Source organism: Amia ocellicauda, chromosome 5 (genome assembly GCF_036373705.1).
Source record: "Amia ocellicauda isolate fAmiCal2 chromosome 5, fAmiCal2.hap1, whole genome shotgun sequence".
In the NCBI taxonomy this organism is placed as follows: domain Eukaryota; kingdom Metazoa; phylum Chordata; class Actinopteri; order Amiiformes; family Amiidae; genus Amia; species Amia ocellicauda.
The window spans coordinates 35,735,954-35,808,042 of NC_089854.1; the positions used below are offsets into that span (position 1 = coordinate 35,735,954).

General features: G+C 39.0%; 5 protein-coding genes across 10 annotated transcripts in view; 3 read left to right on the plus strand and 2 right to left on the minus strand.

The window, feature by feature from the left end:
• Positions 1–4,262: 4,262 nt before the first annotated feature.
• Positions 4,263–19,823, minus strand: LOC136750150 (death-associated protein kinase 1). Of its 2 annotated transcripts, XM_066704969.1 has the most exons (17): positions 19,745–19,823; positions 19,244–19,361; positions 19,006–19,104; positions 18,753–18,857; positions 17,692–17,790; positions 17,268–17,366; positions 16,936–17,034; positions 16,024–16,146; positions 15,523–15,603; positions 14,204–14,329; positions 13,885–13,978; positions 11,909–12,072; positions 10,042–10,162; positions 9,072–9,226; positions 7,883–7,957; positions 6,913–7,023; positions 4,263–6,484 (listed from the first exon to the last, which is right to left on the minus strand). In XM_066704969.1, exons 2-17 carry the CDS (start codon positions 19,343–19,345, stop codon positions 5,291–5,293), a joined length of 2,847 nt encoding a protein of 948 aa, XP_066561066.1. In that variant the 5' UTR covers positions 19,346–19,361; positions 19,745–19,823; the 3' UTR covers positions 4,263–5,290. The 2 variants fall into 2 exon arrangements, with proteins under 2 accessions (XP_066561066.1, XP_066561064.1); XM_066704967.1 differs by lacking the exon at positions 19,745–19,823 and having other exon boundaries at positions 19,244–19,507.
• A 342-nt stretch (positions 19,824–20,165) lies between these two features.
• Positions 20,166–22,141, plus strand: sco2 (synthesis of cytochrome C oxidase 2). Its single transcript, XM_066704973.1, has 2 exons — positions 20,166–20,403; positions 21,005–22,141. The coding sequence occupies exon 2, from the start codon at positions 21,095–21,097 to the stop codon at positions 22,013–22,015; it is 921 nt and encodes a 306-aa protein (XP_066561070.1). The 5' UTR covers positions 20,166–20,403; positions 21,005–21,094; the 3' UTR covers positions 22,016–22,141.
• On the minus strand, positions 22,048–36,428 carry ncaph2 (non-SMC condensin II complex, subunit H2). 3 transcript variants are annotated; one of them, XM_066704970.1, is made up of 21 exons: positions 36,317–36,428; positions 34,784–34,910; positions 34,212–34,313; positions 32,965–33,020; positions 32,496–32,577; positions 31,785–31,856; positions 31,408–31,487; positions 31,162–31,310; positions 30,716–30,811; positions 30,386–30,495; positions 30,232–30,300; positions 30,040–30,106; positions 29,531–29,638; positions 29,047–29,094; positions 28,800–28,870; positions 28,081–28,198; positions 26,742–26,813; positions 26,462–26,511; positions 26,267–26,368; positions 25,768–25,917; positions 22,048–25,646 (listed from the first exon to the last, which is right to left on the minus strand). In XM_066704970.1, exons 2-21 carry the CDS (start codon positions 34,889–34,891, stop codon positions 25,488–25,490), a joined length of 1,869 nt encoding a protein of 622 aa, XP_066561067.1. In that variant the 5' UTR covers positions 34,892–34,910; positions 36,317–36,428; the 3' UTR covers positions 22,048–25,487. The 3 variants fall into 3 exon arrangements, with proteins under 3 accessions (XP_066561067.1, XP_066561069.1, XP_066561068.1); XM_066704972.1 differs by lacking the exon at positions 29,047–29,094; XM_066704971.1 differs by lacking the exon at positions 36,317–36,428 and having other exon boundaries at positions 34,784–35,155.
• Positions 36,429–44,184: 7,756 nt separating this feature from the next.
• socs2 (suppressor of cytokine signaling 2) lies at positions 44,185–59,101 on the plus strand. Of its 2 annotated transcripts, none has more exons than XM_066704974.1 (3): positions 44,185–44,876; positions 45,588–45,873; positions 54,211–59,101. In XM_066704974.1, the coding sequence occupies exons 2-3, from the start codon at positions 45,669–45,671 to the stop codon at positions 54,669–54,671; spliced, it is 666 nt and encodes a 221-aa protein (XP_066561071.1). In that variant the 5' UTR covers positions 44,185–44,876; positions 45,588–45,668; the 3' UTR covers positions 54,672–59,101. The 2 variants fall into 2 exon arrangements, with proteins under 2 accessions (XP_066561071.1, XP_066561072.1); XM_066704975.1 differs by lacking the exon at positions 44,185–44,876 and adding an exon at positions 45,237–45,286.
• A 6,138-nt stretch (positions 59,102–65,239) lies between these two features.
• The window catches only part of cradd (CARD and death domain containing adaptor protein), a 17,158-nt gene continuing 10,308 nt past the window's right edge, over positions 65,240–72,089 (plus strand). Inside the window, exons 1-2 of one of the 2 annotated variants that reach the window (XM_066704977.1) lie at positions 65,240–65,681; positions 65,782–66,092. In XM_066704977.1, the coding sequence (XP_066561074.1) occupies positions 65,789–66,092 (304 nt within the window). In that variant the 5' untranslated portion in view covers positions 65,240–65,681; positions 65,782–65,788. Of the gene's footprint in view, positions 66,093–72,089 lie in introns of both variants that reach the window. The other variant, XM_066704976.1, reaches the window with a different exon arrangement.

Genomic DNA, 72,089 nt, shown 5'->3' on the forward strand with positions numbered 1-72,089 from the left:
CTCATTACCTGTATAAAAGACACCTGGGAGCCAGAAATCTTGCTGATTGATAGGGGATCAAATACTTATTTCCCTCATTAACATGCAACTCAATTTAAAACTTTTTTGAAATGCGTTTTTCTGGATTTTTTTGTTGTTATTCTGTCTCTCACTGTTAAAATACACCTACCATTAAAATTATAGACTGACCATTTCTTTGTCAGTGGGCAAATGTACAAAATCAGCAGGGGATCAAATACTTTTTTCCCTCACTGTAGGTCTAGTAAAGTAAAAATCTTGCAGTTTAAAGAATAACCAACAAACATTGTTCAGATGAAAGTGAACAACAGCCTTGTCTACAGCAATCCAGAGATCTCAGCATCAATCCCACCCTCCCACCGCGCGGCACAACAGAAAGCCTGGCTGTCACACCATGAATACTTGACCCCCCCATTCTGAGCCGAAGCAGATGTCACCTCATTTTATTCCAGTGAGATCTGTTGCACGAAGAACCATCATAGAAGAAAGCAATGAGCACTTAAATATGTACATGCATTTACACTGCCATTATGAGGCTACCTACCAGGAAATTGTGCTGAAATCCTACAGAGCAAAACTTTGAATAAATCATAAGCACACACAAAAGCCTGTTCTCGGTTTCAAAAGAAAATATTACAGGGAAATGGTTTTACTGTTGCCATGGCTCTAAGGAAGGATGCAATATATAATGATTGTGTAGCTATAGTTATTGTATACTCAAGGAACTATGTTCTATAAGAGAAAAATGTAAATGTACTAGGCCACAGTCAACAGATTTGGAAATAAAGGTAGCTACTCAAATGACTCAGAAATACTGAGGGTGTCTGAGATCCAGCAGACAAGAGTTGGAATCTGAGATATTGATGTAGAGAAAGACAGGTAACCTCAATATGAGTAGAGATGTTTATTAATGACATACAAAGTTTAATATAAGCTGATATATATGTGGAATATATTTAAATTCTATTGGAAGTTGATTTAAAGGATTTGTGCACACATACCGAGACATTTCATACCTCCTTGGGATTTGTCCTTAAAACTCAACAGATTTCAGTGGGTTGAGCCGAGTCCAGTGCTAGTCCATTGGTTTCTAAGAGGATTAACGTGAAGAATGGTTAAATTATTTTGTATTTCCAGTGGGGTTTTATTTCTACAGTAACAAAATGTATTACCAGCTATTTAGGTTAGTCTTCAGTGTACCCCATTCTTACAGAAACTGTCATAGTTTCTTCCTTCATAACTCCTTAATGTCCTATGTGTCATTAGGGAAAGAAATATAGTGCAAGCAATATGTTAATCTCTTCTGACTTCAACAAATCCATTATGATTGTGAGAGATCTAAATAATTTAGTAAGCTTTCAAAGTCACACAGTCTTCCCATTTGAAGCATGCAGTGAGGCATGGCATGCATTGAGCACAACGGTGGGGAAAAAGGGGGTTTTGCACAATGTATCTCAATTCCTCATGCACCAGTGTCGGCATACCTGTTTTTCACTTCTTTCTAGTCACTGGGGGAGGGAAAGATGAGCAGAAATAGCTTTTACTGCATGACAAAAGGTCATGTAAACATCAAAATGTCATATTACTGCATTAAAAAACAATGCTTTGGATGGAACTACTCATGCACTTTTCACTAGAACACTCTTAACCAATATATAACATTAGTATAATAATACATTTTCAAGATGCAGAAACTCTTCCAAACTTCATCAAGCTGTAGGTTTTCCACCAAGTCGTCTCCAAAGAAGGCACAGGTACTGAGAACTGGGTTAAAAAGCTGTAATCCACAGTAAGACCTGCCTCCCACTCATGTGAGGAATTACAGTGGAGGAGCTGGGTGTTATTGCAGTGTGGCAGGGAATGAATGCATTCAATGTTTTTAAGATGGGAAATTAATGTTTATAAGTTTGTAGATTTAAGTAAACATTGAATTTACAAGCATTTCCAAGATTTTTACAGACAGCATCTGAGAACCCCCCCAGTATTAATATTTCAAATGTAATCATGACATTATTGGTTGATAAAGACATTATAAATCCACATCTTGTTGAACCACAAATTGAAATGTATATCTGCTTTTGATCTTCACACATGAAATACTGCTTAGTTTCAGAAAGGTTTGAAAGAGTTGACGGTTCCCGGGGGAGGACGGCTGTCTCTCAGTTGCCGCACTGTAGATGACAGCGTGGTAAAGAAGCAATTACCATGGTTACCAAAGTTCATACCCAACCCAATAACTTTAACACTAAGAAGAGACCGGAGCCACCAGCATGGAGCGCCATTGAAAATCAGTGTTGAATACATCCACAGAACCTGCCAAACTCAGAAATAATAGGTCAGGAAGAAGGAGAGTGGGAGGGAGAGAAAGACAGATAGTCAAGTTTACAGATACAATGACACCCTGTGGGAGGGAGAAAATGCGAGTTAAAGCACCAGACAACCCGGCTTCACACCCACACCTTCCCACGTCCCCAGCTCTCACAAGCCTCTGTGTGCATTTGCTTCCAAGTGCTGGATTAACATTGTGATTAATCATGGCCAGATTACAGCCTGAAGAGCCGCTTGTGGTGAGCACTGCACTCCCTACTGCGGTTTAATGGCTTGTGTTTTTATCGATGAATCACTGCAATAGTGTGAAGGGCCATTGGGGATGTCGAGAGTGAGGAGCTGCCATCCCAGACAGTTTGCGTAAGTGGCACATGGCACACCACAGGGAAAGTTGTCGACTGTGTCTCAGCTTCGGATCCCTGCCTGGGAGGGAATCCGTGCTTCCCCCGAAGGGCTAGGCTCTCACAGACTTATGCACAGGGACCCAGCAGATACAAAAAAGCCATTTGGAAGAGCTTCTCTCTCTCTATCTGGGCTCTGTGCTGATCTTTTAGACTAGAGCATTATTGTAGGCCATTGTTTATCTTGAGAGCATTTACAGCAGTTAATAAAAAGGGCTCTGTGAAGTTGAAAAGGAAGCAGAGCACAGAGCCCTGATCACGAGTGTGACTGGCAGTGTTTACACACAGCACAGAACCCCACTGAAAACTGATGTAGGATGTTGTAGCAATTTGCTTTCCCCATTCACGTCTTCAGTTAAAGACAGAATTTAAGCATTTGAAGAATAAAGTGCACATTTCCACTTTCAATTTTATATCTACATCTGTCTCTATATATACACACATTTAGGGAAAAGAGAAAAAAAACAATACTGTTGCGCATTGACTTTATTTATGCCCATTTCCACAGCAGCAGAGATTATTGCATATGTCATTGTGAGGTCACGATATTCCCAACCCCCTAAAATACACAGGGACCAATCAGATTAAAAATGCCATTTGAAAAGGACAGGTGTCAGAGCCTCATATTCTTGCTGTTGTGAATCAGTCTACTGTACTATACTGTGAATGTGCTCTGGCCCGTTTGCATGCCTCTCGATACAGACAGCTGGGGAGAATTGCAAATTTGTTTCAATTCATTGGAATAACAATCATCATTACACATTCATTTTCAGATTCTTTTTCAAACCCATAATGCTTTATTTAGGCTATTGACCGCATTTCAACCAGTCTTTTTTTCCATGATTCGAAAGCGTAATGATTCCACTGGTTTCCTGAAGCATTACATTTTAGTAATTGTTTATCATGAGAGCATTTACAGCTGCTAATTGAAAGTGCTCTGCGAATTTAAAATGCCGTATTGATTATGACAAATAAGCGTGACGAAGTGCAGCAAACACTCTTTCAGGTAATTAATTAATTCTCTTCCAATCTGAAGCTGCCTTAGCAGGTCAGGGATGCACATGAAAAAATAGTGAGGTACAAGGGAACAAACATGTTTTTAATATATAGTAGAAATGTGTGATCCTTATATTTCTTGTATACCAAAATTGGCTCATTTTTTTTGTAAAATACATGGGATATATTTGAAATATATTTCTGTCTATGATCCCTATATTTCATTTATATTTTGACAGTATATGGTGGGGTTTATTTCTCCAATAAATTTGTAACACATCAAATATATGGATAAAAGACTAATACATATTTAAAATATTGACATATTAGAAATTTAAGTTTCACACATTGCTATCATATATCACAAATATATATTTGTTCCATATGGGAAACAGCTACTTCAGTGTAGTAGAGCAAGTTTTGTTAATACCTTATCTGAATACGGTACACTCTGTATTGAAATTGAAGCGAAACTGAAGTATTTTTCCAATTAATTGTGACTGCAGACATGGGTTTCAATCAAGATTATTTTATTGGAACAATTTGTGAATCTGCAAAGAAAATGTTATTTTCCACTAGAAATTTGGAAATACACATAAATCATTATCAGACATCAACCTGAACCATTTTTCCTTTTGAACACAGTATATTGTTCAAAAATATATTTTTCCTAGAATTGTAAAAAAAATCAGCAAAAATAGACAGTACCCCATTCATTACAGTGGCTGTCACACAGCCTTGCCTTCATCAGGAAGTGGAGCTTGAATGAATGTATGACCATGAAGGACAATCGACCATGGATGCAGTCAATCTCTGCATTCAGGAAGCTAGGGAAACACAGATTGCTATTAGTGTGTCTGGAGAAGCATGTGGTTAATCCAAATTATGCCCTCAGCTCAGCTCACCCATTCATTAGAAACGTGAAACTGCCACTGGCGCATATGGTGGGTTGCTCCTAACGCGATGAGTGCACTGTGCTCTGCCAGCCTGGGCTCTGATTACAGGTGTCCACAGCATGGTCAACATCCAGAGCCAATCACAGTGCAAATGTTGAGTTTTTTCTGCAGTTTCATCATTTATACAAGTTTGTAATACTTGATACTTTAGTGCGTCATGAGCTCTCCCAGGATGTACCCAATTATCTAATTACTAAAATATACCTAAACAGATATAATAAAAATATTTACAGCAAGAGATATGCATTTGTTGTTTTTTCAAATATAGATTTAGAATCTTATTTATCCCTTTTTCACCCCAGTAGATGCAAAGTGACCTCCCCTGCTCACCCCCCCGGCCCAGTGCTGCTAAGCCAGATGCACCTCCCCACACCCACCAGCAAAGATGCAGGCTAGATTTGAGACCAAAGGGTAATAATATCTAAATTAAAATTATAGTGTATTCAGAAGGTAAAAAAATTGATCCTTTGCAAGATTAAATGATCTTGAAAAAAAAAATCCCAGTCAAACAGAAGAAAAAGACAGAGGTTCCGCTGGTCTCCGCTGGTGTTGGTTCAAGCTTGTAAAATGACAGGACCTTATGAAACAGAGCTACAGCAGGCTGTCAAACATGCTTTTAATCACACTCATGCAGTCCTCCCTGTTTATCTGCTGTAGCGCACTGTGGAGGCTGCGGAGGGTGATGCGGCGGTTTTTCTGAAGCAGCAGCAGTGTGGGAGATGCCCTGGTCTGCTCAGACTGGGCAGTGAGAGCTGCAATGTGTTCATACGTGCAGCTCTCGAGACGCTCCATCAGACCCTTCCAGTCATGACCCAGTGGGTGAACAGGGTCCAGCAGGGCACAGAGGCCCTCAATCTTATCAGCTGTCAGCCACTGAATGGTAGCATCCCACTTCACCCCCTGAAGGATGGTCTTATCATAACCAGCCAACAGGACATCGCAGAGGCATTCCTCCCAGCCTCTGAGCTTGGAGTAAAGGTTTGTCCCACTCCGTTCACTCTCCAGGATTTCTTCTGTCGTGTAGGCTGTGATGTCATCGTCAGAAGCATCCATTTTGGCAAGGATGTCCCTGGGGCTGAGGTACAGCCTCTCCCACTCATGATCCATCATGAGGTCCTTCAGCAAGCACTCCACTTGACGGGAGATCATCTCCTGCAGGTCGCAACACTTCTGCTGTGTGTCCCGAGCCCGGCCCCGGTGTGTCTGCGGTCTGTGGCCTCTCACTGCTACATTGACCGACCTGCGGTTAGCAGAGAGCTGCACGAGCGCTTCGGACACGTCGACACACTTGATACCCCCAGCCCAGACGACAAACCTCTCAGCAGATGCGCATTCCCCTGCTGTGTGAATGAACAGTTTCATCAGCCGCATCTGGAGCTGGGAGAAGAAAGCCTGAGAAAAGAGGCCTAGGTTGCCCCTCCATCGGTAGGACACTCCGCAGTACACGTTAAAACCCTCCTCTCTGTCCCAAATGTTCGCAGGTTTTCCCTTTCTCAGCCAGGCTGGCACAATATATTCCCCTTCCCGGTCACTGAAGACGAGCTCCAGCATCTCCAGTAACCTGACAACAGTCTCCGGGGAACGGTCCAACTTCAGCACGGCTGCTATTTCCGCAGTGGTCCACTTCTCTTGCTGCAGTGGCAGTGTGGAAAGTGCAAAGTGTCCAAACTTGCCAAAGATATCCTGGCAGAGCCACTGCACATCCAAAATGACTAAGCCAGCGCCTGATCCAGACTCGGCTGACAGCGCCCCTCCGTCCACAGACACACTGGGAAAGAAGAGGAGCTGCAAAAGAACAACAAAGCTATATTGATAGACTTCCAGATTAGAGCAGAAGTTTGACAGAGAACTGCAAACCTGCACTGAGTGGTAGGTTCTTTATTCTACTTATAAGCCAAACAGCTGTCCTGTCCAGGTCTTTAGTTTGCTATTAGCCAGTTGGGTCAAGGTTTTGATTTAATCCAGCCAGGAAATGACAGCTGTGAAAGATGGCTCGTTAGTGACTCATTGTCAAATTGTCATTTAACTAATACCCTGTAAAACATTTCCAGAGAAACTCACATCATCATTGTCCACAAGCACATAGGGGAGTCAATATCAGGGACTCCCACTGTTTTAAAGGGTGCATTTCCATGGTGAACAGCACTTTTGTAAACATTCATAATGTACCCCATATGTACACTTTACTTTACTTCCCCTTTTGTAAAAATTACCTCTGAGATATTATGCAGGTACTCCACAGCCATCCTGAGAGTTTCAGCGCTGACATTTTCTGCCACACTTCTCACAGAAGTCACAAAATCTTCCAAGGATAAGTACTTAACCTACAAAAAAAAAGGTTTTTGGTTCTATTTTTTTTAATCAGTACTTAGTAGATATTATATCCAAACATGAAATAGGGCGAGTCTCTGGTGGTTTTAAAGAGAATACAGCACACACAACTACAGACATGGCCACTCCTTCTCTTCACATCCCCAACACTGGCAACGGTATTACAGTGCAACCTGGTGTGCTGAACGTGGTGATTTTCTATTGTTATTTTACTTAAATGCCGAATGAAAGCTACAGGAACAAAAGGCACTTCCCCTTCACCATTCTGACTGTAGTAGATTATTATGTAATAGTCTGTTTCAAGTAATCCACATAGTGCCATAATGCCAAATGTAGTAAAGTGGTTTTGCCAGTGCGGACTTCTCAGGACTCATCCAACTGATGGTTGGTGTACAGAGCAAATACACTGTCAGCAAGGATTTGTTTTGCTTGTTTGTTAAAATTTCTGAAGTGGTTAAGGGTGGAGGCCCAACGGATGCAGAACAACCCCTGAGGTTCCAGTGCCATTTTCACAATCAGTCACGCAGTAGGGCATCAAAACACACCCAGAAGATTATGTACACATCATAATGGTCTACAGAAAATAATGCAATGTACCAGTAGGAAGTCTGTGTAATTCAAAATGATTTCAACTGTTAGCAGACATCCCTGAAATTCAAGTAATTCTACTGAATATCTCCCCAGTTGGTGGAAGGAGGCAGTGTAAAGTACATGTTGATGTTTGTCTCTGTACTGGCCGCACAACTTTCCCTTTTCAAGGCCAGATATAACTTTTATAAAGAGATTCACATGTAAAAACCTGCCCTATTTATCAGACAGAAGAGGTTTGGCTGACAAAATACAGTCACTTACACAATCCCTCACTCTGATGTTGTAGATTTCGTCCATCACTTCACCACATATTTCAGGAAATGGACTGGCTGTATCCTGCAAAGAGAAAGGGGGCTGTGAAAAGCTGTGATTAAAACAAAATAAACATCATTAGTTATGTACGGCTGTAGACAAAAATGTATTTGTGAGGAAAATGGAGACTTTGAACGTCACGTCTTCAAAATATCGCATAAGACAGGCACTGTACATAGATTAGCAGAGAAGTGTTAATATTGTGCCTGAGAGTATGGTAAGCATATCAAATGAACATCCAAATCTTCATCTAATACAGATATTAAAAGTAATTAAGCTAACACAATAATATACAAAATCTTTATTGTAAACAGCAATACTGCACTGCAACTGCAGGAGACACATTTCACTGTATCCCAATGTATTGCACCAGTAGGTTACCTCTCCATTTTAAGGCCTGACTACAGCCTGAACCTCAACACCAACCACACCAATATTTCAAGCTATGCCCACACAATTCTGTTAATTCAGTAGAAACTCAACCCTAACCTTCACAAAAGCTTAAGTTTACTGAGGACTCTAACCCTAACTCGGACCAAAATGTAACCCCAAAGAAGGTGAAAATAGGCCAAAGTGTGAATCATGAAGAAAACAAGCGCCCACAAAGTTGAAGTGATGTAATAAAGATGCTACAAGCTTGGTTCGTGGGCTGCAAAAAGAAAGCTTTTATCCACCTCTACAGCTCTGATTCAATCTCAGGCCTTGAAAGAGCTGAGTTTTATATAAATTGGGAGCAATGAGACTTTAATTAAATGAAGAGAAAATCCTTTTTGAAAATATGTTTTTAGAACAGTACAATAATAAAGGAACATTTTGTTTGTGACTACAAGGAAAACAAATGAAAAATATATGTTTTGGTTCCTCAAGCAGTTTAGACCATAAAGTCTGAGCCTGAGAAAACTGCTTACATACTGACTGTAACCTAAAGCAGAGTGATTTTTAACTGATGAGATGTGAATTAAAATTGTATCCTGGCAGTATGCAGGCAGTGGTACATGTTCAAAAAGTGCAATAAAGTCTCCAATAATTGCTTTCAGGACAAAAGGAAACCCCGAACAATCGATTCTGGCCCAATGCCTGCCTTGCTCGGTGTGTCTGTGGGATTAGCAGTAATCCGCCATTGCCCTAGTCTGCCCACCTGTGCGAGCTGCTCCACACACTCCTCAAGCCTCTGTCTCAGAGGCTGGAGATCGCTGGGGGATTTACAGTTCATGCTGATCACTGCTGTGTCGATGTCTAGGTTAACCTGCAGCTCCTTCACGTGACAGCGCACAATATCAAAGAAGTGAGTCACTGCGATATAAAGGAAAAAACTTGGATCAACATGGAACTTGTCATTTTCATATCAAGGCTGTTTTTGGTGGGTTGTTTTAATGTTAATTTTGACATGACAAGGGCACTCAGAAAATCATGAACTGACTTTACTTGGATGTTTTTGGGATGTAAATTACTGTGCACATTTAACACTATAAACCTTCATAAGGCTGTTGAAAAAAGGAAAATAATTGATCTCCTGTGATATTTTGATCATGCACTTATAAAATAATGGGAAGATATACCCCCTGTTGCGAATTATATTATTATCAGCACAGGGACCATAAGGAAATCAAATAGTCGATGCACATTTAGTGTTTTCTTTTTTTTTTTTAAAGCATTTTTTAATAATATTTTAAAGACGTTTTTAAACCTAAAACCTACTATACATAACCCATTTTCACAGCTGTTGGTTACATGACTTAACAATCCACTCAAATTCTAAAGTCTTCATCTGTCAAATGTTTGCTTTTCTAGACTCCATCAGACCACATGGCCCACCTGTTATACTTGCAACTGTTATTCCACTTTGCATCATGGGTAATCTTACGAAAGCAGTTTGAAACCAGAGTGCATCTATCAAGACAGCTACCTGTGAGGTCCAGTCGTGTTTTATAGAACAGGGAAGGATCCCTTACTGTTCTGTAAAGTCATTTAAATAGCCACAGTGTCACCCACACACACTCACTCACACATGCAGACAGAGATACACACACACACACACACACAGACACCCACTCATAGACATATATACATATAACGCCCACTCTGCAGATGCCAGCTTCTCATCTTACCTATTTCATCCTTGTTCTCCATTTCCAGCTTGTCCTTGTGGCTGCCAATCAGAAGCACCTTGGCTCTGTGTGGGACACTGCAGCCCCAGGAGGAATTTAGAAAGCGCAGCCAGTACAGAACCTACACAGTAGCGTTTAGAATAAGAGCACAGAAAAGCACACATGCCCACACACAGAGACTACAACAACAATAACAAAAAGATGCCCTCAGAGTTCTGACTGCTTTAGGTGCTTTGATTTCTGGCTTGATGCAATTTTTTTTTTTTTTTTGGGGGGGGGGTTATAAATCAAGGAGACACTGAAAGCAAATCTGCAATTCACAGTGACCAGCGCACCAGTTGGGCCACAACCAATCACCTCCTCTTAGCTATCTTTATATGGTCTCTGTTTGGCACCGGGATGATTGCAGATGATTACATCTCCAGAGGCCTTCCTTATTGGAATGAAAGGTTTCAGCACCCCAGTCTGCAGCTCTTGTCAATTACTTGCTGTTCAGTGGTTAACATCCTAACTATACCAGTCTAAGGGTCAGCACCACACCGCCACAAGAAGCGAGTGGCTCTGGCAGAGCTCTTACTTAAGGTCAACCCCCAGCTACGACATAAGGTTGACAGTAGACCATATACACTCACCTAAAGGATTATTAGGAACACCTGTTCAATTTCTCATTAATGCAATTATCTAACCAACCAATCACATGGCAGTTGCTTCAATGCATTTAGGGGTGTGGTCCTGGTCAAGACAATCTCCTGAACTCCAAACTGAATGTCTGAATGGGAAAGAAAGGTGATTTAAGCAATTTTGAGCGTGGCATGGTTGTTGGTGCCAGACGGGCTGGTCTGAGTATTTCACAATCTGCTCAGTTACTGGGATTTTCACGCACAACCATTTCTAGGGTTTACAAAGAATGGTGTGAAAAGGGAAAAACATCCAGTATGAGGCAGTCCTGTGGGCGAAAATGCCTTGTTGATGCTAGAGGTCAGAGGAGAATGGGCCGACTGATTCAAGCTGATAGAAGAGCAACTTTGACTGAAATAACCACTCGTTACAACCGAGGTATGCAGCAAAGCATTTGTGAAGCCACAACACGTACAACCTTGAGGCGGATGGGCTACAACAGCAGAAGACCCCACCGGGTACCACTCATCTCCACTACAAATAGGAAAAAGAGGCTACAATTTGCACAAGCTCACCAAAATTGGACAGTTGAAGACTGGAAAAATGTTGCCTGGTCTGATGAGTCTCGATTTCTGTTGAGACATTCAGATGGTAGAGTCTGGTGCAGGCTGGTGGTGGTGGTGTAATGGTGTGGGGGATGTTTTCTTGGCACACTTTAGGCCCCTTAGTGCCAATTGGGCATCGTTTAAATGCCACGGCCTACCTGAGCATTGTTTCTGACCATGTCCATCCCTTTATGACCACCATGTACCCATCCTCTGATGGCTACTTCCAGCAGGATAATGCACCATGTCACAAAGGTCCAATCATTTCAAATTGGTTTCTTGAACATGACAATGAGTTCACTGTACTAAACTGGCCCCCACAGTCACCAGATCTCAACCCAATAGAGCATCTTTGGGATGTGGTGGAACGGGAGCTTCGTGCCCTGGATGTGCATCCCACAAATCTCCATCAACTGCAAGATGCTATCCTATCAATATGGGCCAACATTTCTAAAGAATGCTTTCAGCACCTTGTTGAATCAATGCCACGTAGAATTAAGGCAGTTCTGAAGGCGAAAGGGGGTCAAACACAGTATTAGTATGGTGTTCCTAATAATCCTTTAGGTGAGTGTATAACTGGTACGTTTGTATCACTTTTAATATGTTTTAATCTTGTCTGCTCATGTGTGAATAAGGCACTGTACCTGACCGAGAGCTTCACAGTGAGTGCCTCCCTTGGCACACTGGATCTGCTCCAGGTTGAAGACAATACAGTAGAGGACATTCCCGCTGTTAGCGGACAACAGCAGCGAGTGCGTGAAGTAGTACTCCATCTGTCCAGCGAAGTCCCAGACCACCACCCGCCCTGCTGTGATGGCATGATACAGCACAGAATAGGCTGTGAGCACTCCTGACATCATGGAGTCATCACAATCAGCAAAACTCACAGTGAGTTCACAACGCACAGGAGGTCAACCTCCCCCAGCAGAGTCACGACAGGGCCGTTGCTTTGGGAGGTTATGTGAGGAAAGGCCTTCTCTAAATTACTGTGAACACCTGGACTAGGGCTGCCCTCCCATGTCATATACGAAGCCATTGAAGTCGATTAACAGAGGGAATGCCTCAGCCAGGTTTCTCTCTCTGATGTGTTATATCTGGATCAGTATCAATACTGCACATGTATGACAATGATAAAAGCCTATTAGACTGGGTCAGTGGACTTCTCGCTTGGATCTTTTTATCCTTATTGTTCTATAAAATATATATATTTGTCTCAACAAATCAACATACAAGTATACATAAGAAAGTTTACAAACGAGAGGAGGCCATTTGACCCATCGTGCTCGTTTGGTGTCTGGTGTAATAACTAAGTGATTCAAGGATCCTATCCAGTCTATTTTTAAATGTTCCCAAATTTTCAGCTTCAACCACATCACTGGGGAGTTTGTTCCAGATTGTGACGACTCTCTGTGTGAAGAAGTGTCTCCAATTTCCATTTGTGTCCCCGGGTCCGTGTGTCCCTGCTGATCTGGAAAAGCTCCTCTGGTTTGATGTGGTCGATGCCTTTCATGATTCTGAAGACTTGGATCAAGTCCCCACATAGTCTCCTCTGTTCCAGGGTGAAAAGGTTCAGTTCCCTCAGTCTCTCAGTAGGACATTCCCTTCAGACCTGGAATAAGTCTGGTTGCTCTCCTCTGAACTGCCTCTAGAGGAGCTATATCTACTGTGCCTAATGTGATTATGTAGCAAAGCATATTATATATATATATATATATATATATATATATATATATATTATTTTTTTTTGTATTATAAATAAATAATAAATACATCTTACAGTTTTACTTTTTTAAATGGAAAAAACAAACAATTGTATGCAAGTACGGGTGTTAGAGCTGTGAGAAAGGTCCACTGCAGGAGGGAACAGCCATGGACACATTCTTGTGCAGAGAACTGATATTAAACATGCTGCAGGATTTCCACTTTTGGCACCTTGGTTCCCAGGGGTCAGTGTGTCCCCTGTCCTCAGGCTTGCTGGGTGGGCTGTTTGGGAAGCAGTCACCTGTTTTGTTGGTGGCCAGAGACTTAAGCTGCTGCTGATTTGGGTCACTTTGGCATACTGAGCCCTGCCAGGACTCCTTGCGAACAGCTGTGTGATGTAATGCACAGTTGAGCAACGCAGATGAAGTCTGGGCTCTGTGACATGGCTCGGTCAGGCTCCCATGACACAGATTTGCACAGACAGAGTAGCAGGTTTCTCTCTGAACACTTGATTCTCTTCCTTGTGTGGCGCTCATCGGGCTGACACTGCACACCCCGCTGAGGGGTTTCCTGAACTTTCCACTGACGTTCAACACGACCTGACATTTCAGGCTCCAGCACATCAGGATGCATCACGTTGGTTAACAGAAAAGGACACATTTTGCCAGACATAAAAATAAAAGTGTGAGCACACTCCTAGAGAGGGGTAATCGCATGATGTGGGTTTATATGAATAATGACCAGTAAAAGAAAAAAGAAACATACATTTCAACAGAGCCTTCAAATCTGGGGACACTGAAGGAATATATAAAATGGATGAACGCCAAGATCAATAAGTCATGTTTCATAATCAGCCACATATAGTCAATGGGCACAAATATATCACATTTTCCTTATTAAGATAAAAAACATGTCCTACCTGCGAGGTCACTCCGTGTAATGGCAACACCGCGCGTGGAAGGAGGGGACGGCGGCCTGTTAAACCAGCGCTGAAGCCTGGACCAGACTCCTTCCTGGAAACAAATAACCACCAGCAAGACATAAACAAACATCTTAAACCCTGACGCAGTGACACTGAATATTGATACAGTTATACCAGATGGAAACTTATAGGCTACTGTATATAGGCCAATTCACTGACATATTTTTTATAGCAATCTCATGCAAAACCTGCTTTTTCTGATGAGGATGTGGCATCTCACCGCCTGCCTGTCAGGGTGATTTTCTCTGTTTTTTACCTGCTGCTTCAAGGTCTTTGCGAGCGTGGTCTTCCCGACTCCAGAGTTTCCACAGATGAACAGTTTGACAACTCTCCTACTGTCCACTACTTTGCTCTCCTTCAAGAGACTCTGAATCTGCAGTTCCTGCACAGAACACAAGTACGTCTTTTCGGCAGTCATTGGACAGAGGTGGTGGTTTAAAACTCTTCCGATTAGTGTTAGAATGAATAACAAAATGTGCATGACTCACTAATTTTTGACAAAGAAACAACAGACAAACACACGGCCACAGTGGTGCCAAGACAGAAGCTCAGGAGCCCCGAAAGGCTCATTAACACGTCTGCGGAAGCTCTGTGCAGCCTGTGATATTAAAACACTTTGTGAACGTGTGCTGTGATTAGCAGCAGTGCAAAATTAGTTTCAAACTGATCCTCCTCCTATGCACTGATCACATAAAAACAAAATCACACACATGGGCTCCAAGGAAGACAGGGGAGCTGAAAGACATTGTCTGTTATAGTAAACTTTTAACCATAAAATTATTTTAAATTGGAGCTGACTGTGGAGGCTTTACGTTTACTTGTCTTTCTGCTTCCCTAGAGGAGAACCTAATGAATATATACTGCTACAGTACAGTGCTGAAAAAACACTGAATACACACCACTGGGGATCTCTAATTTGGCTCCTGAATCACTGAACTCTGAGTCTTCTTGCAACAGAATAAATCTGTACAGGGAACAATAATGTGCTTCTACAACACTGAATATTCACACAGGAGTCCTGCCATATTCAAATAAGCAGCCCTAAAGTGCAGGTTATTCAGGGTTTCCCACAATGCACCAGCACCTATGAGGAACCAAATTAAAATCCTGCGTCCAGTGTCTGCCATAAATTACACACAGTGGCCAGCTATCGAACATTGCGGTGTGCGCTTTCACATTTATTTTTGGTTTAAGTACATATAATAATAATGATATCAACAGCAACAGCTACAGAATGTACCCTGGACATCATAATCATTCTTCACAGTGTGGATACTCAAGTCCTTATAAAACCATAATTATATAAAGCCAGCTATAAAAAACAGGATATTACAGATTTCATAAACATATTAACAGGTTCAGGAAACTGTAATACATTATTAAACTGCAATGCATGGAATTTACAACTGTGCGTCATTCTAGGGTAAATAGTTCGTGCCAATTGTGTTTCAATGATCCCATCATTTGCAGCTCAGTGGATGATTCTCAGATGTCTAACATGTACCTATGGCAACACATTCAGTGCCAATGACAACCAGTGTTTACACCACCACCTCCACCAGGACACACATTTACCTTCATTCTGTCTTTGATCAAAACCTCAGTCTTGGAAGGGAGATGCTTCTGTCTGGCCACGTCCAGCACGGTAAGTTCATCCTGTCAAAAGAGCAGGTCAAGACATTTCATTCATGTGACACAGCGACACACATTTCACTACAGTAAAGCAGCAGTGTGGGATTTGTTACAATAGACTAGAATAATCGGAACACCTTCATTTTTATCCTGAAATGAAGTTGCAGTAATACCCAAAGCCTTTTATTGTCAAATTGTGGCTGCTTTACACTTACTAAAATAAACCATGTTTTAACCATGCCTGTGTTTAAGCTACAAACAAAACACATTTAGATTATAATTTATTATCATCCTACAGAAAAAAATTATACCTAAACCTACACATACATTTAAAAAAAACTAAAATAACAAAAGTTAAAATAGCATCAAATCATCTAGAAAATGCAATATGAAACAAAGGGGTCTATTATAGTCAATAGTTCTGTTACCGCAGAAATTAATTACCTTGTTCCTATATGTTAGGAATGGTCCTGATTCTTCTATCAGCCAGCTGATTAATTCACTCCCACTGTCTCCAGGTGATGCTCCTGCACTCCTCACAGCACTGAAAACAGCTGTCTCACCATTCTGGCACGAGATGAAAGGTGAGTAAGGAACAATGTATTACATATTTAATCCAGTTAAGGGGTGTTTTATTATGAGGGCTGTTAGCAGAATCATTGGAGAAAAGGCTGATTTAAACATGAGTGCAAGCAGGCCTCGTTTGTAGTATGCAGATCAACTAACAGGAAAAACAGGAAAAACATGTTTTTCGAAGACCGACATATTTATTTAAGCAACTAATTTTTACCAAGAGGTTATTGTAACTGAATCTATGAATTGTCTTGCAGTTACTTAATGTTAATGGATACAACATCATTTTAATTCATTTATTTCTCTTGTGTAGTAACAAGAAATTTTCATTTTGCTGTACCAATGACAGCAATTTAAACCTAGGAGATTTACCCCACACCTTAGTGGAATATTAATAAGCATGTCTAAATATTTTCAAACATTTTGTTGTCCACTGTTTCAAGAGTGTTTTATAGCTCCCCGTGTGAAGCAACCTTAGCACTTTTGTGTCGGCCGCAGTGGCGATGCTGGGGGAGGCAGAGGGCTACGCAGCTGTGAATGCTGGGAACCAGCAGCCTATTGACTGTTCTTACACCTGGTATAAGAAGTGGGCTAGGTGGCCTGTGTGGTCTTCTCCCAGGTGTTTGTTGCTCTGTGGTGAGACAGTGCTTAGCAACCTCAATTCCTTGTCACAATCCAAACAGGGAACCAATAGTTATAAAGGATGTTTTTCAAAAGACAAATTATTCCCTTCTCTTAGGCAGTTACAAATGAAAGTTTTCTGCAGCAGAGAATCAAGCTTACCTTATTCCTTGCCTGAATGGAGGCCCCTTTCTGAACCAGCATCTGACAGATGGAGAGGGCTCCTGTGGCCGCAGCACAGTGCAGACAGGTGTCTCCTTTCTCAGGGAGCAAGAGGAGAGAACTGAGCCTCCAATTGCAAGCTCCATTTTTACAAATGTTTAATGTTTAAAGAAAACTATTATACATAATGGGTTTAAAGATGGGTGAAGCAACTGCAAAAATTAAACCTAAAACCAGGAGACAGCACACTCTGGTGATCAGGTTAGATCAGGTAACTGACAGGGGGGTTAACTTTCGACTGTCATGCTGTCAGTTTGTTCAAGTTGAAATACCTTATTCTTCAGCAGGACGTTGGCCCCACTTTGCAGGAGTAAAGAGCAGATGCATTTAGATCTCTGAGAGGCCGCAAGATGGAGTGGAGTATTGCCATCCTTCAAATACAAATAACATTAATTTCCAGACCAAAAAGCAGGAATAATTTAAGCAACACTTACAGGTACTACTAATATCTTGCCTTGTTTTATCAATTTCAACACAATCTGTTCCCTGTGCCTGGTTTTAGATGTCCATTAAATATAATTTCTTGGGCAGACTGTTCTCTCTCATTTCTCAGGGGGTAGTTCTGGAAGTACATTTGCATATTTACAACATTTTAAATTGCAATCCAGCGCTAATAACAACAAAGGGGCAGAAATTGACTTTTTAAATGTTTGCAACTGGATGATCTTAAGAGCTGCAATGACTTCAACACACTACCTGGTTCTGCAGGTTACAGTCTGCTCCCTGGGACAGCAGAAACTCAACTGCCTGCACTGTCTTCCCGGACACAGCCTCATGAAGGGGCGAGGAGAGATTCTGAGCCACAGACACAGTGACAGAAAGTTTAGTTAAACCACACAAGACATACACAATGTGTTGCAAAAAAACAATGTTACAGACATTAAAAGGGTTCATATAAAAGGAAGTCAAGAGCCTAATAACATTAAAGCGTAGGGAGTCATGGTTTTAAATCACTTTTCTTTATGTTTGTTTTTATGGTATTTTATTTTATAAATAACTAATCAAAAATCACAGGATTATAGTCAAGAAAGCAGCAGCGTTATTAATGAACACCCCTTTTCCATTTCCATGACTTCTGTGATACAGTTAAAACAGGAGAAGCGGTTTTCACTGCGCCAGAACTCGTCACTCGTTTCAGGTCCCAACTGTGGGAGTGCAAACCCAATTAATCAATCAATAAACAATTATCAATATGCAAATCAAAAAGATGGGTGCATAGACTACAAATGAATAAATGTCAGTCAGCAGTAAAAATCACCTTCAAAAACAAACATTATAAAATGCATTTATTTGGTCCAACGCCAAAATAAAAAAGTGCCAGTGCAACCATTTCAGTCGCCACTTTTCACTCTCCTCTGTGCTGAGTTTGAACACCTCAACACCCAGCTGTCAGTAATGCAGTAACCGACAGATTGTGCAAGAGCGTTTAAGGTCGTCAATGGGTGTTTGTCTGCATTTCCACTGGCACTTAAACAAACTTAAAAAAAAAAATCAAACAAAAACTTTTTGTTTAGTGTCGTTAAAAAGCAAAACAGCAAGACTGATTAGGAATTAATGTGACGTGGAAGGAGGAATGATTATTTAACAGCAGTGAAAGAAAAGCATACTCTCCAAACCACCAGAATGATGCTACATTTTCAGTCAGTCTTCCAAGGGCTTTTTTCAGTCAGGATTTTGAGCTGCCACGTCTGTGGAGCACCCACTCCACCTGGTGTCCAAGCACTACACCCTGCATCGCCTCTTCCAGGGTCTCCTACCTTGAGGCCCCTGTGATTGACAGCCTGTGGTGCCTTCACAAGCAGATACTGAAGTACCCCCTTGTTCCCTCCAAAAGCAGCAAAATGAATTGGAGTGAGTCCCTCCTGCAGGAAAACCATCAGGCACAACATAATAATTAAAAAGTCACTTCCCATTAAGGTGTTAACCAACAAATTATGAATTATTATTATTGTGATCATGATGATTACTAGGTATTTTTAAAGACCACAGCATGTCAGCCTGCACACCCACCGCGTTCTCCTTGAGTACTTGTCCCCCCGTCTCGACCAACAAAGCGACCACCTCCCGGCTCCTCCTGCAAGCTGCATAGTGCAGGGCTGTGTTGGAGAACTGCCACAGACAGAGAAAAGAACATGCAACACTGTTATCACCCTTTTGCATTACATACAGTCATTGAAATATCATTACTTTGTACCCATGTCTATTGTCATTGTAATTTGTGTGCGTGTTTTATATGCATTCATTCAACCTGATCGCAGTAGTTGGTGTCGACAAAGTGCTCTTTCAGATAGAGCTGGATGTCTTCAGGCGGCTGAGTTTGGACGATTGTCAGGAACTGCTCTGCACTCATGCTGGCTCACACCGCCCTGCAATAAAGTAGCAAATCACACTGTTGTTTTTCCGATTAACGAACTGTCTATCACAACGGTTTTTTATTTGTTAAGGATAAGATGTTACTATTTATTGAAGTTCGAATAGAAAGCATCATCCAAAACCACGACGAATGTCTTGCATCATGTCCCACCTGGAGATTACACTAAGATCAACCAGTAAAAGGGGAGTTACTGCATGGGGTGACTTTGGGCACCCAGTTTTAGTTTTTTAAGACCCTTAATCGAACTTAACAAAGGCTTTATTTCAACCCATTTGAAATGATGTCGACTTCCCCATTTGAAGCACACCCTTTACGCCAGGGATTACTTATTAGTTTTTTATACTGAACTTGTAATAAATGCACATCTCATATTACCTTGTACTGCTAACCCAAGACAGTATTTGGCATTGAAACTGGTAAAGTCTGTCCCGCCTGACTGCTAAGTCTAAGTTATAAAATAATGTTGTAATTATTACAATTATTTTTTTATATAAGAAATACATACAAATGTTTTATATTTGTAAGTGCTTAAGTAATGACTATATATATATATATATATATATATATATATATATATATATATATATATATATATATATATATTTATTTATATTTATCTCAATGTTATATATATATATATATATATATATATATATATATATATATATATATACAATTTAAATCTAAACAAAATAACCACATCCCCACCCTTGCTTCTTCCTTTCTGAATTTCAAGTCGCGCAAATGCGGAAGAGACGTGCATTGTGGGTGATGTAGTCAGATTCCATGATGTCACGTTTAAGATACGTATATGTTAACCATACAATTTGTGTTTTGTTTACGGAGAAACCAAAGTGTGATGGAAACTTCCAGAATGGTTTAGTTTAAATAAAGTGTAGACCCTCTCTCTATATACATTTTAAAAAATAAATACATAAATCACAACGCTTGAATCTGCCTTTCCAGAACACGCCGCTGGATTTACTCTATGAGCACATGGGCGGCGTGCGGAGGTCGGGTAGGCGCTGCTCAGGGTAGGTGATCTGTTCTGGGGAAGATCCAGAATGAAAAACCTACTGCATGTAAAACCATTTAACATATTGAAATACGGCAATTAAATTATAGTTTATTTTATACAGTATATATCCATATGTATATCTAACTGTGAGCACCACTACAAACTATGAATGATAAATAACATTCCGGCATTATTAATAGTATAAACGGGCACCTGTACCGTAATTATATATGTAGTGATATGAGCTTATTTTAAAGCCGAATGCATTCGGTTAAAGTGATTTGCTCAGTTATGTATTTTTATTTAACTTTATTAAAATGTTATATTGCTCGTAGTTTTGGAGAGGGGGGTTATAGCTGAAAATGGTTTCTATTAATAAATGAGTGAAATATTAAACACATTTTACAATTACATTTTTGTACATAATTGAGTCATCTACTTTCAGTATCTCAAACTTCACTCTGCCAGTCCATATTATTATTTTTAAACCAAAAATATAGACCTAAAATGCAATATTTAAAATTAGCTGATGGATTTATCAATTCTTGATAGTTTCTTCTATGGTTAGTTCAAGTGGGTAAGATAATGATTTTAAACTGTTTAACACTTTTTTACAGGTTTATTGGAGTGTGCCTTGCTTGATAGACACTAGATAATCAGAGTCCAGCATATCTTGCCTTTTGGACAGAAAAAGGCTTCTTCTATTAATGGCTTTTGGAAGATTCTTGCAACCTTGGTCTCATTGTCTGTGGAGGCTTAAGATTTCAGAACCAGGCTGTGCTGGAGCCAGGTACCATGTTCAGAGGGTGTTCCTTACACAGTTAACTTCTCATCATGAATCAAAGCACATCAGTGATGGCGTGCTAGGTAGAGTCAAACCTCTGGAGAGGTATAAGTGGCCCTGTACTGTGTTCTCACTTCCAAGCACAAGAGCATTTTCACAGGGACCTTCAAATAACACATCTTCAAAGTCAAAGCCCCCACCTGAAATAAAACTCAAAACCCGGCTGCTGGTGACGTTCATCACTGGGGGCAGCATCCTGGCTGCCTGGTTCTATCTTCGATCTGAGAGAGAGCAAAAGCAGCAACTGCAAAGGGTGGAGCAGCTGAAGAAGGTGGCCATCGGACAGGGCGGCTTTAACTTGGTCGACCACACTGGGGTTTCCAGAACCAAAAAGGACTTCTTTGGCCACTGGGTGCTCATGTACTTTGGCTTCACCCACTGTCCGGATATTTGCCCAGACGAGCTTGAGAAGATGTCCAGCGTGGTCGGCATCCTGGACAAAGACAAGGCGCTTCCACAGGTGCAGCCCATCTTCGTGACAGTGGACCCAGAGAGAGATGGCATTGAAGCCATGGCAACGTACGTGAAGGATTTCCATCCACGGCTGATTGGGCTGACCGGGAGCCCTGAGCAGGTGAAGGAAGCTGGAAAGGCCTACAGAATATATTACAGTGCGGGCCCGAAGGATGCAGACAATGACTATATTGTGGACCACACAGTAATGATTTACCTTCTCAACCCCGATGGCCTTTTCCTAGACTATTACAATCGAAGCAAAACTGATGAGCAGATAGCGGATAGTGTGAAAAAGCACATGCAAACGTACGTGAAGTTATTCACTTAGAACAGTTGGCAACAATACCAGAGGAAGCTGCATAATGGAAAATAATTTGGACTTTAATAAAACACAAAAGCAGCCTGTCAATACAGCAATGAGAAAGCAAATAAATTGTGAGATTGTACATCTTCAGGGGACAAACTATAATGGCTTATTCTTGACAGTGTGGTACTATTTACATACATTAACACTAGTGACAATTAATAAATGTCTCAAGTATGATTTTGGGAAGCAGGGAGATGGTTACTTTAATAAATAAGGAGAATGGTTGATAAATATGGGGTTCATGCAGTTGTTTCTACCAAATCAGTTTACTTTTATTTTAAACTTGCTACAGAAGTACAAAATAATTTTACCATTTATATTGTTTTTATACATTGATTAAAAAATCTTTGCAATCCAGCACACAATCGATAAGATTGATACAAATAACTATTCAACTGCTCTGAATGTGAAAAATGTAATTCTTTAAAGGCAAGTTTGAGAGCTGACCTGTTATTTAAACCAGACCAGTATCCATGACTCAGTATTTCAAGCAATTAAAAAAGTGGTACTTTAGCTTCAATAGAAGTGCAATTTTAACATTTCACCTTTGTAGACATAATGTGAAAAAACATTACATGCAAGTACAGAAAGATAGTAAAATAAGGAAATATATACATTAAATAAAGACAGATTAAGGTTACCTTAACATAATTTTCAAATGATAAAACTGATATTAACTTTTATCATAAATGGGTTTTAGCACAAATTTTGTCTGTTGTACCAGACTGGAAAGGTAAAGTTTACTGAACGTTGATTAAGATTATACAGAATAATTTTGACCACTGTTTTGGAGTCAAGTTTAATATCTCACATTCATTATTTTTAAAAGTAGTCATGGGACAATGGCATTTTAATTATATAATTTTTTTTTTTTTCTGGCTAGCTCATTAGTTAATAAAGAGTCCCCTCATTTTCAATTGAGCACACCCCAATTTCCCCACAGTAATTGTACTCAGGTCCTTGATGATGGAGAAGGGCAAGCGATTAGACTCATGCCTTTAGGTCTTCTCCATTTATCCAATTTAATTTGGCAAAGTTCTATTACAGCTGTATCAAGGCTGAAACAATATGAATATCCTCAACATCACACTCCTGTCATCTCTGTCCCCAGTTTTTGATGGATCATTTACTGATGTTTGATGTCCAAAATTTCCACACTTGCTGTGAATAGAATTGTTGGAATTGGACTGGGCTGGAAAAATTTGAACTTTAGTGCAGCAAGAAGAATACATAGGAATAAAGCTAAAACAATTGCATTCAGCAATATCAGTATGATACATTACATACACATTTTATAGAAAACTATATTGCTAAACCTTGTGTAATGTGTGAACAACCCTACTACCATCACACGGCACAGCTCAGCATGCAAGTCACGTATTGGGAATGGGAATTGCTACTCCCCACGTGTACTTCAAAGCCAACAAGACACTGAGAAACATACTAGATATCTTCACAATCCTCTCAAAAAACTAAAATTAAACAATAATATTTTTATAAAGTTACACAATTATAGGAATACAAAGGTGGCAGAAATGCATTTTTTCTTCTTTACAAACACAGGGTTATTGAGGGATTAAGGAGATCTACCTCTTTCCATATAGAGCAAGCAGGCTACCCAGACCTGGGGACCAATCAAAAAACTTAAACAGCACAAATACTTTTTTTTCCATCCCTCCAGAGGTCTGAAAATCCTACACCTGCAACTAGGGTCAGATACAATTAAAAAATAATTTGGAACAATTTTAGAATAGATCTGTACAACAATAGCTGAACATCCAGGCCATCAGTGACTGCTGTTCACAAGTCTAGAGCCAGGAGATAAACCAAGCACCTGCAGATAAAAGCCACATGATGACGTTCTTTGACTGCATCCTGTTATGTTGTCACTGTGGTTGTACTTTCAGCGTGGTGAGGGTCTAATGCAGCTTCCCAGGGAATGGAAACATGATTCTTCAGTCCTGTTTTTGCTTTTTATATATATATATATATATATATATATATATATATATATATATATATATGGAATATATTTTTCCAAGACAGATTCAGAAGAGACAAAAGCCTTCTGAGAGATAAGCCGTGCATTCTTTGTAACTCGTGCACCAGTTTGTTGGTTTTGTTTTCCTGAGGATTTTATTTTGTTTCAGTACACACTATTTTTTGTTATGTCGCCAATTCATTGTGATGTTCTCACATTGTTTGTCTGCCTGCCCACACCAGAAACTTCACTCAATGGCAGCAGGTTATTGTTTTCCCCCCCAGTATTTTTATATATTTTTTATACCAAGTATAATTTAATATGATAACCACTACTACATGGGGACTCAGTGCTTCCTCAGACAATTAGCTTGGTCCCTAATCAGGCCACAAAACTGGAAATGGTCATTTCACAGGAATTTATAAAGCAACCTATTGAGCAGTAAGGAAAAAAAAAACATGAGCATCATAAGACCTGTGGGTTTACTTCTGAGGACACAAACCGCAGGGTTGGACTCAGCCCCACTTCCTCAGTTCCAATTCCCCTTTTCAGACCCATTCCAAATTCCAATTCCAGTTCTTTTTGCCCTTGACATAAGAGGCTCTACAGGAATGAGAATTGAATTGAAAGAGGAATTACAAAACTGGTAGATCTTATCACCTTTTTATAAACAGCATATAACGATAGTGACTGGCAAATGAACCACACATTTATACACATTTGAAGCTATATGTTGACATTTTCTTTAAGACCACTACTGCCAGTCAACTGATGTCCATGTTATTTGATTGAAATTAAAAGAAACTCCTGGCTAGTAATGGCAGAGTTTTGGAGTTTCTTCACATTTCACCACATGCAATCACTACACACTGATCTTAAGAAATCTATCGCACATTCATTATAATGTGTGTTTTGTTTTTAATGTCATTATTATGGCCAGCAGGTTGCTTTTTAAGTGCTCACATTAGTGTGGAATAACTATTTAATGGTTTCCTATCCTGAATTGCATTGTGTTTGATCGTACCACTAAGTTGCCATGCTGTAAATATTATCATTACCCACTAGAGACATAAAGCATATAAAAAGAAAAATGTATTGAGGATCGGTGCCCTCAACTGCCATCAATAAAGGAAGGACGATAGACTAATATGGCATATCTGAAACCATGAAAATTGTAATTATTTTTACCACATACAACAGTAAATCTATAACAAGCACCTCACACCTTCAAACATGTCATGCTGTGTTACAGCAGAAACATTACACCAAGTCCAAGCTGTGACCTCCCTGCGAATGCCTGGTAACCCGATTGTGATTTTAATTGATGAGCGGCAGAAAGTGGCTTCTGACAAAAGATGAAACTGCGATGAGGTGCCGGTTTGTACTTTGCGGCTGGCGGGCAGGTCAGAGTGCATGTGCTGTCTAGGCCATAGCACTGAAAAGAAGAGGAGACTAATCTGCCTGCTTGGGAAAGTTATCGGTAATGGAGGGAGCAGAATATGTTTTGAATCTTTCATGGGCTCGCTGTTTGCTCAGCAGGGTCAACTCCATGGTGTCAATCGCTTCCTCCAGCCCTGCGTTTTTGTGGATCTCTACTGTGTAGTCATTTGCCTGCAAGAGGAAATAAATAAATAAATTTGTGAACAGTGCTGTGGCTCGTCTCCCTTGTCCGTTGCGCTTCTGAGACATTCAGGACTAAAGCAGGGTAGAGAGGATAACCGTGAGCCCTTACCAGCTGCAGAGACGCCAGCATGTAACGGCACACCTCAAACTCTTCCTTCCCTCTCACGATGGAGGCAAACGTCCGTCTCTCTGAAACGCAGCTGAAGGCGTCTATGATCTTATTCCCATAATCGTGGATGTCAAAAGCTAGTCTCTCTTCCTACACCAGTGAGGAAAGCAAGAGATGAGCAATTCAGGCAGGCTGGGGCAAGGGCAGCTCGCCGGAGTCCCACTCATTAAACCATTCCCTGCCCACTGTGACTTTACTCTTCTTCTAATAATGCATTATTGCAGCTTGATCGGCCGCACTCCTCCTCTCCCTTGAGTACTTTAAAAACACAGTATGCCATCCCTCGAATCCATCCTTGCTAGGACAAAGGCAGGTGAACTTCAGTGCAAGAAAATGTTATTTTAAATTTTGCTGTTACTTGCATACATTTGCAAATAATAATGTTGATCATAGTGATATTAAGAAAAACTAATACATTGGGGAAGTTTAATTGACCTACCTGTGCAGTGAGCTGGGGGCCCATCTTGTCTTCCCACTCCTTCACCCTGAGAGACAGCACCGTCTCCTGTGCGTACTTCTGAGAGTTGGCAATGAACAGATCCTGAAAACACACCAAGGGATACATGCGTGATGCTGACCAGAATTGGGAATTTATAGAATGTTTTTCTACTACAACATAGAACTTGGGACATACCACGTTTTTTCTGACCAAATCCTCATAATTCAGGACGTCCCCCTGAGACGCTGTAGTGGACAAAATCACGAAACATTAAGAACTATTTTATGTTAAAATACATCAAACTATTATAATCAATTTTTCAATTTCTTTTCAAAATTACAAAAATGTGTGAAAACTATCATGTGAAAATGATTTATCAAATAAATTAGCTAAAAAACAATTAAAATGGAGTCTTAGTTGTGGTCATAAGCGTGTAGAAGATAACTATACTGCTGAAATTATGAAGTTAAAGTACCCGTTATAACCAGGTCCTGGTCCTCCGCAATTTCTTCCGGTTCGTCTACGAAGTCCTCAGGTCCAGAGACATCTGGGTTACAAGGATAAAAATTAATTTGACAGAATATATATTTTTTTTAATCAACAAAGATTTATAATTTTATAAGAGTTTAGAATTTCAAATATCTTGCATATTATATATATTAAATATCAAATATATTATGCTTTCTCACAATATCTGTATTTGATAGAAGATAGGGTTGTGCTGATAGATATTATACTATATTGACGATAATGACAGCCATCGACAATGACACACATCATTGACGATAATCCGTTTAATTCTGTTGCTCGGGGGGGTGCACTGCCCAGCTGGCGGGAGGTGCTGCACACGTTTTGGAATAAATATAATATTTAAAAGATCAATGCGTCAAAAAAAGTGCAACAACCGTGCGTTTTCAGTTTTGTTGTTTGTGGACGTTCCATGCCAAAAAATAAGTTCACTATTCCTTAAAAAAAAATCTTAAAATTCTCGATCATATTATCAAAATGTTTGAGCCCAAAAAAGCATCCCATCCTTTCATAAAAATACAAAATACTTTTAACAACCTAAAATAGCTGGCAATGATAAAAATAAGATGAGTATGAGAGGAAACAATGCACAAATGTATATTCCTGTTTAATAGGCTACAAGCACTTGCTCATGTTCATGGTCGTTTAAGAAAACAAATATTTTCTCACCCCACAAATAAATATAAAACATGTAATGTCATTAAAATATATAAATAATAGTCATATAATACATATAGGCTTAATGACTACATGTTAATAATATTTATTTATTAGCAGACTCCCTTATCCGGGCGACTTACACAATATGAACATTACAAAAGTGCAATAATACAGTACAGTTCAAAAGATAATACAACTACAAGTTCTGAACTGTATTATTGCACTTTTGTAATGGTCTTATATATTGTAAGTCCTGGATAAGGCACACATCCATCTCCACCACTCCAGGCGATATTGGATATCGTGACGTTTGCAACGCACACCATCAGCAATATGTAATTTTTAATGTCACCCAACCCTAATAGGAGATTCCTGCTTTCTTCCAGACTTTGCCCAGAGTCTCTTTTCTTCAAGAGAAGTTCTTCAACTCCAGAGAGAAGGACAGGCAGGGCTTCCTTAAGCCTGACCAGCTTTGCCTCTCTTGAGCGCTGACTCCACACACGGGGTGCAAAAAGAAACAACCAATGGCAAGCCTTCATCTGACAGCTGCTGGCACAGCCGGCGCAAGGGCAGTCTCTCTCTGAGGTGCACAAGGGTTCACATTAGTCCTGACTGAGACTGCTTACCCCCCTGATCATTATCCAGATAGTCATCGTGCCGGACTACTTCAGCTTCGTCTCTCTCCTCTTCATCACCCCCCACGTTGTGCGGTTGCTCCGGAGCCTCGTTGGGATATAGAGCACCCTAAAGTGACAGACATTTGACTGGATTTGTGATTTTAATGTAATGATGAAAATGTAAATAACATAAAACTGATATTACTACCATGTAGGTAAACTATATATGTATATATTATGCACACACATAGCCTGCACTTATTTATGTTCTAACAGAGGACAACAGATTTTGCACAGCACTGTCTATAGATTAGGTCCGTCTTCGAAGGTTTGAATGTTGGATGGTTTGTTTGGTCTCCAGACCTTCTGAGGCTTTTACAAATCTTCTAAGGTTCACCACGTGTCAATCACATAGATTTGTTTCTCTTGTTAATATAAATTGACAATGTTTAAATACTGTAGCGTGCCACCACAATCAATAAAGGGTTAATGGAGTAAAGGCAGTGCAGTGGGGAGCAGCTTCCTATGACAGAAACACAGTTTGTGCACAAATAAGGCGGTTGACAAACAGTCAATATAATAGACAGAATGAGAGGGTTGGACTGGATCTGCTGTATAATGGTGCAGATTTTCCAGCTTGGCTAGAAGCTTGAAAGCACCCTGACAGTACAGGTGTGCCAGTGTGAAAGCAATGTATAGTTTTCGTGTTAAAAGACAATCAATCTTACCTTTTTCTTCAGTAATTTCCTCTGTGCTGCTAGTTTCTCTTTCATGTGTTTCCAGTACAATAACTCCATGTCTGTAGAGAAGACTGAAAATTAATCCACTAATCAGTGTGAAATGATGTAGCGTGCGTCTCAACACACCTGACTAAACCATGTGGCATGTGTCATGGTCTCAAAAGGCCTGCCTGAAGCTGTTATTTTGTAACTTTCTGAACACCCTCATAAATGTAAGATATAAAAATTGAATTACCTGCAAATGTGGGTCCCTTCTTCAACTTGCGACAAGAAACTTCTGAAGCTAAAATCAGGTTTACAGGAATTAGTGTGATATATGTGCTATGGTCATACACACCTAACACAGAGCTGTCACTACCGATGCCTTGTATACTGTATAAAATCATCAGAATCAGCATTTCTTGTTAAGGATTTTCAAAGGGACTAGGGTTTGGATGTTGTGCGGAAAGAGATTTAAAACAATGTTTCCATGTAGGGCTACACTTTTATCTGAAAGCAATATGCATTTATTGAAAGCAGTGTTCTATTGGTGTGTTTTTTGTTTGTCTTTTTCTCATGAGTTTAAGCAGCATAACAAGGAAAATCTGGCCTTTTACCACATGGAGTCCCATAAACTTACATCTTTATGCACAGCTAGCTTGATAAGAAGGAAGCACACACAATCACAGCCCCAGAAAGACCCACTACATGTTGGCAGTGTTGTCACCTACAGTACTCACATGCTCCCGAGAGCCACTTCATGAAGTCCAGCAGCTTTGAAGGACTTTTCCTTTTCCTCTTGTTACCGTCCGTTTCCTGGACGCTCCGAGGTACCGTATAGTGTTTGCCTGTTTGAAGCAAATATTACACAGTCTTTAAAAAATAAAGAAACGTATACACCACAAATATCCAGCGCGAAACAAACAGAATCTTTTAAGTAAACTATTACTGGAAGTTGAAGTTTGGGGAAAAAGACAACCCCCTGTCTCGCATTCTGGTGTCCAAACTCCTGAATTTCCAACTTGCCTTGAAGACATCATGCATATTTATACATGTTCCTTAACCTAATGCAAGTGTTTGAATCTTAATTAAGCTCTGCCTCCGGGTTCAAAAGATGAAATGTCCATCAGTGGAAATGGATTACAATTCAATATTTCCCTGACTCAACATTAAACCTTTGTAACAGCAGGTACACAACACCCTACTTTAATTTAGCGATTTCTTAACAGAGTAGCGTTTTTCCTCCAACCTTTTTTAAGGGGCTTGTCTTCAGAACAGGAGAACGGATCAAGGCTCCTCCACGGGTCCAGGGCTTCCTAAAGAAAAGACAAGTGATTTCCAGCTGCATCAATAGCTAAAATATCAAAACACACATTAAACGGACAGTAACGCACATGAAGCGGCCTGTCATTGACTTCACTCTCACTCATATTCCCACTACCTTGGCTGTCTTCTCTGCTGGTGGCTCAGGAGGGATCCTCTCTCTCAGCAGATACCGGTCACTGGGAGCCTTGAGGGACACAGACAGTGACTTCAGTCCCACATGGCTTTGATTCTCTAGTATACGTGTCTGTGCAGCTGGGGAGCAGACATACCTGATGTCTGTCTATGTGTGTGTCGGAGCCTGGCTCCACCTCCATCCCATTGTCATCTTCAAGAGGAATGAACCAGTCTGCAGCATCATCACAAGGAGGATCTCTGTCCTCTGAGAACACACACAAGAGGAGAGGGAGGTCTTGTGGCTGGTGTGGTTTATTTTTAAGGAACCGCATATTAATCCTTTTCCCAGTGTGGTCAGTTCTAACCTTATGGAAGAAGCCCTAAATGTAAATTTATGAACATGCGGTTCCTGCCTTATTATATACGCTGCTGTATACACAGGGGGTGTTTAAACTGCAATGTAAATAGTCTGAATTTGGGAATACCTCTGGGTGATAAATTTAGCACAGGGAGTGGAGCCTCATGGTCTGTCAGGTCTTGCGGCATGTTCCCATTCAGGTCCATGGGGGCTCCATTGAGAACTGGAACCAGACAGATTTTCAACAAAATATATCAAGACAATTTTACAAAAGACATCTAATGCATTGGTCTATGTGCTCCTGAATGGCAACCAGTCACAGTAGCCACTCTGGGCTTTTTGCAGTGGTGTTAATCTAAAGCATACATGTGACTATGTATCGATACCAAATGCAAAAATAATGTTTCTCAATATGTAACAAACAAAAAAAAAATATTATTTTTTTTTTTTTAAAAAGTGTTGACCACAGAAATAACAGAATTGCGTATGCCAAATGTGATTTTCAATATTGAAATCTCCATGACATTTGACAACAAGGATTGAAGATGATTGTAGATACTAAATGATTTGTACCTGAATTGTTTTGGTTGTTCATATGCAAATCCCTTAGAAACTGCAAAGGAGTCATTTCAGCCAGATCCAGCAGGAAGGTCCCTTGGCCGTGGGGTGTGTAGGTGTTCATACGGAAATCCTTACAGCTGCCGAGGATCTCTCCGTTTCGGCTGTGAAACATGGCGTTGGTTACAACTGCTTTTCATCTGCACACAATTACATGTTTCAATTTTAAAATGGTAATAAAGCTCATGGATTAATTGATACCTGTAAAGGGGATTGATCTTTTTCTCAGCGTCTTCTGCAGCCACCAGAGCCATGGGAGTTAGGGGGACTATTTCAACAGCCTAAATATTAAATAAATAAATTGTATATTTTCAGCAAAAGAAAATGCTATAAAAACAATTCAATCTAAGACATTCTTAATACAGTTTTAGAAATCTTGTGTCACTTTTATGTGTAATTTTGGGAATAACAAATTATTCATTCAGGAACTATACACAATTCACATATTGTCTCGTGAACTCTCTGTAATACTTTCCAGTTCTGTGTAATCATGCAAGACTTTGAAAGTTTGAAATGTAGAATCTACTCATGATAAGAGGTTTACAAAGCAGAGCAGAAGGAACTGGATCACAGCTCACGTTGGGATTGGTGTCTCTCTTCAGGTCTACGCTTGTTTTGCTCCCGTTACTGATGTCATCCAAAGACAGGAACTGAGGGAGAGGAGAGAGAGTTCTTTCAACACAGTCAGTCATCATTAACTTTAGTGTTCTTAAAAGTCAGCATTCAACAATGAGAGGGGGGGCATAGTCTGTGCAGGTAGATGCAATATCCTATGAAAATTATACTGCCAGAAAACACACAAGTTAAGAAAATAAAAATAAAAAGTTATTGAAACAATTTCTTGCCATTTAATAAAAGGTAACCTGGGAAAGCTTCAAAATACATGTGTATGGCGTAAGGTTGGTAAATCTTGTACAATTAAATTAGTCACAACTTGGATTCCAATGCATTTACATTGCTTTGAGTCATCACTAAGCCCAATTCATCAAGGCGAGACCCTCTAATCACAGCTCTGCAGATTCACCTCTATCAGACTCACCTGTTCACGACTTAATGTGAACAGGTGTCATCTGGGTTGACTGGATGGTAACTGATGCAGGGCTCGCCTACATAATCAAAGAGCATTCACAAATGCATTTCAAGCCAAGTGTGAAAAAGTGGATATCCAAAATAAAAATACAATATCAGATTTACTCCATAGAAATACTTCAAAAGAAGAGAGAGAAAGTGTGGATTTCCATTTGGAAATGAAACTATCGATTTAGTTCCCAGTGATTTCCATCAATTACCTCCTCCTCTTCGTTCCTGTAGGCGAAGGTGGCATCGTTGTCCACACCATCCTGCCCCACCGAGGCCACTTGTCTGTCCCGTCTGTGTTGGGAAACAGTTCAATATTTGATATGTTTTGAGAGGCACACTACATCCATAAAATATTAAAACGAAAAGTATTGTAGTAATATTATATAGCTGTTATAATTGGAAACACATGCATTATACATACATCATATTTTCAATATTTGTTCCCAAAAAGTGAACAGGAGTAATTTACTGATGACAGGTAATCGTTCAGAGGCAAAGCATTTACAGCTTTGTTGCCATTCGAAAGGCACAGATGTAAATATTGCCATTGTTTTCGGAAACAACTCAATACTTAGCTTGCAAATGTTTAACAGTACAACAGAATATAATATTTAGCCTTGTTTATGACTGTAGACATTTCTAGCTGAACAGTTTTGCCTCCATAAATAAATACATTACTTTTTATTTGAGACGAAGTCCAGGGCTTGACAGACCAGAGAGTACAAATATTCCACCTAGATATAGAAGCAGTTAAGAAAAGCATTAATATTTAGTGTATATTACTGCTGTATGCGTGTGTGCCTGTGTGTGCGTGTGAGAGTGTGTATATTCAGTGCCTTGCAAAAGTATTCAGACCCTCTCACAGTTTTCACAGTCATGACACTTTGAAGTAGGAATTAATATGGGTTATATACACAACCTACTCCACACATTCAACGCAAAAACTAAAAATAAGTAAATGGATAATTAATATGAAGTAATAATGCAAATTTAATGATTATATAAGTATTCAAAGCCTTTGCTTTGGCAAATCTAAATTAAATACAAAAAGACTAACAAAGCTGAACAATTACTTGAATGGCCTCTGTCTGAGTGCAATAATAATGGTTCTCATGATTTCAGAATACAAACACCTGTCTCTGTGAGGTCCCTTGGTCAAGTACTGAATTTATTGCAAAGACTCGACCATGAAGACCAAGGAGCTTTCAAAGCAAGTCAGGTATAAAGTCATTGAAAAGCACAAGTCAGGTGAAGGGTACAAACAATATCAAAGCCTGGTGGTGGTAGAATCATGCTATGGGGATGCTTCTCCTCAGCAGGGACTGGAACGCTTGTTTGGATTGAATGGTTCAAAATGGTTGAAGCAAAGTACAGGCAAATACTAGAGGTAAACCTTTTTCACTCTGCTAAAGAGTTTAAACTGGGGCGAAAATTCTACTTTCAGCAGGACAACAATCCAAAGCACAAGACCAAAGATACACTAGAGTGGCGAATAAGAAAGTTAGTGTTGTTGATTGGCCCAGTCATAGTCCTGACTTGAATCATATTGAGAATCTGTGGAAAGACTTGGAAATTGCTGTCTATAAGCAATAGCCAAGCAACTTGAGAGAGCTTGAGCAAATTTGGCAAGAAGAATGGCCCAAGCAAGTGTGCAAAGTTGGTAGACTAGAGACTTGCAGCTATTTCATTTTATTTCTCTTAAGATTTGGCTGACATTTACTGTAATTAATGTTAACCTTAGAAGCCTTCAGTTTAAGCACTACATTTTTGAATAAAATATTGATTTTGTAATTTAAAAAAATGGGACACCATTTGAGAACTGATAAGTGATAATTTCATAAAAACAAAACAGTTGATGGAGAAGAGGTACAAAACAGACAATAAGCATAAGATACAAGCCCCCATTTCCTGCGACTCCCGCCCACCTTTTTACTGTAGATACAGGCTGACCCCTGAATGAGCAGGGCCGCCTCTGCAAAGTTCATTGTAGTTTTCCCTCCATCAAAGGAGATTGAGATCTGATCCAGCTGTTCAAAAACAGAGAAAACAGGTTGGAGATCATCCACACTATAAATATTTGTATGTCTCGTCATATATTTATATATAATTGAATAGGATGAATGGACTCAAGAAATATGACTTGAGTGTCCTGCACATAGGTTATCTTATAACTGCACCTAGAAAACCGTCTGATTTATTCACTAATTATTTCAGTAGTTTAGGGGTCTCCCTGTGAGTACAGTTTACACAACAAACATTTTAAAGCATTACAAAAGTGCAGTAGTGCAATAAGCACACATCCTAGTACAATGAGCTAACAAGTGCAGACATAATACAGTTATGTGCTAAAGGGTGAGGTAGGCATAGGAGAAGTGATAGAATTATAAAATGATTGAAGTGCTAACAATACATAAGTAAGCAGGAGGGAGCATAGTTTAATATTAATAGTTTAATATTGGTTTACAACACTAGTTGAATTTTGCTTAGTTTATATCACCTCATCTAGGTATTCCCCAAGCTGAGCAGCCACATCAACCTCCCAGTTCTTGGTCAGATCCCGGATGGGCTGGAGAAGGTGAGTGAATCTTGATTCGGCATCATCCATTTTCTTTTTAATACAAATCCTTGGGAGAAAAATACATCCGTAATTTTATGAGCACCTTCCTACACCACATAATTTTCCACAGCGTCTTGAACAGTGTAGCCAAATTAGCTCAGGTGTAAGCAATCGCCTTTAAAATCACACACTATTTTAAGTGACCTCCCTCTGTGCTGTGTTAAATTATAGTGATTATGATTCACATGATTTCGGGATAAACTCCACAATTCCTGTAGCTCCCTCTGCTGGGTAGTGCATTTCAAAGCAAAGACTCAAGCATGAGCACTAAGGAGCTTTCAAAAAATCTCCAGGACAAAGTTGTCAAAAGGAACAGATTAGGGGATGGGTATAAAAAAATAAATAATCTAAGGCCTAAGGAATATCCCTTGCAGCACAGTCAAATGATTATTAAGAAGTGGAAGGTGAATGGCACCACCAAGACCCTGCATAGATCAGGCCATCCCTCCAAACTGGATGTCTGAGCAGAGACGCTACCAAGAGGCCAATGGCAACTTTGAAAAACCTACAGGCTCGTATGGCTAAGACTGGTAAAAATGGGAAAGTTAACTTTCAGCATGACAATGACCTGAGGAACACTACACTGGAATGGCTAAGAAACAAAAAGGTAAATGTCTTTGAGTGTCCCAGTCAGATCCCTGACCTAAATCCTATATACAACGACAAAGATTACTGTACATAAACGCTCCCCAAGGAACTTGACAGCTTTAACAGTTTTGTACAGAACAATGGTCAGATACTGTTGGTAGAAAACTCATCCAAGGGACTTATCCAATTATTGCACTTCAATTCTGTATTTTTAACATATTGTGATTATATTATATATTCACAATAAAGTTTCCCCTTAACAGTGGAATATGGTGTGTAGATTAGTGGAAAAACAAATCCTTATATAAATGCATGAAACTCGCAGGCACTGACACAACAAAATATGAGAAAAGCTGAAGGGTTGTTGACACTGTATATTATGTAAATACAAAACACTCATGTATAGCACTAACTTAATTAAACGGCAGTATTAACTATTAACAAGTTATCGAAATAGTCCGGGCATTCATATATCAGTCACCACAATGTAAGATTGGTTTAGTTACTTTATACATATTCAATTACACTGGTTTGATACAATAGTTACAATCACGGAACACATCACAATGAACGATCAGCGAAACGGATGCTTTTCTTATTTACGTTAAAACGGTGTATTAAGACTATAAACAACAACATGAAAACCGGAACAAATATATTTTACAAAGACCAAGAATAAGCAAGTAAACAAAAAATAACCAGAATTTAACATAATACGAAACTATCCATCCGGTGGTCACAATACAAAATATGAAAAAAGAAGGAATTTTTAATAAGTACTTTTCTAATTTTCTAATTTGATTACATTAATTCCATATACAGTACCTTCTTCGATTGCTTACAAATATACCCCCTGAGTTGCTGTTATTCAGATTCCTGTTAAGAAGATTTCAAACAACCGCGCTCCGGCCATTTTTGGTTTTCCCGCGTGCGTGCTGCGTCATTACGTGCCTGACGCACCACGTCTTGTGACGCTCATTGTCAAACACTAACCACCATAGCTGTCGGATACCTGTCTGTGGTAGACACTTTACACAATAAATAAATAAATAAATAAATAAATAAATAAATAAATAAATAAATAAATAAATAAGCGAAAGATGATCTGTTTTTGGTTCCTTTTTGTGTGAGAACACAAATACAATTCTTACCATGTAAGAGTTTGTTCGGTTTGTTTGTAAAATATTTGCCTTCCATTGCAATATTTTATACTGAACACAAATACAAATGCAACATGGTGGTTCATGAGCTGAAACAACAGATCCCAGAAATTTTCCACATGCACAAAAAGCTTATTTTTCTCAAATGTTTCATTTGTTTTCATCCCTATTAGTGAGCATTACTCCTTTGTCAAGATAATATTCCTGACAGATGTGGCATATCAAGATGCTGATTAAACCGCATGATCATTACACAGGTGCACTTTGTGCTGTGGACAATAAAAGGCCACTCTAAAATGTGAAGTTTTGTCACACAACACATTGCCACAGGTGTCTCACGTTTTGAGGGAGTGTGCACAATTGGCATGCCGACTGCAGTAATGTCCACCAGAGCTGTTCCCAGAGAACTGAATGTTCATTTCTCTAGCATATGCCACCTCCAACATTGTTTTAGAGAATCTGGCAGTACGTCCAAAGGGAATCACAACCACAAACCATGTGTTACGACGCCAGTCCAGGACTCCACATTTGGCTTCTTCACCAGTGGAGTCATCTGAGACCAGCCACCTGGACAGCTGATGAAACTGTGGGTTTGCACAAGCAAAGAATTTCTGCACAAACTGTCAGAAACTGTCTTCTGCGTGCTGGTCGTCTTCACTAAAGGTCTTGACTTGACTGAAGCTCTGGTGGACATTCCTGAAGTCTGCAGGCCAATTGCATGCTCCCTCAAAACTTGAAACTTGATATGCATAGATTAGGGCCTAATGAATTTATTCCAAATGACTGATTTCCTTATATGAACTGTAACTCAGTAAAATCTTTGAAATTGTTGCATGTTATGTATATATTTTTGTTCAGTGTAGTAATACTCAGTACTTAAAAAAAACAAGTTCAAAACTTTAAATAAATGCCCTAAATGTTTATTATTATTATTATTATTATTATTATTATTATTATTATTATTATTATTATTATTATTATTATTATTATTATTGATAATGCTGCTGCTGAATTGAAGCATGGGACCTGAAAAATACTCTTCTTCTACGAAATAAAAAATATATAATAATAAGACAAATTTGCTTCTGACGTCTCCATGTTGGTTTTGCAGACTAGTTTAAATTTGAAGTTGGAGTTTACCGTGTCTTAATTGTATTGTTCTAATATGCAGTGTGCTACTCACACTGATCACCTGTTGACTTTTCCTTTTACAGATGCACAAGTCGGAATATCAGTGCACATTATGGATATATAATGGGTCATATATACATCGCTCAAGACTAGAAAAATGGCAACATTAAAAATGTGGATCAATGCAAATGTTCAATTAAAATGTACTTGTTACAGCAGTAATTGCATTTGTATTCAAATATATTTACACCGATGGAATTGAGAAGTAATTAGAGCAAATAGGTTTCTTTACCTATTATTTTAGTGTTAAAACGATCTTTGAAAAAAAAATGCAACATCGGTTACTAATGCCACCATTATGATAATATTATTACAACAGTGGAATTTGATTACAATTACATTTGCTGCACAGCTTCAGCTGCACTGGCTGCACAGGTTCAGCACAATTCCACAGCAGGCAGTTGCCTAAATTAACTTAGCTACAGACTCTGGCCGCTAGGGGGAGCCAATGTATAAGCACAGCAAATCGTAGTGCCTGTGTTTGCTCTGTAGATAAGTTAGTTACTTGCCCATATATTTCATTTTCCATTATCTTCACATAATATGGACTACGACGGGTTATTGAGATCTTACATTGAGAGGCAACACATCTGGAGATCAATAATACATATAGAAAAGACTTAACACACAACAGAAGTTAAAGATTTAATTAAATTGTTTATGTTCACATGTTGTTCATCCCAAGCGGTCCTGTTCATATTTGGAGCCTTTCTAACTGTTGATGGTGACTAATAAAAATGTCATTCAATGTAAAAAGCACTTTCGGTTATATTCGTTTTTCAAAACAATAAAATGGATCAGCCCATTAAGTTCAAAATAATCACACTATAAAAACGTTTTAAAAGATTGGTTACTGTTGTTACAAGACACAGTCACAGTATGTTATTTTTTCAAGTGAGATAAGTTAGCAAAAGGCTCTCAGAGTTTACTGGGGACTCAGTGTGCAACTCAGTCATCCTGGCACTGACATATATTTCCCTGAATTGCAGAGAACTCAGATTTCCATGAAAACTCCTTTCCCAGAATCGTGATGATGGTTGTTGGATGCCGATGAATATAGCTTTAAACTGTAAAATATATAAACTGGCTTCTCTTCCACAAAAAGTAACATTGTACTTCTGGTGGAATATATTGACATATATACTTATGGTCTGGAATTAAAATGCAGTAAAATCTATTATTTTCAATTACCTACACATCCTACCCCACAACTTCCGAATGAAAAACATATTGTAGACATTTGTAGAAAGTTAATTAAAAATAAAAACTGAAACAGTTGCTCTTATATTCTGTAAATTGCCCTGGATAGGGGTGTCTGCTAAGAAATAAATTACAAAAATATTAACTTTGTAAAAGCTACAGGCTTTTATGGCCAAGACTGGTCAAATTGTACATGTGACAACAATATCCCAAGCACTGCACAAATCTGTCCTGTATGATATTCAGGAAAGCCCATCACTCAAAGAACACCATACCTACCATGAATCGTGACAGTGACAGCATCATGTTAAGATGTTTCTCATCATAAATTGTTCGATACTCCTATAACTCTCTGTGACATGAGATGTATGTTTTTTCCCCTCTAATGAAAATACATCTGCTCTTAATTTCTCCATGTGTGCTTGGATCCTCATTTACCGAGCCTGAAGTTTCATATTGAGCTAAATTTGCCAATTCCTGGGATTATTATGAATATTCAGATTAAGCAAAATTCCCTGAAATGTTCTCTGTTCAATATTGGAGATATGAAGGCCCAGACTAAATCAAAACTCTGACCTTCCCACAAATTGCAAGTCATAGAAAATGGCTCCTGACAATATACTAAAGCCTGATTTGAGCTTTGTGATTCCTGGGTAGGTGAAAGTCTTGATTTGACCTAGTCGTCAGGCTCTTAAACCATTTGTTTTTGAAAGCAGGAATTAATCTGACCATTCGTCTTTGAACTCTTTCCAGTTCCACAGTGTCCTTCCTTTAATGAGGTGAAAACACAAAACCCAACATTGTAATTACATACCTGAACATTTTTAATAAGCTTTATCAGCAAGAAGCTAACAATGCTGTAGTTGGTGCACACTGCATAGCATTGCACACTACCAAGTTTGCATGTTTGAAAAGCACCACATCATGCTTAAAGCCTTTTGGGGTTTACATTCATGTTTTTGCATCTCCACAATTATTTCCAACAGGGGGGCATTTAACCTGATTGATTTAACCTAATCGAAGACCAATTTGCCAATTGCGGTCTAAAAACCTGAATCCTGATGGCAGGTTTCTATTTTCCAGAAATAATAGGTCTCTGTCCAGCATAAATCCGCTACAAACAAGCGTGCTAGCAGTTTATTATTGGCCGGTGTTTTGAAGTCACGTTTAAAAGTGGTGTTCACACAAACTGCGCTACTCGTTCGGCGCATGCGCGTGTTCTGTGGGCATGCGTACTTTCGCCAGCTGGCGCTAGTGGTTGCGGTACGTTGAGTCAATTTACAAGCAATATTGAGAAATCGCAGAAATCGATGTAACTATGGTAAGCCGTTGTGACATTTAATCCATAATTGCTGATATCAATAATTGAATTTCTGATATCAAGAATACAATTATAATATAAAAAATACAATTGTTGATATCAAGAATGATCTGCTATTTTTGATATCAACAATTGTATTTTTTATATTCAAAATGCATACTAAATAGCATCCGGTTCTATTTTTGATATAAAAATAACAGATAATTCTTGATATCAAGAATTGTATTTTTGATGTCAAAAATTGTATTCTTGATATCTGAAATTGAATTCTTGATATCAGCAATTAAGGATTAAATGTCACAACAGCTACCATGAATGTCTGATATCAGCAATTGTATTCTTGATATCAGCAAATATGGATTAAATGTCACAAAGGCTTGCTATATGTAACACCACACCTGACTAATTACACACATTCTAAACAACCAACCAACAGAATGACAATACAGTAATTGTGCTACAAACATACAGACTACAAATTCAGAACAAAACAAAACAAAAAAGAAATAGATAACTGCATTGCCACTCCTTGGCACAGTCTTTAAAAGAAGTATGACCCTAGGTGTCCAAACTGCTGTTTGACTCACCAGCACAAACATGGTCAGCATTTGCAAGCTGGCCTACAGACCTCACACTTTACACCTCGTTTCCAAACATGGCAGGTACCAGGGAGGAGGCAATTAGGGCAGGTACCCGGGCCTTGTTGCCAATGCAATGAGATATAACCAGTTATAACAAACCTAATAACATCAGACAGTGAATTTAGTGCTCTCCAATGTGAGGAAAGTGAAAAAACAACACAGTGTACTGGTCACAGAAAGATTTGAAATTGAGAACATGAGAGGTTCTATGCCATTCAGCGATACACAGCATAATCTTAGTCGCCCTAGTAAAGGGTGTCTGTTTAGAAATGTAATAATACTGATAATAATTAATAATGATGTAGTCATAGCCTACATAAATGGCATTTGTTAATCATGGTATTAGCCTGGTGTGTGAGGCGTATGGTATGTAACAACAGGGAACTTACCTTTCAACTGTATACCTTCATTGAATAGTTCTTAAATTAGACCAAATAAGAAAATGAAAGCAATTAAAGACTAAGCTACATTTGAATATTATATCGATACAAGAACAACAGTCTTGTAAGATGTTGTAAACCTTATCTATATTACATTCAATAAAAAGCCTATAAGCTTCTTAACTTAAAAATTATAAGATACATATTTATTTGTTGGAAAAGGAAACCTACATTCGCTGCATGAAAGGGAGTAAATTGGGAGTCTGGTATCTGATAATTATACACTGTCTTCGGGTGAAATTAAAAATGAGGAGAATGGTAGCACGTAAAGATATGGCCTCTGTAGAGCCTAGGACAATCACTTGGCTATAAGTTTGAATATTGTAAAATGCAAACTACATGGACAAAACGCGATGAAACCAAGTCGCTTTAATTTCTTGCGGTGCTCTTCAAAAAAACTAAAAAAACCGCTATTTTATTTTATTATCTATGTAACAGATGTCAGCTTCACCAGATTTAGCACGCAGCGTCAAATGAAAGAAAGCACGTTTCTTTGAAACCTATAGTACCACAGGTGTGATCCGGGGTCAGGACTTTTGCACTCACAGGTGTATATGAAACCTCAGATTCATAGTTTAACCTTTGAAAAGTCACCCGTTTGTTTGTGTAAATGTTGAATCACTCATTAATGAATGAATGAATTTTAAAAAATCGGGAAGATGAAAATAGCGTGAATCATAAAACTGTAAGTTTATCACATTCCACAAATGTATGAAAAAACAATGACAACAACAAGAAGAACAATACATTATTTTAATTAGAACCAGATTCCAAAACAAACAAAAAAGGTTCTGCAACCTAACGGTTAATAGCAATACATTTGGATTTACATTGGAAACATTTTTTTACATTTACATTGTCTTACAAATACCAGTTTCTCAGCTGAATTTCGTACCAATAAAATAGAAAAGGTTTTACAAGTCACAGTTTTATCGTTTTGGCTTCAACGTAAAATAGTACATTTGACATCCGATCCGCTTTTTGTGAAAAGGGGAAAGTTAGGTACACCGCATCGCCGCATTATGTTAATGATTCATTTAATCTTGCGGTTCAGTAAATCAACCAATCGATCAAATAGTTCGATCGTTAGAAACGTCAAGAATGTCGGTTTAATTCAACAAATCTGATTAGTACAACTTGGATTGGACCAGACCCGTAATGTAAAAGCGAAATGTGTACAATTTATTATATATTTAAAAAATAAATGTAGTTTACCTTGAAAATTTTACTAAAATATCCTTCTTCATCTTCATCATCTTATTATTTATTATTATTATTATTATTATTATTATTATTATTATTATTATTATTATTATGCATTTACATACCATTTTAATCTGAGTTAAAAGCCAGAATATATTAACTTTTAATCATTTTCTTAGTCGTCACGTCCATTTGATTAAATCAGGATTGGAGCACAAACGTTTGAAATTAACTCACACATGTTTCCAAATTTTAGTGTGGTACATTTGTATGTCTTTATTTCTTTATTTTCTATTTTTAACCCGTGCAATAATAATAATAATAATAATAATAATAATAATAATAATAATAATATATCTATATCTATCTATAAGTAATATAGATAAGTAATAGCGTATAACGTAATATAAGCTAAGGAATAACGGTAGTTATTATAAAGTGTGGGAATTAATGTTAACTTTAGATAATAATAATAATAATAATAATAATAATAATAATAATAATAATAATAATAATATATACTTTTAAATAATAATAGACCTAATTATTCATGTAGACACGTAGCTTACATTGTTCTGAATGCGAACAGGGTCGGTGGTTATTTACGCTCATCGGCTTCCTCTACAAAAGAAAGTTGTTTCCTGAAAGATCTGTTTTACTTTCGCAGCAAACAAGAACCTACAAAACAACAAGTTAGCAAGCTAGGCAGTCTATGACACGAAAGACGAGTCAATCCAAAGTTTTGACCTTGAAGTTTGTGTTTGCTCTAGTGTTGTTGCATTCGGTAGCCCATTTCATCGAGACATTAGAAAGTGCTTGTTAAGGACGACCGGCCAGTTCAATTAACACGAAAGCACACGTCGCCATTCCCACGTATCAGCCGAAACCGATTGAAAAGCCAACTTGCAGTAGAGTTCGTGTCAGCAGACTGCACTGCAGAGGTCACAGCAAACCACTTACAACAAGACACACTTCATGATATTGAGGGTGTGTAATTCTGCAGCCTTCCACGTTAAAGGGTCATGCTTTACCACAGAAATGGGGGGAGACGAAAAAATGGTATCCAGTGGCATATTGCAATTAGGCAACCATTTGCTTACAGGCAGCAACACACATATACAGATATACTGTATACACAAATGCTTTCTTTCTTGTTTTTCAAAAGAAAGCTCAAAGATTTGCGATTTGGGGGATTCCTGCCCTACCATGCTATCTTCACTGAATAATGTATCACGTGGTTCAATTAGCTATTTGGTTCTAATCATGTAATAAAAACAAACCATCAAGGAAAACAAAGAGATCGAGCTGTGGATAAATGAGGCAGCCCAACGGAATATGATGCGGCTATATAAGAGTGCGGCTGTGCATTGTGTGCAGACAGCAGCATTAACCCTATGATGATTTGTGCACAGGTTCCCATGCGTCGGTGCATTTTCTTAAGCAGTAGAAAAGGGATCTAGGGCACGATTAAAACAAGTTCAAACCAGAATAACTCATTTGAAGGCGGACCAAGCATTTACACAATTAAATGCTGTATTTATTTATATTTGTAGGTGGATCTACAAAATACTTTGATCTTTATTTTCATTGAGGCTACTACTCCATTGAATTCATTATTATTATATAAACATTCAATAGAAACATACTGTAGAATGTTTTATTTTAACCACTGCATCTTTTTGTGTTTGTTTGTTTGTTTTGGTCTGCAAGAAGACCGTCGAGTCGCTAGGTGTATCTGGATCCACCTTAATAAAACTGTGCGAGCCAGAAATGTCACATGACCCGATTCCTGGAAAGTTCCTGGAAATCGGCCTTTGTGTTCTGTAGCAGCTGGCTGAAGTGTCCCTGACGGGTTAGAGCCATCAAAAAATAGACACATAAATAAATAAATCGACACAATTACGAGTACAATAAATACATGAAAACACATACACTAAACGACAAATGCAAAGACATACAGATCTGCCGCGCAGTCCGAGAAGACGTCCGCAGGCGCGCCGGGGCTGTTAGCCGCTGCCGTCACGGCGCTGTTCGCCCGAGTGTGGGGGAGCGCCGTCGTGCTTTATATGAGTCTCGGCTCTGTCGTCCATTGTCCAGTAGATACTTGTGCGGCAGCCGGATGGGTGCAGTCCTGTGTCGTCGACGGGCAGTGCAGCGCCGCGGCGGGATGTCTCGGTGGGCATGAAGCCCCGTGCCCGCTGCCCCCCGCTGCCCCCGCACGCGCCGCAGGTAAGAGCCCTCGCGCCGCGCAGGGTGCCCTCCTCGAGCCTCTCCTGCACCCACCTGGCACGGCAGTGCGGGCTGGCATAATAACACAACACATGAAGCTGCTGTTCATGATCACACTGACAGTGCCGATGATCACCATTAATAGCAGCTTCATATTTTGTGTTATTGTTATTATTGTCATATGTATTATGGTTTTTATTTATTTTGAGTCATTATTGATTCAACCATGTCAAGGATGGGCGCAGTGTTTCGGGTGACCGAGTGGTTGTGTTTAATCCTATAAAGTTTTTAATTCGTACATGCATCACACACACACACACACACACACACACGGACCGTTTATATGAGATGTATTTCTAGATTGTGTTACTCCTTGGACGGTCGGATCATTCATACACCTAACTGGAAAGGTATGGGCTGTCATATATAGAAAAAGGCTGGTCGGTGGTTTGTTTGTTTTGATGTGTCGCATATTATTGTACAGTAATGAACGACGGTTGTGAAAATAGTTATGAAGTTAGTGGCTTATTTCCCGCTCAGGGTTGGCACGGTCTTGCCAATGTGTTCTTCTAGTTGTTTGAAATAATGACACGGACGCCTTCGCATTGGGGTTTATTGGCTACATTTGCGACAGCCGTGGAGAGCGGTATGAACTCTTACTGAGTCAGACTATGGGAAAATACATCAATAACGGCAACCCTTTTGTTTTAGGTGGAAACGCACATTTTCCCTGAAATTGCGAGGCTCTCCTTGGAAGTTTTTTCACTTATTATTATTACATTTGGTGTGTGAATGTGGAATACATCTCAAGAAGGAAAAAACCTACAAAGTTTGTCGGATGCTGATCGGTGGATGCCAGGGAGCTACCCAATGACCTGCCATTCTCCTGACTCCACCGAAACCATAGAAAACCACCGGAGATCGGACACGGAATCCAGGGCGCTAGATAACGACCAGAGCCGCATTGCAGCAGCCATGAGAGACCTGAAAAAGACAGGTACGACGCCCACCTCCTCCCAGCCCTTAACACTGACCCTACATGCACTTGTCCGTCACCCCCAAGTGTGGTATGTTGAAGTCGTCCCTCCCCTCCCCTGAAATAAATCAATAAAATACCCCCCCACACACAACACACACACTCTAAGAAAATGTAGTTATTTTAAGAACATACAATATTACAAATGTCATAGTCATAGACTTGTTTTTATTAAGCTGTATAAGTTAATCAGTTATTAAAATAGTGTTTAAAAAAACTATTTTAAAATAAACTATATGTAAATGGTGTTTCTATGTAAATCACAGGTTGTACACCTTAATGTGATTATTGCGTTGTGGTGTTAGGATCTACAGTAGATTTTAATAATAATGAAAAAAAAAGCATTAAAGAGTGCAGTCTGCTAGCAGCCTACGTGTCCAAATATTTGGGACTTGGTAGCGGAATGTAGGATGCAACGTAATAAAACGTTTTTGTGTCTTAGCAATGAAGTCTCATATTTATATTTATCTTCTGTGTAATTCACTCATTCACACAAGTTAAATTACATTACCTAAGCAGGGTTAATTGATACTTTGTGGCCTGAAAGATTCACCATATTATTTGTGAGGGTTTATCTGTTGACTTTTATTAATGGTGTTTTGCTAAAGAGACTTAAATGATTAATTTAAATAGCTAATTATGGAATGGCTATGCAAATGAAATACGATTTACTGATTTTTTTTAATGTACATACTACATGATGGGCCTTCATCCTACATTTGTCCAGTCCACCTGGACCTAAAGCTGTAATTCAGATTGTTAATTATGTAGGGAGGATGAAATCGAACCTCTTGGTTTAAAAAATGAAATAAAATTGATCTTTCTGGTTTGACAGCCTGGTTTTCATTGATCTTTAAATAAATTAAAACTCGGAGTCACCGGACCTGACACTAACCAGCTTAAAACACTGTGCTAAATGGTGGGTTTGCCTGATGAACAAGGAAGGATCACTTTGTATTGCACTTATGTTGTAAGTCGCCCTGGATAAGGGCGTCTGCCAATACATAATAATAATAATAATAATAATAATAATAATAATAATAATAATAAAAAGGATCCTCCATCTAATATAGACTGCCGTCCAATATTGGAATTATGATGTATAAATAGGTGGTGTGTTAAATGTCTGTTTGTCTGACAGGTATGCCTATTTTCTTTGCCAAGTGATTAAGGCCTTCAAAATACATAGGGAATGACAAATTAATATCAATGGAACAAGTCAACATGTCAATAAGCCACATAAAACACAAGCAAGTGAAGATGACTTCTATAATACCCCTCAGGCTTTCAGGAAAGCTACGGCTGGCTTATACCCAGATCCCAGTTGACACAGTGTAATGTAAATGTTACATTTTAATCACGGAATACCTTGAACAAATGTCAATCCGGATAAATTGAGAGCAGTCGTGGTGGAGTGTAAAATAGGTATTGCACCCTCACAAGAGGAATAGTATACTGTTTTCTTAGTAAAAGAGAAAACTCAGCTCAAGTTGTTCTTGTTTGCGGTTGTGAACTAATTACCTTATAAAGATAACTTCTTGTGCCCCTGGGGTTTTCCTTAAACATATGTTTGTTAGGGATTTGTACTGCTTCCATTTTTTGGCTTATTCCTCCATTTAATATATCAACCCACAAATAACACATCTTTTTTATAACTTTATTCACATTTTTCTGTCAGTGGGCAAAGAATGTAATACTTTATTCAAACACTACTCATTTGCTTGGATCCACACAGGAGCTCCAAAGTGTTAATATGCAGTTTACCATGGTGGAAAGTATTTAGTCCCTTCATTTAAATCAGTGTTATCTGGGAGCTAATATATGTACAGTATTGTTAATTGAACTACACTTATTTGTCAATATCCTTTAATAGCCTCATGAACCATGATTCAGCCTATGGAATTGACTGTACTGTTAAGGTACTTCCATTATTAATCATTATATTCTTGTCATATATATATTTTTTCCTTGTACAAGTAATGACAATTATTTCCACTGTTATTTTCTGTTACGACACAGCTATTTCCACAGCATACAGGGGCAGCAATGAGAAACAAAGTTACACATTTGGGGACCCCCCAGGTCCCCACTTGGCCATATAAGAAAAACTTCACTGGGGGGGTCTAAGCATGATTTAAAGGCTTTGCCAAGTGGGGATTTGGGAAAGGTCCCTACTTTGCTACCAAGTCCCCACATCATGAGTGTCCCCACTCGGATAGGTAGACAGGAACACATCCACCTATACACTCACACACACCTGTACACACGTACACGCGCGCGCACACACACACACAACAGTTTCTCATATAGTTCATTTTTGTGGATTGCTGTTTTGAGTTGCTTCATCATTTGTTCTTGGACTATTTTCAGGTTTGCACCATCTGCACTTTGTTATTTTTAAGTCTGCTGCTTTTCAACCTTCCATTTTTTCTAGAAGGGCGAACATTCCTCCTGCGAGACACTGACCTTTAAAATGCATTGTTGTGCTGGAGCCGACTCTGACACCTACTGCTCTATTAAATGTGACGGCTTTCATGTGATTACCCATTTAGTCGTGTGAACCGAATAATATGAGTCCTAAAACACTAGAGCAGTCAAACCGTCTGACGAAATGGAATCGGGAGAGCGAATCCGGCAGTATAGGGAAACAGCTCAAGACACACATCGTCTTACTTGTCTCTACACTGCACACGCCACAATGCAGACAGGACCTGCAGCAGCCCAACTGCCCGTCAGTGCATTTGATGTTAAATCACATCACAAGTATTTCCCTTGTCAACAGTGAAATCATACGCTTTTGTAACCTCAGGGTCGGCAGGATTTGTTTTCAGCTCGTTTGCTCCAGCTTCCCAAGTCAGGCAGCTCGGTGGCACCAGCCGTAGGGTCCACCTTGGGAGAGGCCTGGTGTCTGCTGATATGTATTTTGTGAATCAGATTTGTTGAGGGTCAGTGGATGTACACTCTATTAAAGGATTATTAGGAACACCATACTAATACTGTGTTTGACCCCCTTTCGCCTTCAGAACTGCCTTAATTCTACGTGGCATTGATTCAACAAGGTGCTGAAAGCATTCTTTAGAAATGTTGGCCCATATTGATACGATAGCATCTTGCAGTTGATGGAGATTTGTGGGATGCACATCCAGGGCACGAAGCTCCCGTTCCACCACATCCCAAAGATGCTCTATTGGGTTGAGATCTGGTGACTGTGGGGGCCAGTTTAGTACAGTGAACTCATTGTCATGTTCAAGAAACCAATTTGAAATGATTCGACCTTTGTGACATGGTGCATTATCCTGCTGGAAGTAGCCATCAGAGGATGGGTACATGGTGGTCATAAAGGGATGGACATGGTCAGAAACAATGCTCAGGTAGGCCGCGGCATTTAAACGATGCCCAATTGGCACTAAGGGGCCTAAAGTGTGCCAAGAAAACATCCCCCACACCATTACACCACCATCCCCAGCCTGCACAGTGGTAACAAGGCATGATGGATCCATGTTCTCATTCTGTTTACGCCAAATTCTGACTCTACCATCTGAATGTCTCAACAGAAATCGAGACTCATCAGACCAGGCAACATTTTTCCAGTCTTCAACTGTCCAATTTTGGTGAGCTTGTGCAAATTGTAGCCTCTTTTTCCTATTTGTAGTGGAGATGAGTGCTGCTGTTGTAGCCCATCCGCCTCAAGGTTGTACGTGTTGTGGCTTCACAAATGCTTTGCTGCATACCTCGGTTGTAACGAGTGCTTATTTCAGTCAAAGTTGCTCTTCTATCAGCTTGAATCAGTCGGCCCATTCTCCTCTGACCTCTAGCATCAACAAGGCATTTTCGCCCACAGGACTGCCGCATACTGGATGTTTTTCCCTTTTCACACCATTCTTTGTAAACCCTAGAAATGGTTGTGCGTGAAAATCCCAGTAACTGAGCAGATTGTGAAATACTCAGACCGGCCCGTCTGGCACCAACAACCATGCCACGCTCAAAATTGCTTAAATCACCTTTCTTTCCCATTCAGACATTCAGTTTGGAGTTCAGGAGATTGTCTTGACCAGGACCACACCCCTAAATGCATTGAAGCAACTGCCATGTGATTGGTTGGTTAGATAATTGCATTAATGAGAAATTGAACAGGTGTTCCTAATAATCCTTTAGGTGTGTGTATAGTGTACAGTGTAAAGTCTTTCTGTCTTTGTAAGATCCCAGTAAGGTTTCCAGAAAACTATGTATGTTTCACCACAAGTGTAAAAATACATACATATTAATATTAATCAATAACATCCCTTGGTATTAAAGGTCAGGAAGAGGAGCAGGATATCAAATAATAATACAATTATTAAGCTCTATTAGTGAAGCTGCTCATCAGCGCCTGAACTCTCCATGGCCAATAAAAACCTCTATCTTTCTCTCTCTCATACACACACACTATACACAACATAGAAGTGCTCCAGTGTGTTAACTGCTTCAAAAATAATATTAATATTAATAATAATAGTGAACACATATATTTCTGTCTCTCTAAATATCGTGACCGGGTGATTCATCCCCCCTCCCCCCGCCACAGAGATTGGGACTCTTCAGGTGTGCCGGTCCGGGAGGCCTGATGACTGATCGTCCAGAGAATGCAGTACATTGCTGTTTCATGAATGGCTAATCAGTCAATTATCCCTCTGGACTGGCACCACACCCTTTTAAGGAGCCTCTGCTCCAAACAGAAAAGGACTGAAAGACTGGGAGAGAGAAAGACACTGACTGGAAGGGAGCATTCTAGAGATTATTTGAGTTGTGTTTTTTGCAGGCCCATGTGCTGGTGGTTTTCTTTTTGTGTTTCAGTTTCTGCCTCTGCCTCCTGCCTCCTGGGTGCCAGCTCACACAATACAGAGCATAGCACACCATGAGAAGAGTGCTGGGATCTCCTCTAGCCCATCTTAGAGACAGATGTTTTTCTGTTTACTCAGAACTACTGTATAAGTAGAGCTCCAGAACATGTCTTCGCAAACACAATGCACATAACCTGAATTCTATTAAGGATGGATTAACTGTTTTGTAGCCTTTTTAAGGATTAATTTAATGAAAGCATTATTATTATTAGTAGTAGTAGTATTACATGCCCTTATGCAAGGCAACATGTATGTTTTTTTCACATAATTTACTAACTACATAAACACAACATAAAGGGTTACAACTGTGCTGAAAGAAATACACTTTCCAGACAGCAGGGCACATGATGTTTTCTATTTACCTACAAAATGAGTGTCATCATTGCCAGAGTACTTGTGTTGTGTGTCAAGGGCAAACACATTTGTTGTCCTAGTGAAGGAAAGAAGTATAAACAAAATCAAAGAAACAAGCAAACCTGGCAGCTATTTATAGAGCTGGAGATATTAGGATTCACCTTTAGCAAGGTGTGTTAAAACATCCTCAAGACCTGTCTGAAAGACTGACCTACTTGCAGCAGCTGCAGTTGAGAAACGGGCTTCTGAAGAGACCAGTTTTCTTTCTGGCACATATGCATACTTCTTCAGTATGATTGTTCTCATAGGAGTGCTTATTAAGATTGAATTTTAAGTGTCACAAAAGTATAAGGAAATCTCAATAGACCTATGAAAATAGTCCCTTTAAAATAATAATTTAGAAACCCCACTGTGTCCCACAGTCCTGGAAAATACTCTTCCAACCATGACATGGTTTCCTAGAAGAGCAGTACAGGCCTGGCAAAAAAGCGTGCTATGTTCCCGATCAAGGATGTCTTGCAGAGTTGTCTCCCACACTCCTCTGAAGTCGGTGGCCACTAAGGTGTATGTCACAAGAACATCCCAGATGTATTCACCGGGGGGTTGAGATATTTTCTGAGGGGGGTGGGGGAGTGGACCTTCTAATTCTAATTCATCACTGTGTGGAACTTATTACTACATTTTTTCCTGGTTGTATCAGTCAAACACTACACTACACACTCTGGGGAGCCAGCAATTGCATTGAATTGCATTGTCTGTGCATAAAACCCAGGTAGTTCCCCTAGTTATGAGCGCTACACTACAGGGTCTTTGCTCAGGGACAAGAGCTCGATAATAGTGAATTATGTTATGGACTGTACTGTGACCTGGCAATAGAGCTTTGTGTTGGCTTGAAGGGACACATGAATGTGCAGCACTCTTGTGAAAGTTCCCAGATGAAGCAGTAGGTTCCTAATTATGTGTGTTGAAGATTAGTTTGGTCCTGACACAGTTTTGCTGCAGTTTTTCATTGCCATAAGCATCTACTGTTGTGGTTGGATGGCATTCTGTTCTTATATCAGAAGACCTCATGGGCCATATTAATAAAATAACTAACTTTATGCTAACATTACATTAGGTTAATACCTGTTTTTCTAAATGAGGAAGAAAATACAAAGATGTGGAGAAAATTGCTAATGTAGAGGATAGATAGCACAGCTATGGTTATATGCATCTTCACGTGTTGCTATAGTGTACAGGTATAGTTTTAAAATATTTTAAAATGTATGACCATATAGGTATGTGTATATATATATATATATACCGATCAGCCATAACATTATGACCACTGACAGGTGAAGTGAATGACACTGATAATCTTGTTATCATGGCACCTGTCAGTGGGTGGGATATATTAGACAGCAAGTGAACGTTTTGTCCTCAAAGTTGATGTGTTAGAAGCAGGAAAAATGGGCAAGCGTAAGGATCTGAGCGACTTTGACAAGGGCCAAATTGTGATGGCTAGACGACTGGGTCAGAGCATCTCCAAAACTGCACTCTTGTGGGGTGTTCCCGGTCTGCAGTGGTCAGTACCTATCAAAAGTGGTCCAAGGAAGGAAAAGCGGTGAACCGGTGACAGGGTGATGGGCGGCCAAGGCTCATTGATGCACGTGGGGAGCGAAGGCTGGCCCGTGTGGTCCGATCCAACAGACGAGCTACTGTAGCTCAAATTGCTGTAAAAGTTAATGCTGGTTCTGATAGAAAGGTGTCAGAACACACAGTACATCGCAGTTTGTTGCGTATGGGGCTGCGGAGCAATGGAAGAAGGTGGCCTGGTCTGATGAATCACGAGCTCAAGGTGTTGACTTGGCCTCCAAATTCCCCAGATCTCAATCCAATTGAGCATCTGTGGGATGTGCTGGACAAACAAGTCCGATCCATGGAGGCCCCAATCACAACTTACAGGACTTAAAGGATCTGCTGCTAACGTCTTGGTGCCAGATACCACAGCACACCTTCAGAGGTCTAGTGGAGTCCATGCCTCGACGGGTCAGGGCTGTTTTGCGGGCAAAAGGGGGACCTACTCAATATTAGGCAGGTGGTCATAATGTTATGGCTGATCGGTGTATATGCAAATTCCATAAATCAGTGTCCTCTTCTAGAGAAGATTGAATAAGTATCCTTGTAGTGCTGATGACTTAGAGCCTGAACAAAGGTAAAGAGAGAGAGAAGGAAGAAGGGATTATTTTTGTGTTTTTGCTGAAAAAAGCATCTGGAAAAATATATATGTAGTTTTTGTATCCAATTTACTTGAGCTATTTGAGTTTTGCTGTTACTGCAAATAACCTCAGTCATTGGTCACTGAAACAAAGCCACAATGAAGTGAAATGGTGCTGTAAGAACAGTGGGTCACTTATCGTTCATGCTCAGCATATAGGAGGTGATGTCTGTAGTTTTGGACTATTCAGCACAATACGGCTGCTACAGGTTTGTTGAAGTTCCCTTAGAAAAAGTAGTGCACATAGAAGAGATACAGGTATGACTTTAATTTTATATTTATTTTTCTCCATTTGTAAAATACAAACTATCTGACTTCCAGATCAGTGTGTCAGCAAATAAAACTGTGGAAACAACAATAATCAATCACATATACTGGGTGGCTCATATCTCTAATGGCCACAGAATTGCCATTATGGATAAATATCACTGTTTAATCATACACAGAATGTGCATGGTTAACTGTAGATATGAATCTACGTATCTCTCAGCCCCAAAATCAGTTTTGTACATGTATGTGTTTCTCTATTTCTCTAGGATTGGAAGCTACTGCAAAGACTACACTTACACCTTTCACAACAGCATAATAGTCTTAACAATTTACTTGTGACAATCCCTACTGTCATTCTTTTGCTCATTTAGATGCTGGAAGTAGTCACCTTAAATGATATTTGTGGTAAACTCAATTTTAAGATTAGACTGGTCTCCAACATTCCTTCTCTTGCCTTAGAAGGCATTTCTCATACATGTGCATTGTTTGCCTTCTGTGATATTAATCTATTCCATGTGTGTATTTTGTTTTGACTAGGTTGGTACTGGGGGAGTTTAACTGCCAATGAAGCTAAAGAGATACTCCAGGACACAGCCGAAGGCACCTTCCTTGTCAGGGATAGCTCACAGAGGGACTACCTGTTTACAATCTCTGCAAAAACGTCAGTGGGGCCAACCAACCTGCGCATAGAGTACAGGGACGGCAAGTTCAAACTGGACTCTGTGCTGTTCATTAAGCCAAAGTTGAAGCAGTTTGACAGCGTTGTGCACCTAATAGAACACTATGTGTTTCTATCGAAAACTTCAAAAGGCTCGGAGTCCATTCGTCCACCCAATGGCACCGTGCAGCTCCTGTTGACCAAGCCAATTTATGCATCGACTCCCTCGCTCCAGCATCTCTGTAGGATTTCTATTAACAAGACAACCAAAAGGATTCAGGAACTGCCTTTGCCTAACAGACTCAAAGATTACATTACAGACTACACTTATCATGTTTGATAAGATGCATAAATAACTCAGTACATGCATTCAGAACCTGTATAATACCTGTTTTAATGTGCTGTTTTATTTTTTTGTACTGTAGCATTATTAGGGAAAAGTGTTTTCAAATCATACTGCTTTTTGGTGAAGTTAACACAAATTTAACTGCAAGCAATATTCAAAACTATACAAGTACATTTTTAAACGTTATTTTTTATTATTATTATTATTATTATTATTATTATTATTATTATTACTATTATTATTATTTTGTATCTTGCATTAGCTATATCAGTTTTACCTGAGATGAAATGTTGGCATTTCATTGGCCATTCAATATTATCAGTATTTGGTGCGGACTTGTTGGTCTCGTTTCAAAGTTTCACTGCATTTGTGCCTCAAATTAATTAATTCCCATGTTTTTGATTGTCAATAGAATAAAAAAAAGAGATACTGACAAGCAATAGCTCATAAACAAAGGTTTAGTCTGCTGTGCCAAATACTGCTCACATGTATTCGCCAAGTCTGATTTTGTTGATTTCATCTGCTGACAATGCAGATTTCTCTTTTAAACATTGGCAAAAAGACATTTAAATGTCACAATAGCCATTTTAATTGAAAAACTATTTGTACACATTTGAAATCTTTATTTAATCTCAGGGAGGCTGATACTTTTACAGTAAGTGATGTGATTTAATTAGATAACTGTGTTAAACCAGTACAGTGTCTGAAGCTGTTACATTGAAAATGGCCAAACAGCAGGCTCCCAGTGCCATTTTGGAGAAAAACATCAGCACCTTAAACCAGAAGGCTTTCATTTCACCATCTTCCTTCAGATGTCCGTCTCTTACAGGGGACCTCCAGATTCAAGGGAGTTATCAACCATTTTATTTCACACTTCAGTGTGTTGAAGTAATGCAGGACAGTGAGAGCCCTCTGGCTGAGTGTTTCTCCACAGAATGCAGGTGAAATGCAACCGGCAATGTTTTTCGATGATAAAATTAAAACGACACAAGACAAAATATGTTGTAAAGGCATATGCCGAGGCTGTGCAAATACAAAGAGGAAAAATACTGCGCATAACTGTGAAGTTGTTTAGGCCCTGAACCCATCGTATACATAATCATAAGTAATTAATCTGCTAGACGGGTATTGTGGAAGGAAGTCCCAAGGAATGATCTGTATTATTCCTCGTTCTTCATTACAGTGATTGTTTGCGTGTTGCAATGCTCACTGATATGAGATTTTTTTTTTTTTTTGGGGACTGAGCTGGTTTTTTTTCTCTCTGTCATCGTATCTGCAATACAGAAAAGCAGAGGAACTTGGATTTCAGTATTATTATCAGGGTAAAAATAAGTATGTTTACATGATGAGAAATATTCAGCAAAACAAATGTATTCAAGAAACTGTTTCAGAAAAGTGTTTCTTTGAAAAGGCCAGTTGCCGGTTGCATGACAAGGCAGCTACAGTTCTGTTAAGCTGCCTTTTCATGCATGTTGGCAATTTAGTCTTACCCCTTTAAATCTGTCAGTTAAAGCACAGTATTTGGCATGACTGAAATGTACACGACAACAAAGCTTATGAGCGCCACAGATCTGGAAGACACAGGGTACAGTTTGTTTTTGGCATCGAAACAGAACTTTCTAGTTGGATGTTTCCTGGAAATAGTCTTTTGGAATTTTCTGGTACAACTTCCCTAAACCATGTTCTTGTGATCTGTGATACCTGAGTACATTTTTGGAAGACAGTTTTCTCAGATTTCTAATGCTCATGTAACCATACTCAGTGTCAAGTGTTCTGCAGTTAAACATGAGAGATCAATATTATATATATATATATCTTTCTAAGAATAGCACACCAATGTTGGCATTATGTGGGCATAAGGTAAAGAAATTCCTTTCTCTAAAAAGTGATGTTTGGTGGTATTCAAATTTCTACGTGGAAACTCTAAAGTATAGAAATGGGAAAGACATTGACCAAGCAGCATTGCATGTAAAGATTACTGGTGACAGCCTAAAATGTGAGAGCAGCATTTGAAGGGTTAATGTGCTGGTTCTCCGGGATCAGTGCAATATAAAGAGGTGTGTGCGTTATTTTATACTGAAATTGTAACTGTGCATCCAAAAGGTGTCCTTAAATACACTTACTGTATCAGTAGACACTCTGATGTTTGATTTCACCGTTCATGAAGTCAAGGACCTATTTTTAACACTATTGGCTGAAGATCAGATGCAGTACTGTAAATGCTTAGTGTAATCCACTGTGATTTCCTGATCACACAAATATAATACCTGGATTTCTTGGAGTTGTAACGGGGCTCACAGTGTCTGAGGTCATTAATGTGACGTCACCCCTCTCCGAGCTGGGTAGAGCATACAAAACCCCCATGGCAGGGGACCAGTCTCTAGGCGTAGTGGTGCGTTGCTCTGCTGGGGTGCATGAGATGGCGTTTCAAATGAGAGCAGGGGGCTCTGGTCCACACGCACTACAGTGGCATAGTCTTGGTCTTGGACTCAAACATGAGCCCATTTACCTGTTAATCTCCGATCATTTGGCCCTCAGTCAAAATGTAAGGTTAATGTTTTTGATCTGTACATTTTAAACCTGGTCACAGCACAAAACATTCAGATTTAATCTGTGCGTTGAACGTCTATAATAAATGAAATGATAAGCAGCCCCTTTCACCCTGCTGCGTGACTTCTCTGTTGTTCTCATTATTATATGACTTCCAGATGATGTGAAGAGATTGAAAGGGAAGTAATTTTAATTCTGAACACATTGACTGTAGTCTGTCACTTAAATGTAAAATAAATGAAACCTTATAACTAATAATCATTATTCCAGACAAATTTTAATGTGCCAGGTGCAGTAGCTCCTGTTCTTATTCATGCTATAGCATTTTGTGTTTTTTTTTTTTTTGGTGGCTTTAATACCTTTAAGTAAACAGACACTGAGGTTCTCAGACACTTACATCTCATATTTCTATAGCAAGAGTACTGTGTCCTTGCTATATGACCTCAATCATGTCCAAAGCTGTAGAAGAGCAGGTCTCTGTGAGTTATGAAATAAGATTAGCATTTTCTCTGCATATTAAATAATTAACTGATTACAATAATCCTTTGGCAGAAGTGGAATAATGGCTGTTGGAGCAAATATAAAAAAAAATGTAATATGTTTTCGGAACCTAAATTAATTCCTTATACTACTTGCTAAGGGGGTAAATTGAATTCACAGTCTGTGACAGATTAGAGTATTCTTTGCAATACATTTTCAGTTTAAGATATTTTGTTTTGTATTAAGTATTTGTGGATGCCCTAGCTTTTCGTGATTTTTTTGAGAATAATAAAACACTGGCACTTCGCTTGAAATCCCCCCGAACAATGCGAGCTCCGATCCATATGAAAATTCTGTGATAGTGGTGAAATATACATATGTGCCGGATTCCTTATTTCGTTTCACCCAGGAATTTAATTTCAGTGCTTCAATCAATACACATCGACCCTGTTAATTAGCCAGATTATCACAGATCTCTGTGGAGTAAATCTCACGATGTACAGTATGAATTATAAGCAGTCATTTTCAAGATCTGCAGCACATTATCTTGTCCATATGCAATGATGCCAATGCTTTCTTAGCTTCCACAGCTGTTCTTTTTCTTAACTACAGAGAGCTACAGGCTTAGAATGCAGACCAAGGGTGGAGATTGTGCAAAAGGTTTCCATACTTTTTGTCTGTGTGTCTACTAATCCTAACAAATCCAACTCTGTTGTAATCTACAAACAGAAATGGAAAGTAAAACTGTTGAAGGCATATTTGTTATTTTTTTACATTCATTTTTTTTTCTGTGCCTTTTGAAAATGTGATAGAACCCATCCTTGTCTAAATTAATTAAAATGAAAGAATCAATGAAAACCTCAATGTTTTTTTTTCTTTTATATTTATCTTGCCATTAGTATTTTAATATCAGTGGAATAAAAATTCTCTAATCCATACTTCAGTAATTCATGCATGTAAGACTGGTATTGAGACTAAATTGTCTGCAAAATAAAATAAACAAATTGGAGATGTCAAAATGTTCCAAGGAATGTCTCTTGATCTTCCAGTCAGGATTTTTGTAGTAACTGCTGTTATTTACTAGCTGTTGCTTGTTTTCATTTCTAAGAAAAATCTGTATGGTATTCTTTTCTATTTATTTTAGAAATATATTTGAACCACTCCCTCCTCAGCCTTAGGGCTGTCAATGGTGTATTGTTTCACAGCCAAAACTGGTTTGACACAGCTTTTAATCTTCCTTGAAAACACAACCGTTGTGGAAAGACTGCTTTTAGAACATTCTAGTTCATCTGCGGTAAAGTTGGGTTAAAAAGGACACCATTACATGTTGGCTTAATGTGACTTGTTGCCTTTTTTATACTTTGCTTGCAAAAATAAACTGATTATTCTAAAAAGTGTTTATAACTTTTTTATATTAAAACATTTATAAATAATTATTTCTGGGTCATCAGTACCACAGCATTTCATTACTTTAATGTTGATATATAGTGCTATTGCAAGGGGTCTTTTTGCCATTTGCATTGTCAATAAAAGGACAAAGCAGAAAATCAGAAATTAGCCACACAAATAATAATAATAATAATAATAATAATAATAATAATAATAATATAACCACAATACAATGAATAAATAACAATTGTTAATTAAAAAAGGCAGGGATGCTTACATTTCGGACAGCACTATAAAGGCAGTGATATTCACTGTTCATCAACCACTTCTGTGGAAAACTGAACAATCTCTAATACTGGCAAGCCTCTAGCGCAATGCACCGGCTCTCAGGCTTGATTGAGATTGGTCCGGACAAATAATTTGGACTCCGGGTTGTAATTTGTGCCGTTTCTGTGGCAGAGGATCATGTAGCTATGTGTTCAGAAACTATAGTATCCACTGAGGCTCCAAATGCACAGGAAGTATCTATCTATGTATATTGGTCTTAGTTTTTTTTAGCTGAGTGTTTATTATTGAAGGCAGTCCAACCAATAGGACAAACAGCAGAAGTGTTAATAGTGGTTGGGATGGGATTCCTATATGTGTTTTGTGAGTTGACTAGAGCAAACATTCATTAAAGACTGACTATTGCTGCATAGTGATTACACAACTACACCATGTGAAATGTTCATTTAACTACTTAATTTGGCAACTTAATTTGTATGCTGTTGACTTGCTTCAATGATAGACATAGTTTAAATCACTGACTGATGCCCATTTCAAAGGAAGAAAAACAATAACTCATAAGAGGGAGTATAATGTTAATGAGTGGCATTTTCATCGGGGATCGATCTTTTATTTTGAGGAGGCAGTTTCATGATGTTTCGTGAGAGAAACCACAGCAGTATAGAAAGGTTCTGAATTGGAGAAGACTCAGCACATCAAGATATATTCCCTTAGGAGCATTTCCAGAAAATGTCATTAGTGGTCCAGAAGAATGTGACGCTGCCCAATAAATCTCATCACATCATTGTTTACATACTGTAAGTCAAGTGTTTTTGATATATAGTTTAACACTCGGTCACCAAACCCTAAAATCATGAGTTAAATATTTCTCCCTTTTTCTCAAGAAAATAAATCTCAGAAACTAGGGGCAAAATACAAATACAAAAAGCAAACAACCCACCAGTGATATTTTCCATATTTTCCGTGGGATTATACAGCATTTTTAGCATTTGCTCCCTTCTGATTTAGTTGAAGTAGACTATCTGCTGGTAGAGGTCCCACTTGCCTCAGAAGAAGGTCCAAAGCCCCATATACCTGAATCCAGGTCTACATCAGGTTTAAAACTTATAATTTCTACCAGATGTCCTACACTGGCTGGGGATACTGGTGTTCATTCAGATGAATCTACATTCTTCTCCTAAGCTTTCCACCTTCCACCTTTGCATGTATCTGGCAGAATCTCCAGCCTACCTTTACCTATGCCATCCATTCCAATGTGGACCATGAGAGCTCTGGCCTCTCTAGAATGGTGCCTGTTATAGGAACGCTTACATTGGACTTACATCTCATATTTCTATAGCAAGAGTACTGTGTCCTTGCTATATGACCTCAATCATGTCCAAAGCTGTAGAAGAACAGGTCTCTGTGAGTTATGAAATAAGATTAGCATTTTCTCTGCGTATATAATTAACCGATTACAATAATCCTTTGGCAGAAGTGGAAGAATGGCTATTAGTATTCACATTCTACAGAACCAAGCCCTTAACTTGCTATTGAGAGACTGCCGCTATCTATACAACTGATGTAGTTGAGCATGTAGCTATACTAATACATCCAATAATATAAAGGTGAAGATAAACTGTATGTAAATGCCATGCCACATGGAAAAGGGATTTTATTTTCATACTAAACCTTATGTTATGTTGTCTTGTTGTCCCTCCTAACATCGACCCATTATAAATAAATTAAACAACAAGAAATCAATAATTGTAGCTAATATTATTCCAAGACAATACTGGCATACCATCAATATGTTAAAAACTGTCTCTGGTGTGAAAACATAAGACCTAATGACAGCATCATCTAAAGGAACTATAGCATATATAAATTTCAATATGAGGAAATCCGTGCAATGTTTTAGACACGGTGCTCTGAAACTTTGCTGGTAGTCAGTCTACAGAACAACGGTGTTCATATGTTCCATGTGTGCTGTGGAGTCTGGAGATGAAAAATAGGAGACAAAATGTGAATATTAATCTTTCAGCTCAAGCAGGGGCTCTCACACACACTGCACATTTAATAAAAAGTACAAATAAACATTATTGGGATTAAAGACAGGAATAAAGGAGTAGGTTTTAAATAATATACAGTATATAACCATTATCAAGAAATGCAAAAAAAAAAAATAGAAATACAATTAAATGCATATTGCAATGAAATTAATGGAAAACTTCATGCACATGATCGCAAAGATACATATTGTATTGCATTGGTGAACTATGAACTACAAAGTTCTAATATACTTGCAGAAAGGGGAAAATTGAACAATTTCCATTATTACATCTGACATGCACTGGACTACTGTATGATTATAAAAAACATGGAAAAACTGGTGTGCACTGTTTGTGTTGCAGAAGCACGCATGGCAGAATAATTAGGCTGCTCAGAAGCTTCAATTTGGCAGGTGTGCTTGTTAAATGTTGTTCACTGAAAGCACTTTTCTTAAAAAGAAAAATCCCCTGACATACGTTTCTTGTGAACTATCAACAATTTCCGTTTATTGAGATTTTAGGATTGCTGTTCTCGGATTTCCAAATGTCTGCAAGGCCACAAGAGGAATTAAAATATGCTTAAAATCAGGCCAGAATGGCTGGTCTCTCCTCCGCCACAGTTTATTTAATAAATAATTGGAGACCTTTCAGCAAACAGCTATAAGGTCTCCAACTTGCAAATCCAGCTTTGAGAGGAAGTTTTGAAGTCTGGCAGAAGTACTGAGCCTGATCAAATTACACACCCCTCCCACACAGGCTTGTCAACAATATAGCCCTGCCTCTTGTGTATCTGATATGCAGCTTCATTGCAGGAAAACTGTAGGATTCAGACGATTTCTCAAAAACACGCAACCTCTTCTTCTTCTTCTTATTGTTATATATATATATATATATATATATATATATGCATACACACCAATCAGCCATAACATTATGACCACTGACAGGTGAAGTGAATAACACTGATAATCTCATTATCATGGCACCTGTCAGTGGGTGGGATATATTAGGCAGCAAGTGAACATTTTGTCCTCAAAGTTGATGTGTTAGAAGCAGGAAAAATGGGCAAGTGTAAGGATCTGAGCTGTGATGGCTGAGGTCTGGGTCAGAGCATCTCCAAAACTGCAGCTCTTGTGGGGTGTTCCCGGTCTGCAGTAGGCAGTACCTATCAAAAGTGGTCCAAGGAAGGAAAAGCGGTGAACCGGCGACAGGGTCATGGGCGGCCAAGGCTCATTGATGCACGTGGGGAGCGAAGGCTGGCCCGTGTGGTCCGATCCAACAGACGAGCTACTGTAGCTCAAATTGCTGAAAAAGTGAATGTTGGTTCTGATAGAAAGGTGTCAGAACACACAGTGCATCGCAGTTTGTTGCATATGTGGCTGCGTAGCCGCAGACCAGTCAGGGTGCCCATGCTGACCCCTGTCCACTGCCGAAAGCGCCTACAATGGGCACGTGAGCATCAGAACTGGACCACAGAGCAATGGAAGAAGGTGGCCTGGTCTGATGAATCACGAGTTCAAGGTGTTAACTTGGCCTCCAAATTCCCCAGATCTCAATCCAATCCAGCATCTGTGGGATGTGCTGGACAAACAAGTCTGATCCATGGAGGCCCCACCTCGCCACTTACAGGACTTAAAGGATCTGCTGCTAATGTCATGCTGCCACAGCACACCTTCAGAGGTCTAGTGGAGTCCATGCCTCGACGGGTCAGGGCTGTTTTGGCGGCAAAAAGGGGACCTACACAATATTAGGCAGGTGGTCATAATGTTATGGCTGTAACATACATACATACAGTGAGGGAAAAAAGTATTTGATCCCCTGCTGATTTTGTATGTTTGCCCACTGACAAAGAAATGATCAGTCTATAATTTTAATGTTAGGTGTATTTTAACAGTGAGAGACAGAATAACAACAAAAAAATACAGAAAAACGCATTTCAAGAAAGTTATAAATTGATTTGCATGTTAATGAGGGAAATAAGTATTTGACCCCTTCGACTTAGTACTTGGTGGCAAAACCCTTGTTGGCAATCACAGAGGTCAGACGTTTCTTGTAGTTGGCCACCAGGTTTGCACACATCTCAGGAGGGATTTTGTCCCACTCCTCTTTGCAGATCCTCTCCAAGTCATTAAGGTTGCGAGGCTGACGTTTGGCAACTCGAACCTTCAGCTCCCTCCACAGATTTTCTATGGGATTAAGGTCTGGAGACTGGCTAGGCCACTCCAGGACCTTAATGTGCTTCTTCTTGAGCCACTCCTTTGTTGCCTTGGCTGTGTGTTTTGGGTCATTGTCATGCTGGAATACCCATCCACGACCCATTTTCAGTGCCCGGCTGAGGGAAGGAGGTTTTCACCCAAAATTGACGGTACATGGCCCCGTCCATCGTCCCTTTGATGCGGTGCAGTTGTCCTGTCCCCTTAGCAGAAAAACACCCCCAAAGCATAATGTTTCCACCTCCATGTTTGACGGTGGGGATGGTGTTCTTGGGGTCATTCCTCCTCCTCCAAACACGGCAAGTTGAGCTCGATTTTGGTCTCATCTGACCACAACACTTTCACCCAGTTCTCCTCTGAATCATTCAGATGTTCATTGCAAACTTCAGACGGGCCTGTACATGTGCTTTCTTGAGCAGGGGGACCTTGCGGGCGCTGCAGGATTTCAGTCCTTCACGGCGTAGTGTGTTACCAATTGTTTTCTTGGTGACTATGGTCCTAGCTGCCTTGAGATCATTAACAAGATCCTCCCATGTAGTTCTGGGCTGATTCCTCACCGTTCTCATTATCATTGAAACTCCACGAGGTGAGATCTTGCATGGAGCCCCAGACCGAGGGAGACTGACAGTTATTTTGTGTTTCTTCCATTTGCGAATAATCGCACCAACTGTTGTCACCTTCTCACCAAGCTGCTTGGCGATGGTCTTGTAGCCCATTCCAGCCTTGTGTAGGTCTACAATCTTGTCCCTGACATCCTTGGACAGCTCTTTGGTCTTGGCCATGGTGGAGAGTTTGGAATCTGATTGATTGATTGCTTCTGTGGACAGGTGTCTTTTATACAGGTAACGAGCTGAGATTAGGAGATTTAAGAGAGTGCTCCTAATCTTAGCTCGTTACCTGTATAAAAGACACCTGGGAGCCAGAAATCTTGCTGATTAATAGGGGATCAAATACTTATTTCCCTCATTAACATGCAAATCAATTTATAACTTTTTTGAAATGCGTTTTTCTGTATTTTTTTGTTGTTATTCTGTCTCTCACTGTCAAAATACACCTACCATTAAAATTATAGACTGATCATTTCTTTGTCAGTGGGCAAACGTACAAAATCAGCAGGGGATCAAATACTTTTTTCCCTCACTGTATATATATATTATAAGTAGTTATGGTGCATACAAAGGTAATGAATGCTCCATTATTGATCAAAAAGTATAATATAAATTAATAATATTATAGATAATTTGATGCAGGTAAGGTATCATCATTAAAACAGTAAGGTAAAATGTCCAATATTAATAATATTGGCCAACACGTTAATTAAAAATACAGATGTAATAAAAGCTATGGAAAATGAAATGAAATTGTTTTGTTTTTTTTGTTTAATTTTATTAATTTATTATATTAGTGCAACTGGACATTTTTATAGGTGTAATATTTTAATTATTTTTAAATAATGTAATACACTTGTAATAAAAACAACATTATTATTATTATTATTATTATTGTTATTATTATTATTATTATTATTATTATTAACTTGAATCCATAGTGAATAGTGGTTCGCTATACAAGTTATATTACGTCACTTCCTAGTTACGAGCCTAGTAACAGAAGATTGAAGTCGTTTCTCCGTTTTTCTAAATTAAAATATAGATAGCCTTAGCTTTCAAATATGGACATTGCTTGGACTTTAAATGTGCAGTAAAAGTACATCCATGTTTCTAAGATTTCTAGACACATTAAGAGACTTTACAAATATATAATCTGTTAGATACGGTTTCAGTAGGGAGGACTATAGTTGTGACTCTCTAGGAAGTTAACATGTTTTAGAAAAGAAACGGAAAACGACAAGTACAAATGTGTGTCGGATAAAGATAAGTTGTGAATTTAATCAAGCCTAAAACTTTCTTTATTTGTTTAGTAATGCATATGCATGATTTGCGTTTTTTAAACCTGGGAGTTGGTTGAATGGATTTCACAACCTTTTTGTATAATCCCATGCTGTTTACTTTGAAAGACATCTGACTAGTTCAGTGAAATCAAATACACAAATCGAGGTGCGTTTGTTTACATGCTTTATATGTTTTGCAGCAGTAAAACATTAGCTAAATGAATGTTTAGTTGATCAGGTCGTTGATTGTTTTGGTTTGCTTTAAGTGTCAACATGGACAGCAGACACAAGCAACTTCTCAGGAAGAGAAGAGTGGAGCTCTCTAACCAGCTCGTAATTGACTCGACGGTGGTTCAATACTTGTATCAGGAAAGCATTTTAACGGAAAGTCACCTGGAGGAGATACGATCTCAAGTAACAAACAAGAAGAAAACACTCGCTTTGCTAGATATTCTTCCCACCAGAGGTCCAAGGGCCTTTGAAACATTTCTACAATCTCTGAAAGAAGATTTCCCTTGGATAAGAGCAAACTTACTTCAGGCTTTAGAGATTGAAGAGAGTGAAGTTAGCCCAGCAGGTAAGAAGATTATGGTCTTTACACCCAAATTAACCAGGTTTACTATTTCTTTAGATTAAAAGAAAAAGAGCGGTTCATAATAATACATATTATTTTTATTATTATTTTTATTTCTTGGCAGACACCCTTATCCAGGGCGACTTACAAAATATTATCGCGATACAAAGTATAATAATAATATTGTCAATTAGCTGGCACCTTTATCCAAAGCAACTCCAACTGCTTTTTAATTGCATCACCTGTTTGACAGTAACACGTAGCCACTAAGACCAAGGCTATAGCAGCTATGAACCTGGGGAGTATAATAACCCAGGTACACATACACAAGTTATCTATGAGTTAAGCACACACCCCTTTTAAAGATCAGGTTGGTTGTCACAATTTCAATTGTCCAATGTCCAATGTCACAAGGCAGACGTGTGATGAAAATACAGGTGAACCTTGGCTTTGTTTCAGATCACAGCTGTACCAAGTGGATGGTTGAAGACGCAGCTCTGCTCTCCCAGTAAATGCAGCAAATAGGACAACCCAAATACCACACACGTCGCAAAAGCCCCTCAACCAAGCAGAACTATTACATTGTAAAATAAGTAAATAAAACAAAACTGTAAACCCAAAACTCAATCAGGTTTCAAATGTAATCTGTATTTTATGCAATAGTTAAAAACCTACAAAATTGTAGTTTAAAAAGGGAAAAGTTAAAAAGCATTATCAAATATTGCACCAGATTGTGGAATCGCAAAGACGGTGTCCGCAAGCTTCAGTCTAAGATTACATAGACACAAAAAGGTTGTCTGCCTTGCTGTGAATTGGTTAACCAGAATACTTTACAAAGAAACAGCAGTAAGAAACTTCCAGTTTTCATCTAATCTCTTGCATAAAATAGCCTTTAAACAGATGGTCTCATTACAAATAACCTTGTTGCCACACAACTCGAAACCAAGTCAATATTCTCACTTCCTTTCCATAAACTTAAATATAATGGCAGCCAGCCATCTTTGCTGTTCCTCCCTCTCACACAGATTGCAATGTGCTCCTGACATGCCTTTCCTCTCTGCAACACAGCAGAACAGAAGCAAATAAGGAAAGTCATTGCCAGTTGTCTAAAATGGAGTCAAATATGCACATCAGAAGTCTTTATGGACAGAGCAATGTACATCAGGTGTTTCTAAGGGTTAAAAGATTAAAAGGGTAACCCCCTGATTTATAAAAACCATTATAGAAATAACATTAGCAGCATATGCTATAAATACAAAGTGCAATAAATGTTAAAAGAACTTGAATCCTACGTCATCAAATACACATTTGATTCATTCCTTCACACTTTTCATTTTCATGTCCCGGGATAGAAACAAATAAAACCAGTCCACCTTTGAATCCACCTGTGGATGTTTCTACATTTTTCATTCCTTTTTCTAGGAATAATTTTACTGATGTTCCCCAATAATATGAATTATTATAAAAAATAAGTAGACTAATAATAATGAAAAATATTTGATGCATTTTCAATATTTAATTGTTTATAATTGATTACCCATAAACATTCTATCTATATTCTCTACAAAATGTCCCCTGAAAGTAGAAGCAATAATGTAGAAGGAACATGAGAAGCTGTTCTTTTGGATCTTGTACCTGGATCTTTACATACCACGTCGTAAAACTGGGTGTTCCTGTTGGACAGTTACCAGTCTCTTCGGTAGTCTATCCTGTCCTCAACTCGGTTCCTGGCATAGGCCCTGACAGGTACTTATCTCTACCTGGACTAGTTACACTGGACAGGCATGCATGTACCACCTCCCCTGTACCTCCTTGAAACCAGGCACCTCCAGAGCCACTTTCCAATGGCACTTGGGAAAGGGCATCAGCATTCCCATTAGTCTGGACAGGGCAATATTTCACCTGAAACTGGTACCCGTGCCACCCAGTGCTGTTCCACTCCACCTAAATGAGCAGTCTGTAAGCGGGCAAGACAATTATTATCTGTAAAACTGCGAACTGGGCCCCCAACAAATATGATGAAATTTCTCAGTTGTAGCCCAGAGCTATAATTGGTATTATTGTGCTCAGTTGCTATGAAGACTCCTACTAGCGTGTGAGATGACCCTTTCTTGGCCATCTTGGACTTGTGCTTGGACAGCCCACAGGCCTTGATGAATAGCATCTGTGTGGAAGTTAAATTGGAAAATTAAAATAAACAAATGCCAGTATAGGAGCATTTAGAAGTACCTCTTTTAAATTTTGGAAGACCACATCACATTCCTCCATCTACTTCCAAGGCGTTCCAGGGCTAGATCTTTGGCTAGATCCCTTACGTGAGGTCCCCTCCAATAGCTTATGTAAAGGAACAGCAATTGTAGAGAAATCCTTGATAAATCTCCTTTAATACCCTGTGCAGCCTAGGAAAGAGCGAAGTTCAGTTAGAGAGGTGGAAACTTTCCAGCTCTGTATGGCAGTGATCTTCTCTGGATCTGGCGAAACTCCCTGCTCAGAAATAACATGGCCCAAATACTATACTTGTTTCTGTAGTAAACGACACTTGCCAGGTTTCAATTTCAGAGTGAGAAAAAACAAAATTCAAGTGAGATAGATGGAAATAAAACTCAGTAGAATAAACAATGTCATCCAAGCAGATGAGCAGAGATCCTGTTTCTGATCCCCTGGCAACTCTCTATGAAAAGAATTGAAGGTTCACATTAATTCATAGAAACCCATTGGGGTGGATTGACTTTAACGTGCAAATACTCACTGGCTAAGTCCAAGGTAGTGTACCAGCTAGCCTTTTTAAGACATGTCAGCATTTCCTCAATCGAAGGCAGTGTGAAAGCATCTTTATGGGTAACTTTGTGTAACTGTTGATATTCTACACAGAAGCGTATAGTCCCATCCAGGACAATCGGGGAAGCCTAAGAGCTAGTATTGAGTTCTGTGATTCCTCCCTTTAAGGATTTAACTTAAGGATTTAACTTATGCATAGAGGCTTGGTAAAATATACGATATCACTGTCTTATTGGGCTAACCTGATCAGTGGGGATTTGATGCTAAACAGTCTCAGTGCATCCAGTGCAGTTTTTCACATTTTATTTACTCAAGGGTTTTAAGAGCTGTATCCGCATGTTATCTCTTTATATGTATATGAATGCTGGATAAAGATCTGTTTGCTAAACTAGCAGTTCTTGTGGTGCTGTGGTTTATTCATGTGTTTTGTATGCTGACCAATCACGAGCTGGTCATTGTTAATTGTATTTTGCACAGTGGGAGTTATTTCATCTCTACTTGGGCATGGAAAAGACATTTAGTTAATTGAAGTTTCACCTTATACTGACCAGATTTCATTGGTATTTGACATTAGTTATTAAATATAGTTTTAATTGTATGGTTTGTATCTTTGCAGTTTCTGTGATATAAAGAAACTTGTATATGCACCATTTTAAATGCACCTGTCCTCTTGTCTTTATTTCATGGGAGTATACTTGCTGTGAGAAGTTACAAACCTTTCAGGGCTCATTAGGATTGATATGAGAATAGAGGTCCCTCTCCTCTGGGGGTGGTGCAGTCTAACATTAGGAAAAGAAAGGTCGATTACTCTTGTAGCTATTTTCCCATAACAAAATGTTTTGGGGAATATTGTCTTTGCTACTCTTTTTGGAGATAATTGCCTTCTATTTACGTATTACAATGCAGCATAGAAAACATTTAGATTGTAGATTTTTTTACTTTGATATAAAATAATCATAAATCTTAGCGCACGTCATACATTTTAAGCTTTTCCAATGTACCTGTTAAAAAATTATTAAAATGATTTACATTAGTTTGCATTAGACGTGGGTAACACGGGTTTCAAATGCAGACCTGCATTATATTACAGCTTTTTTAAACTCCATGCTGACTGTTTTTTTGGCTTCCAAGCTGGACTGGCAGGAAGCCTCTTGAATGTGTAAGGGTTCTTTTTTTTACATCCCCAAATTTTCAAATGCTTCTCGGTCCAATACTGTCAACTCCATAGTTGGTAGCAGTCATCACAGGGACACTATTTTAATATAGTGTCAAGTGCAATGGATTGTTTTCAATGAATAATTCAGTGATTTTTGTTTTTTTAAAACACTCGTAACTTAAGACTCCTTAAGTGAATAAGTACATCCATGAATACATATCTATAGGCTATATGTAATGCTTCATTATTAAAACAAAAAAGAATGCCACTATATCTGTATCTGTAATCCCATATATATGATGATATTTATTTATTGATAACATGGAAATCACACTCTGAAATCATAACTCTTGAAAATGCTAAGCAGATTTCACTTTAATTGTAGTTATTTAATCCTTCAGTTTAGACTCCTATGCTGCTGTCAATTGGAAAAGGTCCTTTACCTGCCCTCATCTTGTTGGAAGTCTGAGGAATGGCAGGAACTGGACAGATTTCCACACATGCAGTAATAGTGGGCACACGACTCTGCTTTGGGGGTGTGTCAGTACTAGGCCGAGGCCTGTTTCAGTACTTTACATCATCATATGAGACAAGCTGTTTGGTTTCTATTACACGGCACGGATGCACTGATATGTTAGAGTGGCATTATAATGATGTTTGAGGTATATTCCTATTATATAATGATATAATATAGTCAGAAGAGCAAGGCAATTTTGCACCAAACCACAAAACCTCAGCTCAGTCCATAGGTAACTATTATTCTGAGATTAAATAGTTTGCCATTGGTTTGATGTTGAGACTATTGAACCAGGAGTCCACACACAAACTGTAGCCTAAATTATAGACTAATAAAATTAAACTAAGGTTAGTTGAAGATGTTATACATGTGTGTTTGTCTGTGTTGAAAAATACTGACTGACAGTATCAAGAACTGCACAATCATTAACAATGTGTCTGTGTGACTCCCAGTGTATTGTTTAATCTTGTTGAATGTTATCAAATGAAATGGTGTTGCTGACTTTCTTCAGACTTATTTTTGTCTCACAAGTTGAAGCTACATAAGGTCTTCCATCCAGTCTACATTAAACTCAGTCTGCCTCTTCATAATTGTACATTTTTGGCATAGAGACATGGAGTTACTGTACTGATAAGAGTTTTCTTTACTTTGGCTTAAGCAGTTTTGGGACAGCTATACTTATTTGTATTTATTTATTATTTTTAATGTAAGAAAACTGCAGGCTTGAGAACTGTATTACATTCAAATCATGTAAGTGGCAGTGAATACATTTGGGACTGTGAATCTTTATGATTTTCGGTCGATATTACTTAGCCCAGAAATGAGAAATGAGAAATGAGTTCATATGGATTGTTACTTGCTTTATCTCAGGGTTGTCCTAATTTCTTGATCCTCACTGGCGCTCATTAATTCACAGCAGTGCTATCAAGGTCAGATGCTTCAGCTGCATCCGTCTTTCTAGGAAAAATGTAATTAAAGCCATTTATCGTCTGTTTTCCATCACTGAACCGCTGAACATTTTAGTGACTCAGTCCATGCAGTCATGATTAAAAAAATAGAAGCCATTTCTCAGAAGCAACAGAAGACAAATGGAGAGACCTCCCGGGCCTACTTCTATATGAGCCATTTTGTCCTGATTAAATTTTATTGCCTGGATCTGCAGACCAGATTCATGGATTTCATATGCCCCCCCCGGTGAAATATAACTATTAACACAATCTTTCCAGCACTCTTTCTTTTGGCGTGTTGCATGCAGCAAAATGCAATAAAACCTGCTAACTCTGCAGGTCACATTCAGAAAATCCTCATATGCCACATATAGATCTGTCCTTGATCTTACCTCCCATAAAAACCCTACCACATTATTTGTTGAAACGCATTAAGAACCAAACCTACCCTGTTTTGTATGGATTCTTCTGACTGCTTGTTCCCTTTTTAATTCTGAATACTCAGATTTCAAAATGCAGCATTTATAGCATAGTATGTACAGAACTAAAACCACTAGTCACGCTGATCCTACAGCCATATGGCTTGGAATATCGCAGTAGAG

Excerpts from the sequence above, each read along its gene's own strand:
- LOC136750150 (XM_066704969.1), bottom strand. The coding sequence starts at position 19,345 with ATGAGTGCAGAGCAGTTCCTGACAATCGTCCAAACTCAGCCGCCTGAA. Across the intron at positions 19,105-19,243 it reads ACACCAACTACTGCGATCAG|TTCTCCAACACAGCCCTGCA; the intron begins GTTGAATGAATG and ends TGTCTGTGGCAG. Across the intron at positions 9,227-10,041 it reads GGAGAACAAGGATGAAATAG|TGACTCACTTCTTTGATATT; the intron begins GTAAGATGAGAA and ends TTTATATCGCAG.
- sco2 (XM_066704973.1), top strand. The coding sequence starts at position 21,095 with ATGGCTTTTGGAAGATTCTTGCAACCTTGGTCTCATTGTCTGTGGAGG.
- ncaph2 (XM_066704970.1), bottom strand. The coding sequence starts at position 34,891 with ATGGATGATGCCGAATCAAGATTCACTCACCTTCTCCAGCCCATCCGG. Across the intron at positions 26,369-26,461 it reads ATTTGGTCAGAAAAAACGTG|GATCTGTTCATTGCCAACTC; the intron begins GTATGTCCCAAG and ends GTGTGTTTTCAG. Across the intron at positions 25,647-25,767 it reads TGCTGGCGTCTCTGCAGCTG|GCAAATGACTACACAGTAGA; the intron begins GTAAGGGCTCAC and ends TTCCTCTTGCAG.
- socs2 (XM_066704974.1), top strand. The coding sequence starts at position 45,669 with ATGTGGAATACATCTCAAGAAGGAAAAAACCTACAAAGTTTGTCGGAT. Across the intron at positions 45,874-54,210 it reads GAGAGACCTGAAAAAGACAG|GTTGGTACTGGGGGAGTTTA; the intron begins GTACGACGCCCA and ends TGTTTTGACTAG.